Here is a 67,754-nt window from a genome sequence, read left to right on the forward strand (position 1 = left end):
GCAAGTAACTATTTCGTCGAGCGGAAGGTTTTTAAATATAGATTATGTGAAATGTATAGTTTAAGTGAAAAAGGAGATAAATTTTACAATGATGAAAAAAAAGTACATATCTAATTTTTTTACAAAATTAATGTGCACTCTACTTGATATTCCTTCCAACCTCTTTAACATAGCAATGTATAATGTTGATTCTTTGTTCATTCATTACTTTTATATGAAGCCCAAAGTTGACAGCAAATGTCCGAAGTGACATAATACATCGAAGTGTATTACGATAGCAGGTAGTTCGGGTATAGGAGCGTTCTCTACAAAGCTAGCAGTTGCCAGTAGGAGCTCAATCGAGATTAGTGAAAGGTACGGCAGAACATATATGGTGTCTTGTGTACCAAGTTTTATGTTTGAAGCTAATAAAGTATGGGTTACTTTCCCCGGACGGCAGTGTTGTACTTAAGGTCTGTCCGGTATAGGACACATCCATTGAGATGCGTATCTGTACAGGTTCACACAAGACACAGACATGTCATGTCTCGGATACAGACCATCACCAACACGTCTTTTTAAAATAAGATTTATGCTTTCAATCAAAGTATAGGAAATTATACTATTATTCATTTTGTTTGTCTATTGTTGAACGTCCCTCTCGAGAATTTTTCACTCATACTAAGACGCCACCACTTTCCGGTGGAGAGGTGCAAATTTTTGACCTATGCTCGGCACTTGGGGCCATTGATCAGTGAGGGATATTTTTCGTGCCAGCACCTTCTTTGGATTATACGGTCTCATCCGAAGGACCGGTATCCACGTCCCACAGTGGGATTCGAACCCGCGACACTCCCCGACTCTAGAGCAGACGCTCTACCACTGCGCCTTCCGGGCGACCTTCTATTATTCATGAAAATGTAAAAGGTAAGTGATCGATCTAAAAAAAAATCCACAAACAATACAAACATGTGAAGAGGGCATAAAACATGGACCCCCTGGAAATTCCGGAGGAGGGGTCACTCCTTCGTTTTCATCATTTTTTTTAAAATTTAAAATCATTTATTGATATGAAATATGAACATAACGAACAGAAATCAATCTCAAAAGTCCATTGAAGCAATACAAATTTGGAGCAGAGCAAACATGGACCTCTAGAAACATCAGGGGTGGGATCACATGCCATGAAGGAGTAACCATCCCCTATAGAGCGTCCACACGCGCCATGTGCTCCTTGTTATGATCGGGCATTTTATCACGATTTTATACAATCATTTGTTTAATACCTTGTCCTGATAAAAGATCTACTTATATTGAGGGACCTAAAAAAATATATATTTGTTTCAAATCATCATAGAATCATCTATAGAGGCCTGCACATTAATCCATATGCAAGAAAATAAACTTTCTCTCAAAGCCATAAATAATCTAGAAAAACGATGTTCGAAGTAGTGAGACATCAAGATTCCTTTATTCAATGAAAGAATATACCCGAACATTATAGGCAATATGTTTAAACCATGAATTAGTTATACCCCTTTGTCAAATCCATATCACATACAAACATGCGTTCTTCGGGTCTAGTATGACCTCGTTATTTTTCAACGTTATAGCTAGTCTGGTTCTCGCCCCCGCCACTCCGTTTTTCACTTCGTTTTGGGGTCGGGTAAAAGCCGAAGCCATTTAAAAATGGCGACCTCCAGGTAAGTTTTTCATGGTCAACAAATATGTTCAGAATATGGTCAATCAAACTAAAAGAAACAGAAACAGAGTGGTGCTGTAAGTTTATTAGGATGCTTTGATGAAGTTGCTGAGTTTTTGTGGGCTGAAAAAGCTCTTATCTATATTTTTGCCGACCTTTTCCGGTTTGTTTATATAACCCTCAGTTTGAAACTTGGATAATAGATCATGAAACAACAATGGCTTAGCTGTGCAGATGTGTAGAAAGATTTACTCAGATCATATTCTTTGAGAAAAACTCGGGGTTTCGATTTGGCAACCTTTATACGACTTCTAAATTACATTTAATCATTTCGAATTTCCTCATAATTGTAAACCTTAGAAGCATATGTCTAATTCTTATATTTTAAAGAATTCTAGTTGTTCCTGATAACATTTACGTGTAGGTTATTTAAAATATGAATCAGGTTTTTTACTCGACTAATATTGAGAAGTTGCACATGTCATAAATTCAAGGGTAAAGGGGAAAATATCTTTTAGGGAACATAATGAAAGATTCTCCTCTTTTCACTCCTATAATATGCTTCCAAGAAAGAAGAGGGGCAGAATTATGAGTTCCCCTACCAAAGATACTTCTCTGCAAGCTCAAAGAAACAGGAAATTTGTGCAAGGTTTTAAAACTTTAATATTATTGTATTACATGATTATTGATCATAAGGAACATTTTGAAGTTACTTATGATACTACTAAATAAAAACAAAGAATATGATTCAAAATTTCTGCTTTCGTTTGAAAGTCCCTTGGAAATAAAAGAAAAACATGGACTTCAGAGAAAACGGTGTTTTTAGAAATTTTACTTCATAAAGCTGGTGTCGTCCGCATTGTGCTGTGGTTAGAGCATCTGCTCTAGAATCACAGAGTAAGGATCTGATCCGTACGTTGCGGGTTTGAATCCACTGCGGGATGTGGAGACTGGTCCTTCAGATGAGACTGTATAAAGTAAAACTGAGGTATCGTATTGCAGGTGTTGCAATAAAAAAAGATCACTCAATGGTCCTGCATGAGTGCTGTGTATAGGTATAAATTTGCAGCCCTCCACCAGCAACTGATGGCATCTCCATATGAGTGAATAATTCACGAGAGGGACATTAAGCTGGTGGAATTCCCACTGAGAGTCTGATTTATTTTGGGACAATTGTGCTAAATATATATGTAATAAACATTGTGGAGGACTGATAAAATTCTTGATTATTTGAAATGCAGGTTGTCATTTGATATTTTAATTCTTTATAAAGGTTATATTTTCTTTATAAGGTAACGTTCACTCTCAAGTAAAATCTAAACTAGAAATTGTCTACAGCACCCTACTCTCTGTTAGGTATCTTGAAATATAAAAGACATAATTTTTCACACTAATGGATGAACTTGAGAAGGTACATGGTTTGAACAATAGTGCCATGTCTCCTGAGATGTATGTTGTATATATTGCTGCATTTCAGTGATATGGTGATGTTATCACCTGTTTACTTCAGATAATTTTGGTACAGTGAAGGTGTCAAAAGTCAATATGATTATTTGAAGCTAAGTCTTACTGAAGAGTTGGTAAGGAAATACATAGCCTAGTGGAATAATAAATGATGAACCATTTTAGACATGCATTGTATTACATACCTGTATGCTGTATTTATTTACAAATAACAACATTTATCTGTTCTCATGATTAATGGTTTGTAGGTTTGTATAAAAATCAATTTTCTTAAAGGAAATTGATTGAAGACCATTCAAATATAATTTTAAGATATAGGTACTTGATATTAATTGTTCATGACTGATATATCAATTACTTTTCACTAAACATGTTAAGTTCATCACAGTATGACAATCTTAATTCTTTCAAGGATTTAATGGTAAAGTATCATATATATCTTTTTAAATTTGATTCTATATTTATCCTATCGGGTATTTGACCGTCTTCAGGTTCTTAGAGTTACTTCATATGCAAGTGTTCTGTCTTTGATGGAAGATGTAGGGAACATGGATGTTGTCAAAGGGGGCCAAATTAAAGCAACAGCACTTTCAGAATAATTGGCGATAATTGTAACATGAAAATAGGAGTGAGACTTCTTGTTCAATAATAGCATTTAGAGGTGCAATTATAATAACAATTGATTTCATATCACAAACACAATCAGAAACAAGATGTGTTTGTGAAACACTGATGCCCCCGTATGGCAACTTATAGCAAAGGTTAAACTTTCTCAAATGCAAATCAAATATGCTGATACCCAAAGAAAGGTCTTGTCTCGAGGAATAAAACTCTGAAATATGAAATGCCTATCAGCAACCATTAAATACATATGGAAAAGGTTCAAGTTTTTTTTCTTCAAAAGTATGTCAAACGTCAAGGTCAAAATTAATGGTGCCAAAGGAAAGGCCTTCTCGCAAGAAATACACAAGTGAAATATGAAAGCCGAAGCACCAATCGTTCAAAAGTTACGGCCAAGGTTAAAGTTTTCCGAAAGTAGGTGAAACTCAAAGGTCAAAGCTGTTGTTATCCAAAGAAAGGTCTTGTCACAAGGATTACACATGTGAAGTATGAAAGCCCTAGCACCAACCCTTCAAAGTTATGGCCAAGGTTAAAGTTTGGTAAAATTTTGCAAAACTGGGTCAAACTCCAAGGTCAAGGCCAAAAGGTCTTATATGGTGGTACCCAAGGAAAGGTCTTGTCATAATGAACACTCATGTCAAATATTAAAGCCTTACCCTTGACAGCGCAATAGTTATGGGCTAGGTTAAAGTTGACAACAGACAAACAGGCAGACCGGACAAAAACAATACACCCCCGGGATCTTTCGATCCGGGGGCATAAAGAGTGGAAAGATCTCAACTATTAGGGATTTGTCATATCCTGTAGGAAGAATTGTCACCATGTCTTTGGCTTTTATACAGTCTTGGGTTTCAGAAAAAAAATCTTGATGGAACTGTTTTTTAAAACATTAACAGAGCTAACAGATGAGGCAGGTAGTTAATGTAGACATATCACAATGGATTACAATGGATTAGTTATTATAATTACTTTGTAGGAAAAGCACAACTGCACAACTGCATGGAAAAAGCAGGGAAAACATAAATCTTGGTCCATCCATGAAAGTATCATCTCATGAAGGACATAAAGCTGATCCACATTTATTTGAAATGAATCAGTCAATACAACCCTTTTTATCACATGAGATGGCTGACTGTTAACATAAATCAGAAATGGTATTATCCATTTTACATACTATGTGACATAGCTTACATGTACAAGACTTCGCTTCTTAAACACATTGGAATTAAATAGAAATATTATTAATAAAATATTTTATGGATTAACTAATGAAGAAATATTAGCTGTAATCAAGCTCAACGACAAAATATCGTAGTGAACATTGTGAAATACCCTTATTTCCCTGCAATAACGAACGAATAGAGGACTAGGAAATTCGAACTAAACAATGTGTGTTAATTTGTAATTCATACTCGTCTACAATTAAAAACGTTAATTTTTTTTTTTTAATTATATAACCTTAACTGTCTCATGGATGTGATGATTTAGCTAAACCACCCTCTAATAAGAAGCTACAGACCGATTTATAAGTTTGGGTGCTCGTAAACAATAAAAAAAATCTCATAAAATCCATAAAAAGAATACCCATTCTTAATGTATATTCGATGAAGCGCAATAATCCTATAAACCTTTGGCTGGTCATGTCAGATATGCAAGTGTCTGTTCTTACTCCCACTCAAATCAAGTGCTTACTTCAAATAGGGAAACGACACATTAAATCTCTCATCTTGTAAAAAAAAAATAAATGTACATAACTAGACGCATATAATTACAATATAAAGTAGCCCTTATTTGTTAACACTACAGTAGAAATCACTTCCTGGTGTTCTACCACATAACACAAACAGCTCATTGTAGTCTGAGCAAAAATATAACAACCCTACATGGTAAGTTTTCATTTTATACTCCTTCATTAGTAGTATGTGCGAATTTGATTAAGCTATGTTACTTTGACACATCTGTGCATATTTATTAAAATCTTAATATGAAATGCAACGTTTAGGTTTCAATAAAGTCAACCCCACTCAAAAATATGCTATTTATACCTATGTTTGTTCCGAAAAATTCTTTGTTCTAGGCAAAGGTTAATTTCCCTTAAATAAAGGTTAAATTCGCCTAAATATGCTGCGCACTAAAATAATAGGTAATAATTCTGATGAAATACAGCTGTCAATGCCCCATACGCTTGGTATTCACTTCTGATAATTAAATGTCTTTATAGGATTTAAATGACAAGGAGAATAAATGAAATGAAAGGTCCAATATATACTTCTGCTTGATTGACAATAGCAAGAGAATATCCCTCGATTGTTTGAATAAGTTTTACGTCTCGTTGAGAATTTTTCAGCCATATATAGAGGCGAAAGGGTTCAAATTTAGACCTATACTCGGCACTTGAGATCAGTGGAGCAATGAGGAATCTTTATCGTGCCAGCGCCTTTTGTGACATGGGGCCTTTATGGTTTCATCCGAAGGACCCGCAACTTTCACTCCAAAGTGTCGAGCGCTTGGCGAAAGGAACAGTTGTTACCTATTTTTCATCGACCTAGATCAGTTTGAACCCATGACCTTCCGATCAAGGAGCGAGTGCTTTACCGACTGACTTATGGATAACAGTTGTAGAACAGTAGTCATTTATGTCAGAAGTAGTAAAATGGGCCTTCTAATAGAGTATAAAAAACCTTACAACCAATACTTTAGAATTACCTCATGAAGGATATATTTACCCATATTTATCTTACACAATCTTAGTTTAACATTTGTTTGTTTTCACACATTCAGACTTTGATATCCATAATTATAATTTTCCATTTTTTTTTTCATTGTGAGACAGTATAATGATTTTTCTCACTGCACGGATTTTACTGCTGGCTATATTTACGCAAGCATACGGTGAGTTTGAAATTTCTAAACCTACTTTTTTTCTCTAGTTAGTTATCCCCCCGGCAAACGAAGTTTCGGGGGTGTATAGGAATTACCGTGTCCGTCTGTCTGTGCAAACATGTCCGATCCATATCTTTTTAACGGAAGAACATTAGAATCCACTACTTCACACAAAGTTTGTTGATGACCCGAGGGTATGTCACGACCTTGACCCAAGGTCATTTGCGCAAGTTCAAGGTCAATAACAAAAAAATTCATTATTCGTGTCCGGTCCATATATTTCTTATTGATAAGCTTGTTGAGTTCCTATTTACACAGATTGTTTATGACCTGAGGGTGTGCCATGACCTTGAAGCAAGGTCATTTGTTCAAGGTCACTGACAGAAAAAAAATACACAATTCTTGTCCGGTTCGTATCTTTTTGATGGAGAATAATGCTGGGAGTTTCCACTTCACACATCTGAGGGTGTGTTATGACGATGACCTATTGTCACTGTAGAGAAATGGATAAATAATGCAACCATTCTAATTCTTGAAAAATTGTTATTTTTTCAATGTGCGCCTTAGTTTCATTCTTTAAAAAATTTAACGAGCATCACCGGTAAATTTTCACTCTAAATGTTTAAACAAATTGCGATCACCTCTTAGATCCATCAAATACTAGTATTACTAACTTGACACCTTTTAAAAAAACCCTGGGGATATTTGTCCATTTTGGACAGCTCTAGTTATGTTTGAGAACGTTTTTCCTCAGAGGCGATGTAAACCTTTGAATGACAATTTTATTTGTAAAAGGGACATCTGACAAATTCTGAATATTGTAAAATGAAATGTGTAGCCTTTAACTGAAGTTCATGTTCTTATCATTGAGAACATCGGGTAAATATAACAGTATTATGACGTAGCAAAGTTATGTAACTCCTACAATGACGTCATAATTATATATACTGATCATGGTATGTATCTCTCAGTTGATTCGATACGCAAGAGCATGCTCTATGTATGTACAATTTCTAAAACGAGGTTAATTATTGACAAGTTGATGAAACAAGAATATTAGCTTTCTCGTTTAAAGTCATAATTTCGTAAGTTCTATGGTCGATACAATGACCTTGTCAGCAAATACAATTTATCATTGAGTCAAATGCTGACTGACGTTTTTCATACTAATTGTTAGGCCATTATTTACACACTAAATTGTCGATGGATTTTTCCGTTATTTCCCGATCATGACAAGGAGCACACGATGGATGTGACCGGTCGGCAGGGGATGCTCACTCCTCCATGGCACCTGATCCCACATCTGATGTTTGGAGGTCCGTGTTTGCTTTGCTCCTACTTTGTATTGTTTAATGGACTTTTGAGCTTGAATACTGTTCGTTATCTCCATATATTTCATCGTGAAAATGACGCATATTTTCTTCATGTTTTCCATCTATCATACTATATATCCATGACTGAACTTTGACAAGTCTAAATCACCCACTTCAACACTCTTAAAAAAATTATGTTATCTTAAATTTTACTATGCTATTCCTTTCCTCCCAAACAAATACAGTTGTAACTACATTGTCTTTTTCTGCCTGTTGAACTCGGAAGTGTTCATTTTTGTGTGATTTTAGGGGACGGCCATTAATATAATCTTAGAACAATCTTTCCTCAATTTGTTTAAAGTCTGGCAAATAAATAAATTTTTCTTTAATTGGTGCAACAACCCCCCCCCCCCCCCAACGAAATAAGGTTTTGGAATTGAGGCGTTTTCCTTTTTTTCGCTTGACAATCTTTTTTTTTTTCAGTGGAGAAAAAAAAGAAATTATCTGAAATTAATCTGCCCTTGAGTGGCATGAAAATAAATAATATTACTCTAAAAAAAATGCCAGCCCCCCTTTCAGAATCAAATGATAACCCCCTAAAGCTTTCTAATAGAGTAGGAATGATCAAAGCTACTTAACGTGGCCTAAAAATTATGTTTGTTTCCTGTAGCCCGACCGACCCATTCAAATAATCCCGGGTGTGTTTTTTTCCCTGCCAAATCCGTGATCAATCAGCTGATTTTAATTCATACACGAAAGGTTAATTGAAGCTAAATGAGACATTAATTACGGCAACTTAGTCATTATTTACCTTATATATAAAGAATAATCATTATTGTAATATTAAGCATTTCCCTCACAACTTTCTGAAGTTCGTTTTCTGCCGCTAGACAGCCATGTTGGGTGTCCACTGTAAATATCACACCTGGTTAATTCAGTCCGGGGGTGTTAGACCCTATATGCATTAGTCAAAAAAAATATATATACCGACCTACCGACCCTCGATTTTTTGGGAAATGATACAGGAAATTTTAGGCCTTGTCTTAATGTGATCATTGAAGGAACTTGTTCTTATATATTAGTTCCCCCTTTCTTTAATGAATTATTCCTTTTTCATCTCAGATAATTTTGATTCCCTTTTATAAATGAATGAGTCCTTTTTGAGCTGAGATTATTTTGATTCCCTTCCATAAATGATTTCTTTTTGATTTGATCTGAGACGCGGTATTGCTGTGCATTTCAAGCATTTTATTATCTGTGCTCTCTGAATTTTTCTCACTGAATGTCACATTCTTATCATACTTTTTTTCCCTTTCGTATTTAAAGAAAATTTAGCCCTGTTGAAACCTGCGTATCAGGAGTATGAATGGCCTTCTCGACCTATAGATTGGGGAGCAGCCAAGGCAGTGGATGGACAATATTCTGACCGTGGAGCAGCTGGGAACCAGTGTACAATATCAGCTGACAAAAAACAAACAGCGACGTGGAGAGTTGATTTAGGGAGTATAGTCAGTATCAGTCATATCGAAATCCATTACAGGACGGACAATATACCAAGTATGTGTGAAGCCAGGTTTTTGTTTCTAACTAGATTAATTAAAATTGGGTAATCGTCATGTAAAGGTGCTAATTAGGTCAAGCTTCAGTACACATACTTGTAGCCAATTTAAGATATACCTCTCACTAGGTTGTATTAGAATGTGACAAGATAAATTGATGCAAAGCATCAAATCGGCCGCAAAAATATTTTTAATTTTGAAGGATTTCCACAAGAAAGAGTCTAAAGTAAATATCCAAATAGAAAAAGTATATGATACATTTTTAAACTTGCTTTACTTCTCTGTGCATTTTTACACTAGTCTTCAGTGATCAATTGTTAAAATATTTATTCAAGTAAAAATAAATTCATTAATATGGAAATCGGACTGCAATAAAGGATAGGAATGTATTATATCATCATATTATTTGATTCAAGGACAAATGAAACAAATTTCTAAAATAATTATGAATGTCTGAATGCTGACAAAAAGGACACAAGCTTCACGTGCTGATACCCTGGATTTTTGTCACTCTATAATACCGATCAGTGTTGTGATAGATATGTATGTGAACTGCAGAAAAAATTTCATTGTGTCACTTGCAACTGCAGTGTAAATTCAAAACAAAATTCAGTTCTTATTCCAATTTATTACTTTAGGCACTGTAATTCATATCCGGAAACGCAATACGTTTTCTGTTTATATCTTAAGCACGCCCATGTTAGGGAGCAGTTTATGATACAACTTTTTATAAAATCATTAAATTAATAAATACCTGCGAGAAATGGAAAAACAAATTGAAACATCATAACAAAATATTTAGACTTTTTAAGGTTTGTATTTGTAACTCATGTTTGTTATCAATAAGGAATTCTTCCCTCGAACCAAAATAAATAAATAAATAAATAACGTCTCATTTCCCCATGAGCACATTCTAAAACAACCACAAATAGATCGGCCGCTGCTGCGGCCGATAATGAATAGATGTCAACGCAGAGTGACAGAATGGACACTATCAGCCCTGGACATACATGTCGGGGTAGACTAACAAAAGATGGAAGGGTCTGCATAAGCTTCCTGTACTTTCTACACTTAGCTAGAATGATAAGCCGCAGCTAGGCATACTTCTTTACGTTTGAGTAAGCTAAAAAGTGCATTTAGAGCATTTAGATATTTCATATTTCTTTATACGTAAATACATGGTATTATAATAGTAACAACTAATTAATATCAGGCAAGTGTCTGACTTTAAATTTTGTGTAAAAAAATTCCTTAACACCGAAGGAAGTATTAAGCTCCAACATCTATGAATTTTCCTTCTGCATATAAATGTATTTTTGTAGGAAAGTTTTAAAGTTTTTTTTTTGTTGGAAAGCTTATATAGTCACTTAATTTATATTTTCAGGTCCCGGTCGTTGGTTTCATCGATTTGCAGGATTTTTTCTTTACGTTTCAAACACAACGTCAAAAGACGACGGCCATCTATGTTTACATGAAATACAAACTGTAAACGGCACACCTACGGAGGACCAGAGGATTAACTGTTCTGTTCAGGGACGATATGTTATATACTACAATGAACGGAGACCGGATGTGATGTATCCCATTTACTATTCAAAATATGCATTTAACGAATTGTGTGAATTAAAAGTTTATGGTGAGCATGAAAAACTTCATATTAAAAAAAAAACCCTTTGAATTGAGTTATGCGAAATATTATAATAGAAAAGGTTTAAATAGCTTTTTTTGTATTATAAACAGGATGTGCTAACTATTCATATTATGGTGCAAATTGCAACATATCATGTCCTGATAATTGCCAGGAGCGTAAGTGTGACGTCATAACAGGTGAATGTCTGGGATGTGTACCTGGTTATCAAGGTCCCCGCTGTAGTCAGAGTATGTATTAGGGGCTTAAGTAATCTTTAGAGAGTCAAGATGTGTGATGGATTTTTTAAAAATAAAGTCTGTTACTTTTTTATTTGACTGTATACTGTTACAATATTTCTTGTACTATAAGAAAGTTTTTATTTCAGCCTGTAATGAACTTCATTATGGACTAGGGTGCTCTTCTTCTTGTGGGTACTGTAGAAATGGGGACACCTGTCACCATGTGAACGGGACATGCCTCAATGGATGTAATGATGGTGTGGAGGGGGATAAGTGTCAGAATGGTTAGCCTTTTTAAATTTACACAATATATGTCCTAGAAATATAAATTTCAATGAAATTCAATACTCTAATCCTAAAAAAGTCCTGTGTATTCAGCCTATCTCTTGAATGAAACAATGTTTCTGTCGAATCATGCGAAATTACCTAAACTGTGTTAACAAATTACAAATCTATACCTTCCTTTCTCAGCCTGCCAACCTGGTTATTACGGACGTGATTGTAGACATGTATGCAGCGAGAACTGTGGAGTGACCAATCAATGTAACAGATTCACAGGGAAGTGTGACGGAGGATGCAGAATGGGGTGGAAGGGGGTTCGATGTGATGAAAGTATGTTTTATTGCGGCCATATGGATAGTAAAGAATAACCACCCCCCCCCCCCCCCCCCCGAAAAAAAAGCATCAAACAAAGCTAATATACCAGAAAAAAAATATATACTAAAATTACCTTTTTTTAATAGTATAGGTTTCATAGTAACAAAATGCATGTTTTTATACTAAACTATTATTCTTTTTTTTACTAACTATAGACGATAAAGGCAATCTAACAACTAAATTGTATGACAAACGAGATGACGTCGGCTTTTGCATCGTCATATTTCCTTATTTATGTAGTAATATCCCAACATCAGTTGCACATACATATCTCCTTGTTTCAAAGAATACCAGTTATTTAACATTTCTTTGCAAAAAGAATTTTTTGTTTGTTGTTTAACGTACCTCTCGAGAATTTGTCACTCATATGGAGACGCCATCACTTGCCGGTGGAGGGCTACAAATTTTGACGTATACTCGGCACTTAGGGCCATTGAGCAGTGAGGGATCTTTTTCGTGCCAGCACCTACTGCGACACGGGACCTCGGTTTAAACGGTCTCATCCGAAGGACCGGTCTCCACGTCCCGCAGTGGGATTCGAACCCGCGACGTTAAAATCAACTCCTTACTCCGCGACTCTAGAGCAGACGCTCTAACCACTGCGCCAAGCGGGCGACCGTTGTAAAAAGAAAGATGATTAACAAAAATGTTGTTTTAAAGGATATTAGTTATTTGACATTTTCTTTGCAAAAAGAGAGACAGAAAATAAAATTAATTTATTTTATTTAGAATGTGATGGTGGTATGTATGGTGTTGACTGCAATCGAAGATGTGGCCATTGCCTTAACGATACACAGTGTCACCATATCAATGGTACATGTTTAGAAGGGTGCGCCCCTGGATACGAGGGATTGCTCTGTATGAATGGTGAGATAAGCTTTCCTGCGATCAAAATTATTCGGTGTAGGCATTTGTGAAAGTAACACAAAAACGGTTTTCATTTGTTGAAATTGTTTGTTTCCCTTTCGAGAATTTTTTACTCATAATTCCGGTGGAGGACTGCAAATTTTAGACTTATACTTGGCACATTGAGCAGTGAGGGATAATTTCCAGGCCAGCGCCTACTGAGACACGGGACATCGGTTTATATGGTCTCATCAGAAGGACCGGTCCCCACGTCCCTCAGTGGGATTCGAACCGGCGACGTAAAGATGAACTCCTCTAGAGCTAACGCTCTAACCACTGCACCCAGCGGGCGACTGTTACAATTGAATAAGTCATGTGTTCGATTTCAAAGTTTTCTTGTATTTGTTGGCATTATTTTTTTTCTGAAGTTGGTGTCTATCGTTGTACATCAAAATTTATTACTTGAGATATCCAGAAGATATAAGTAATCCAGAGAGAGAGAGCCCATCTGATTAGCATAGTGATATAAGGGGAGTAAACATGAAATGTACATTAAAAGAAGATAAATTCCGAGTTTATACTTAACAAATATTTACAAATATTTATTCATTGACTAGGATGTCCAGATGGATCATTTGGCAGTAATTGTCACAGCAACTGTAAGGTGTATTGCGGTGGAAACGAAACCTGTGACCCGGTCACTGGGATATGTCACAGCGGGTGTAAGGAAGGGTGGATTGGACCTCTTTGTAGCCAAGGTAACTGTAAATATTTTACAAGATTTCAAAAAAAAAATCCCTTCAGGTTACAGAAGTATCAATTAATGGAAAAATACTAATATTTCATATTAAAAGGCAAATAAATTAAGTAAAACAAAGACTTGAGCAATAAGGATGTATTTTAGAAAACTTTAGTGCACTTTAGTAGATCAAGGTATTTAAAATAGTAAAAGGAAGTTAACGTTTAAATAAGTTATTCGTATTTTTAACAACGAAGCGCAATTAAGATTCCCAAAGGAAATATTACCGATTTTAAAAAAATACGTCTTGTACAAAGATGAGCGATTCTCTTATATATGACAAATGTAATGTGGTTAAAACTACATTTTTAAGAAGTTTGTATATATTTTTTTAGATTTGTAACGTGATGTGGCAGTCTTAGCAAATATATTTTCAGTATTTATGACATCTATATATTTCTTTATATACTGGAACGCAAAAGAAACGCAACAAGCAGTTATCTACAAATATTTAAATTTTTTATCTAATGATTTGCAAAAATGAATACACAACGGTAAAACTCGATTTAAATACATTATAGATGTGATCAAAATGTTATATGATTATCTTTTAAATTTTAGAAAGTAACACATGACTGTTAAAACACCCCCATCCCGGCCATTCAATTACAGCGTGCAAGACTGCCATACACAACAGTTGCAGCTTGATTTCTACGATGCAATAGGTTCATCAATCTCGAGATCTGAGTGAAAGACATATTCTTTGCCATTTTTAAATGCCTGTTTTTTCAGATGATGAGGTCGAATTTTATCTAGCCAAGCGCAGTGCAGTGTCTCGTGGACTTCCGGTCCAAGAACTATTCATGCTTATGATACGCAAGAGCCTGTTGAGGCATCTGCAACCCTCCATCACCTTTATTTTGAGATTTTCCAGCTAGAGCAATGGAAATGCGTACTTAAGTCATTTTCATGAAGCCTTGGCATCGCTTACGAAAAAGAAAGGGGAATTTATTTTTCGGAACATTGCTGCATAACTTGTGATGAACGGACACAAATCCTTACACCCCCATATATTTGCCTAATGTTTTGTAAGACATGCAATTTTTGATTTCTGTTAAGCGGACTCCAACTTAACTTCCGGTAATGGTATGAAAATCATTCAAACGTTAAATTAACTATAATTACAAAGATGAAGATGTCCTTACCTTTCAGATACAAAATTATATCCTATATGTAATATTTCTCCCTAAAATATGATGTTGCGTGTCTTTTGCGTATCAGTATATATTCATGAATATGTTCAACACTTGTTTTTAAACACTTATTGTTGTGTGAAAAGTATTGCGAAACTATATACATTGTACTATTTGGTTGACAAAATTACATTTTTATACCGCATTTTGAATATTTTGCTGACCAGCTACAATACATAACACGAATAATTTATTTATTTGCAAGATTTCATCAGGTTCACAGCACTTTTAAAATATGTTATAACTTCTTCCATTATCCTCAAATGAATCTGCATACAAATATACGGCAATGTAACTTGATTAGGGAATATACGGTAAATATAGATGAAAAAAGTCATAAAGCAGGCATTATATCCAAGTTAACGGTCTCTTTTTAAAGTCTTTACTGTGCTGCGAATGAAATTCAAATATCAAATATCTTTAATTTGAATTATCTAAAGATACAATTTTTATATAAATGGGATTGATTACGTTTAAATGCGGTGAATTTTTTCCGATAAAACCATCAATAATCTTAAAAAGTGAGATACTTTTATTCTCTAATCGTCAAAAAGATAGCTAATAAATAAATGGTTTATAGTTTAAAAAAGTGGATAATTTAAGTTTCAAATTAAGTATTAATGTGCATTATCAGGCTATAGTAAAGGCTAGCTATAAGCGCTATTGTTTAAGGCGGTACAGTTGAATGTTATGTACTGATGATTACTAACTTAGAGTGTGGTCATAGTGCTCTTCTAATTTATGACGTCATTTTTAGCACCAGAAGACACCTCAACCATCACTGATGCATGTGACAACACCTTGACCATAGCGAGCCTAGTTGCTGCGTTTAGCATTGTTGCCATTGGAAGTGCCATAAACATTATTTTCTGGAAGAGGAGTCAAAGTAAGAAAGAGAAATGCAGGAAATCTATGCAGATTGCAGGTGTTATAAATTTGGTTATAAATCTGACATATTTATAAGGTAATATTTAACCCTTAAACGCCCAGTGACGCCTTTGCAGCATTTCATATATTGAAATTGCTGGCGTTTTGTATATAACTTGGATACAACAAAACAAATGATATTTTCTGAAACTAGAGAAGAAACTTATTATTTTTTTCAAATCAAAGTTGGTTTTTTTTCTGTGCGATGTTAAGAAATTACTGTAAACTTGGAAGTGAATAATGCATGTCCTTGCAGGAAGTTGATAAAATTATGCTTGAATGACTGATTTTGTGCTATCTTCTCATGGTGATATCTTAATTACAACACTCGATACAATAAAAATGAATGCCAAAATCTGAAAGCTGGATATTATCACTACATTTTTATTTTGGACATTATAAGGTACGGTTAACCGTTAAATAGAGATATGTAATTGAATAGTGGAACTTTTAACACGCAAAATGCACTGTGACATCATTGACGTTTTACATGTACAATGGAATCGTGTATGAGCACAGCTGAAAAACAAACTGATCATTTTGATATATGGAATGAGTTTATTTTAAAAACTGAATTATTTGTAAAATAGAGTTAAAGAGCGACGTTTTAAGCCATAAACATATAATAAAAGTAATTTTCCATAGCATTTAGATTGTCTTATGTAAAAGATCTTGAAAATGTCTAAATTTCTATTTGAATTTTTTAGTCAGTTTAGCAGAAAAAATGCAAATTCTCAGGAAGCTAAATGTTTGATTTAGGAGTGTCATGTTTTTCAAAATGCGATTAATGAAACAAATATTGGAAAAAAACATTCTAATGCAATCTTCATATTATATTCCTACCTTCCTGATAAAAAAAAGGTTTTATCTGAAAAGATTCTGAGAATTATCAATAAATCAAGGAATATATACTATAAAAACGTACGTTATTCAACATATATGTGTATGTTTTTTTCTCTTTATAGCAAAGAATACGGAAAAAAGGTAAATAGCTTTTGTTAATATGGGCACAGAATTGTTTTTTTTTTTTCATTGTTGAAACATTTATATCCTACACTGACACAATATTTATGTTCTAATTCGTTTTACGCCAACGAACATAAAACATTTATGAAAGAAACACAAACTTTTGAAGTAGGATGTGAAGGGCTGTGAAAGTGAAGTTTAATTCATAAAATTGTTACACATATCATTGTCTTTTTTCAGATGACCATTTTCATATCTCTCCAAGATCTCAAAAAAGAAAATAATAAATTTAATACAATGTATAAATCTACAATATTCAGGAGATAGCAATAAGCGGATGGGACTTACAGGACTGAACGAGACAGAGCCTACCAATGGCTTTCCCTGTACACCCATCTTTCACGGTCACTAATAGCCCCTGCTATGAATATTAATATACAGTTAAAGTATATCATTGAGGGAGTTAGCAAGATTCCAGTTCCCCAAGGCCAGGACTTTTTCTCGAGACGAACTGGAATCTTGCTAACTCCCTCAATGATAAACTTTTAACTGTTTTATTATACTGATACAAACGTAAAATTTAGAGGATTCAGATAGTGTGATTTTAAAGCAGGGATTAGCTCACTGAACTAACACACGGAGATTAGTCCATTTATATATCATACCAATGTAAAAGTAAAATCTAGAGGATTACGGATAACCGGGAATTAGCTTTTGAAGCAGGGATTAGCTCACTTGACTAACGTACGGGGATTAGTCCATTCATAAAGATTTATAGGGAATTAGTCACATCTTACGATCTTATGTTATATAGGGAAAATACCAGTAGAGGTATAATAATGTCATCTAACTAGGTGACAATTCTAACCGCCAATAGATGACGAGAATGTACATAGACATTTGAATTATTAAATTTAAATAAATACGTTCTTTTTTTGCTCCCGCCATATAATGACCGGGGGCATAAAGTGTTACCCTGTTCCGTCATTCTGTCATTTCGTTATCATTGACTTTCCGTTCTTGATCTCGGCAACAATTGCACACATTCAACTCAAATTTGACATATGGATACGTAATAGGAATAAGCAAGTCAAGTTCGAATATGTTCATGGTTAGATGATTTATGACAGAGTTATCCCTCATGTGCTTAGAAAAAATCAGCAGTTTCCGCTGTCTAAGTTTGTGGAGATGTATTTATAAGATTGAAATTGCATATGCAAGTATATTTCCAGAAAATCAGGACAGGTTCGAATTTGTCTGTGGTCCGATGATTTTTGACATAGTTATCCCTCTTTAACTTGGAACAAAATAAGAAATTATGTTTTTGCTCTCTGACTTTGGTGAAGATGTATGCATAGGGTTGAAATTGCATGTGCAGGAATTTTATTAGAAAATACAGGTTTAGTTCGAATTTAGTCGTGTTCCGTTGATTTTTGACAGAGTTATCCCTCTTGAATTAAGAAAAAAAATTTAGAAAATTTCAGTTTCCGCTCTCTTACTTTTGTAAGGATGTATTTTAAGTTGGAATAGCATATGCAGGTAAATTACTAAAAATTCAGGTCAAGTTTGATTTTAGTCGTGGTTCGATGATTTTTGACAGTTATCCCTCTTGAACTTGGACAAAATAAGAAATTTTTAGTTTCCGCTCTCTAACTTTTGTAGGGATGTATGATGTATAAGGTTAAAAATTGCATATGCAGGTATTTTACCAGAAAATACATGTCAAGTTCGAATTTGGTCCTGGTCCAATGACAACTTTTGAGAGTTATCCCCCATGAACTTGAAAAAGATTGAAATATTCACAATTTCTAATCATTATTTCAGCTAGAAATGTGCAATTTGCAATTTTGACTGACTGCGGAGGGATTCCTGGCGTTACGACACATCCAGTTTTCTAATAATGCAAACTTCTAATATTTAGCTCATACGAGTATTGTTTACTCTTCCAGACAAAATGTTCATCAGAAAAAACAAACCTTAGATGACAATTATGCAGGTAAAACTCCTTTCTAGCATACCTGAGCCAAAGGCTTAACTGGGTGTTTGTGATTGAAGGATGTCTGGCGTCGGTATGTTGTTTGTCGTCTGTCATCTTTAGTATGGAAACTTTTCATATTTTCTATTAAGAACACACGGCTTTTTCAACTAATCTTGACACAAAATATTTTGGGATAAGGTAATTCCAAGGAGATTTACAATATATAGTAATAAAATTTTGACATCTTGTAAATTCCATCTTTTAGTGAACAAACAGGCCAAGAAAAGACGATACTTTTGACATTAGTAAAAATTCAAGTTTGTTGAAATAATGACCCTTGGGAGTAGAGTGCTATCACAATCGGGGATGACAGTTTTACGAGAAAAAGTATAGCATAAGATCTTTGAAATTTTTTTTCTCAAGAAAAGCCGGATTATGATGTCATATTATTATGCAAACTCATCAAACATTATCAGTTAAGGCCATTCCTCTCTCTAGGTGAAGGATTGGCCACAAAGAAGATGAAAATTATACAAGGAAATATATTTTAAAAACTTTTCAATAGTTTCCTGTCTAGAACAATTCAAAGACGTTGTGAAAGTACTTTCATTTTTCTCTCTTAAAGTTATGGCTCTAAAGGAAGCTTAGGGCCAAAACATATAGAAAGAACAAACGTTTAAAACTCAGAGGTTCCTATTTTATTTTTATTTAAATGAAGTATCCTCTTGTTTTGAAAAAGGAGCAATTATGGACCATTATATGGGTTCAGATTTTTTCATTGCATATAGAGGAAATAAACCCTTTTTCTCAAAAAAATAGCAAGGCCATCGTGACTAAATTGGCTAGAGGCCTTCTTGCATTCTGCTAAAAATCATCATTCCTACCATTTTCTTTTTCAATATCTGAATCAATAAAATATATTTATTACAATTTCAAAACTATGTATTAAACGCACGAAACAATAGATTTAAATTTATGAAAGGTCATACAGTATAAGATGCGTTGTTTAATTACAATGTATTTGAATTCTATTTTTTGTAGGGAATCTTAACAGCGAAGATACGTGCGTATAAATTTTCTTTCTTAATCAACCTGAAATTTTCATAAACAGTAATGATTTAAAATGCGACTTTCAACTGTTTACTATTTACTCTTTTCTTTAAAACAGGTTTGACTCCCAGTATGCGGAGCTTGAAGACGTAAGCAAAGAAAATACCTACGAAAGAATTCATCAAAAAAATGAATCTGGTGAACAGATGTTATAAATTGTGCTTAAAGGCAGAGATTTTAAGCACCGCCTTCAAAATTACCTGGTTTGTGTACCCCTGTCAATCAAGTGCGTTAAAGTACATCATTGGGTGCTAGAACTTGATTGACATTTACTTACTAGTCCGTGTGTATACCCTGTACACCTTGTTTGACACTCGTGGTGTCCTTCAAATTAACTTTTGATTCTTTGATATTTACCACACATGGTATAAACAGTAGAGAATCTGTATTACTATGGAATTTTAAGCTTGATAATATATGTACATACACACCTTGAATATTTGAAATAATTATATTCTTTATGATAATATATATGAAAGTTTGATATAACTTTTTTTTCGAAGTTCAACAAATACTTTGAATAATAATATTGTTTTTTAATTGGTGGGAATACTTTGACACACATTCAATTACAAATTTATAAAAATTATTGAGATTAAACTTCATTCACAACTTTTTTAAGGTCTTTCGACTCCCTTCGGAAGACCTTACTGTTTTTCTTCTGTTTCCTATTATTATTATTATTATTCCCTTTTCATAGTACACGCGATTTCTAGGGAACTAATCGACCAATTTCAAAGATTTTTTCAGGATTGATGCATCATTATAATATCTCCAGATCGTTTATTCATTTTTTTAAAAATCACTTCCGGTCGCATTTTTTGTTCGATTTCCATTTTTCAAATTGTCATTTTGTCCACGCTTCTTCTTAAAAACGACTCAAGATAGAATCATGATTTTTTAAGAGATGATAGAACATCTCTTTGAGTTGTGTATTACGCATTTTGCTTTTGCACTACCGGTCGACAACGGAAATGATATTAAATTTACGTTTTTTATTAAAAAAAAATTAACAGTTCTGAGTAAAGGCATATAGAACTTAAGTTCAAATGTATAATCGACTGGCTTATCTTTTAAAAAGATTGGTGAGCTAGCGCTGTAGCATAATAAAATACAGAAGAAGATATCTGAAACATTTGTTAAATTTGCTGAATCGATTAATTATTAATAGGAAGGCAGATTGGTGCACTGGGGGTTGAGTTGGGGGGGGGGGGGGTCACAATTCAGAATGGTGAATCTAAGAGTGTGCTTCACGTCGGCAATGGCATAACTCCTAACTGTGCTTTAAGCATTCTGCATTTTACTGTAATTTCAATTTCGAGGTGAGCAGAACCAATGAACACCTTCGGGCCTTTCCGGCAAGCTCGGAAAACGTATCCGAGGTTGCCGCGGTTTTCCGAGCTTGCCGGAAAGATCCATGAAGGTAGATTAGAAAAGCTTGTATTCATTACAACTTAAGAAATAACAGTCTTGGTTTTATAAGACCCGAGTTACTGTTACTTTTTGTTCATTTACGTGCAGGTTGGACAACAAAACACGAAACTTCAGATCATATGTATTTTCAGATGATAAACACTAAATTACATGTCTTTCCGACATACTCTGAAAAAGATTTTTGTTGTTGTTTTTTCCGAGCTTGCCAGAATTATCCACTAAGGTGGTAAAATTGTAAGGAAAGCTAGATGTCTAGAATCTTGGCATTATATGGCCAAATTTTTTCTTGTACTTTTATGTGTAGGTTAGACAATAAATTAAAAAAAAAATTCAGAATCCGGATCTAGACTGGTATTTACTGTCTCTAACCTACGAAATGTATATCGCGCATATCAGACAGGAAAGGCTAGTGTAAATTTGGATCCTTTCTAATTTTGTATGACAAAACGAAATTGTTATCGTACAGTCTATCCACAGTTGTTTTCCCAGAATCCCCGACCGTTAAGTCGAGCATGCGTATTTCAGAAATATAGACTAACGTAGTTGCTAGCGCTCGAGAGCGCTAGCAACAACAAAAACCATCCATTGAATGTACTTCCGGTTTAAACCGGAAGGAGTCGAAAATTAAAGCTATTCGTTTTAAAGCATTAAAAATATAAAATCATCGAGTTTATAGGTTTTTTTTTTTAATGGCTTTGAGACTTTCGACGTCAACCGGAAGTGACGTCCTAACGGCAGGAAAAGTCCGAAGTGAAAGCCGTTTTTGAAAAAATGATTTTTTGGTCCATTTTATAGAAACTCGCCTAAATTTCATCATTATGAGGAAAAAAAACTCTTAATATACTACTTTCGACGTCCGTCGGAAGACCTACTCGTTGCTTTGCAACGCGCTTTGCTCTAGTTATTTCTATTTTAAAATCATCTCAAAATCCCAACACAGGTAAATCTGACTTCCTGGGTACTCTACTGTGTATTAAATCACTTCCTTTGTATTAGGATTAGGAGAAAAACGACTGCAAGTAGACTGCTAGCCCTCAAGGCATTCATACCTGTTCAAAATAAGCCCCTCACTCACCTGGAATTTACCGCCTTGTAAAAAAACTCTTGCCTTTAATGTGTATACGAAATAAAGCTGGATTTATCTAGAAGTAAGCCAGGTGTATTTTATTTATGCTTTTGGAAGAATTTGAAAGGACAAGGTACGGAAAACTTAAGACCCAAGTCCGATGGTTCCTGTGAAGTCGCGTAAGTCTTGTATAGTCTCGCATAAGTCATACATGTAGTCTAATGTTAGTGTGCAATGTTGCATCCACGACAAAACCCAATGGGTTTGCACGTATGATAAGTTGTAGATGATATACTGCATTTTATCATGAAACAATTTAACCCTCAGCTCTGGCGTTGGTGCAAGACATATCAATACTAACCCAAAAGTGGGTACAAACCCGAAATATTACGTTTTTATATCTGTTCATTAGAATATAGTACATAAACTTTTTCCAAATAAATGTTACAGCAAATGGACACTCAACATTCACGTGCTTTCGAAACAATTTTTTGATATTGGTATTGTATTTTCTTTGTAGATGAAATCATTGTTGTCACTTTTGTCATTTGGTAAAATACTTTCTGTTTCAAAGAGTGAACTAAAATATATTCATTGTTTGTAAATGAAGTTTACACTCTGAAAGAGAATCAATAGAATGACGATCGATAATTGTGGCCCTTTCTCTCTAACAACAATAAAGCAATGTAAATCTTATACGGTACAAATTTTGATGCACCAGCAATCTGATACCAATGTATTATTCATCATCATCAGTATTTTTGAAACCAGAAGTCTCTGATGAGACTGTAGCTCTACTGGTCTGTTTGTATAACAAAAGAAAAGTAGCACTTGGATTTGAAACATTGCAACATGCAACAATAAATAGAATTATGTATCTTAATGTAGTCTACTTTTGTGACAAGTTATATTGAAATCAAATGAAAACTAGGAGTAGTAGCGTTTTGAAAGTATTTCACAGAAATTTCTATTTTTAGTAACCATGACAACACCATTCACCCAAATAAAAAAAACAGAAATACATATTATGTATCGTAGTGTATTCTAACTGTGTGCCAAATTAGATTGAAATCAGACCAAAATTGTAGGAGGAGTAACGTATTAAAGGAATTTCACAGAAATTTCTATTTTAAGTAACCATGGCAACACTGTTCATCGAATTCAAAAACCAATGCAATAAATTATGTATCTTAGTATAGTCTTCTTGTATGCCTAATTATATTAGAAGCAGACTAAAACTGTAGCAGGAGTAGTGTTTTAAAGGAATTTCACAGAAATTTCTATTTTTAGTAACCATGGCAACACCGTCCATTGAATTCAAAAACCGATGCAATAAATTATGCATCTTAGTGTAGTCTACTTGTGTGCCAAGTTATATTGAAATCGGACCAAAACTGTAGGAGGAGTAGCGTTTTAAAGAAATTTCACAGAAATTTCTATTTTTAGTAACCATGGCAACACCGTCCATCGAAATCAAAAACCCATGCACTAAATTATGTATCTTAGTGTAGTTTACTTGTGTGCCAAGTTATATTGAAATCGGACAAAACTGTAGGAGGAGTAGCGTTTTAAAGGAATTTCACAGAAATTTCTATTTTTAGTAACCATGGCAACACCGTTCATAGAAATCAAAAACCGATGCACTAAATTATGTATCTTAGTGTAGTCTACTTGTGTGCCAAGATATTGAAATCGGACCAAAACTGTAGGAGGAGTAGCGTTTTAAAGGAATTTCACAGAAATTTCTATTTTTAGTAACCATGGCAACACCGTCCATCGAAATCAAAAACCCATGCACTAAATTATGTATCTTAGAGTAGTCTACTTGTGTGCCAAGTTATATTGAAATCAGACCATAACTGTAGGAGGAGTAGCGTTTTAAAGGAATTTCACAGAAATTTCTATTTTTAGTAACCATGGCAACACCGTCCATTGAAATCAAAAACCCATGCACTAAATTATGTATCTTAGTGTAGTCTACTTGTGTGCCAAGTTATATTGAAATCGGACCAAAACTGTAGGAGGAGTAGCGTTTTAAAGGAATTTCACAGAAATTTCTATTTTTAGTAACCATGGCAACACCGTCCATCGAAATCAAAAACCGATGCACTATATTATGTATCTTAGTGTAGTCTACTTGTGTGCCAAGTTATATTGAAATCGGACCAAAACTGTAGGAGGAGTAGCGTTTTGAAAAATTGTTTACAGACAGACGGACAGACAGACAGACGGACGGACGACGGACACCTTACTATCGCATAAGCTCTTCTGGCCTCTGACCAGTAGAGCTAAAAAAAGAGGCAAATGGAATTACTGATTGCTTTCTCTTCCTAGAGTGCATATAATACATCCACTTCCTTATTTCATATTTGATACAAATTATATTTATAATAAGAAAAATTACATAACTATGAAAATCAATATAAACCGTGTAAAATATTTAGTACAATGCGAAGAAATAGCGCAGATCAACATAGGCGTCAGACTGAAAAGAAAATATTGCAGCATCCGTCATAAACGTCCTCTTTGGCGTATTGGTTACAATTAATCTGTGATAAAACTAATAGATCGAGATACTGAATAATAATTCTCGATAGGATGTAACTAGATAACTCTAAACTTGCATGAATGATTAAATTGCAATTTCCATTTGATGGTGTATAGATCTTTTTGTCCGTAGCAAAAACTGCCACCAGTTTTGTGTCACAAGCAAACACTCCACACTCCTGTCCTTGCAAGACATAGGACTCTTGTTGAATGTCACAAATCCGGTATAATGATATTAAATAATGCTTTTTGCCAGAATAATGAACTATATTTTGTGAGAACTTCACATTTGCATCCGCAACAAATAGCCTAGGTCTACACACTTACGATCAGAAAACTGCAATATCTCAAGAATGCTTGTTTAAAATAAATGTAACACTGAATTGTTAAAATTTGAACGGTTCCAATTGAGAATGAAGAATGTTGATCATACCAACCCATCAGCGGCATATCATATGAAACATTGTTTAATCGGGGTGCGAAAGAGTGTTAAATCGGGTGCGATGAATATTAATTGATATTGAAATGTGAAAAGTAAGGATTGTTAAAAAAAGGTATCAACTATATTTATGACATTAATAATAGCCCATTAATGCAAAAGGTTTAAATTTCAGTGATATGCTACAGACACTTGTTAATAAAATTCTATTTAATAATAAAGGCAGTGAAATATTTGCTAGCAGAATTCTTCACTGTGATTGTTAAATGGCTTAAAATGTCAGGATTGAATGATGAAATTTTTGTATGTTTCTTAATCAGTTGTTTACATGTAATTAGTAAAGTAAACTTTATTTCCTATGTGTACTTTTCATTTCTTATTTTTTATATTTTAACTACAACAGAGCATACCGAACAATGATAATCCTTACAATACCCTGGTTATACTTTGTTTTCCTTAAAAAGTCGTTTATTTAAAAAGCAAGATTTTAGCAAGTGGAAATGCAAAGGAACACAATATATGATAATATTAGGGCATGATTGTTTTTTTTTTCATTTTCAATAATCTTTCAATAAACGAATGTGAACCGGAAAGAACTGTCAGATTTATACATATAAGTCTTTATATATATTTCTTCATTAACGTAAATGACTTGAATGACGTACTTTCTTTCTAAATACATCTGCTCGGTATCAAAGTCCCGTCTTTTTGCCCTTTTAAGAGTGAACTGAGTGACTCAGCTGACTTTTAAATTAAAAACTACATAAGGTATATAGGTCATTTCTGCAATATTGTTAGAACCAGCTGGAAATGAATCTAAAGTTTACAAATCTCCGACCGTTGTTTATGAAAAGAGAAGAAATTTGGGATCCATTTAATTCTGAAGGGGGGAAGGGGCTGGCAGACTTTGGAAATAATCTCATCTCGAAAATGTTGAAAATAAAAATATCAACGACTGGCAAGAAAATAAATAATCTGTCCTTGACTAGTGCTACTAACCCCCCCCCCCTTTCCCCCGAAATAGCGAAATTAATAGAATTTTGGAGTTTGGGCATTTTCCTTGGGGGAGGGGGCTTGTCAAACTTTTTTTTAGAGAAGAAAATAATCTATCCTTGATAATCCCGAAAATCGATAATCTGTCATTGACTGTAATATGAAATAATATTACTCGAAAAATTTTCCAGCCCAACCAACACCTCCAGAATCAAATTTTCGTCCCCGTGATTTTTTTTTTTTTTTTTTTTTTTTTTTGGTTACTTCCAAATTTAATAAACTTTTTATGAATACTCCATCAATCAGATCCAAAAATAGTTGGCATCGATTTGACAAGCTTTGTATCTGTTGCCCCAGAAACAGAAATGGGATTCCTACAATTTTGGTTCTTTCCCCTTTTTCTCAGAAATATGTAAGTATGTTTTTTGTTTAATTCGATTAAGTGAAAAGAAATTCACTGCATTGAAATAACTACAGCATAGCGAGTTATTAAAACTAAAGTAAAGGGAAGGCCTCATTTATTAGTCCCCTACCGGTGAAACCGAGGGGGACTATAGGTTTCATCTGAGTCTGTCTGTCTGTCCCTCTGTCAGTCTGTCCCACTTGGTTTTCCGCACCCTTTTTTCCTAAATTCTTGCAGATATTGAGCTGATTTTTGGTAGGTAAGTGTATATTAATGAGTTACAGACCAAGTTTGAATTTCAATCCGCTTCATTGAGGGAAATTCGGCCTTTTTAATTCTTAAGGGTTTTCAGCACTTTTTTTCTAAACGCTTGCAGATATTGAGCTGATTTGGTATGCGAGTGTATCTTGATGATTTACAGATCAAGTTTGCATTATGTTTCGCTTCAATGATTATTGACGGAATTACAGCATTTTTAATTTTTAATGGGAACCCAGATTACACTTGCCGGTAGGGGACTATTATAATAGGGGACTAGTATTGCTAATGCAATACTCTCAGAATGCTTTTTTAAACTAGTCGATGAAGTACGGTGGTATACGTTGTCGTGCGCTGAATGTATATCAAAATTCTGTGCATGCATAAAATTTTCAACGCATTCCAACGTAATATTTATGTCAGTCATAAGTTGAATGTGTGCAATAGGTAAGTAACCTAAGTTCACGCAGGTAACATGAACGCTTTTCATACGCAGCCCCTTTAGACATTGTGTATGGTATGAACATCTTCTACCCTGTTTTTTGTGACGTTTACTGAAATGTGCATGAAACGTATCAACATAGCCTACGACTTTAGAATTAACGTGTTTAAAGCTTACACAGAACACACAAAACATGATCCTATCTTACAGCTAGAGTACTCAACATAATTCTGCATGCGTTCCTCATAGTACACCCAGAGCTACGTTTAGCACAAAAGAACGCTCGCTTTGTGATCGGGAGGCCCGGTTCGATTCTCATTCGATGCGCCACGTCAAACCTATGAGGCTAACAAAGATAACAACTGTTCCTTCGCCAAGCGACCGGCACTAGAAGTGAAAGTCACGGGTCTAGCGGACGAGACCTTAAACACCGAGGTCCCCTGTCAGGTAGGCGTGTCAAACTCCTCTTAAAGAGTACCCAATTTCACTAACAAATTAAAATACTTATAAATTAAATTATTTAACATTATACTTTCTAAGCATCTCTGTTCCCATATAAACAAACTGAACCGCTACCACAATTCCTTCCGAAATTCAGTTTTCTCTCTACGATATGCTAAAGTCGCTTCCATGTCTTCACTGGAAACTAGCTTGGACCTCTGAACGTTCAACGTTAAGTAATTGTATATAGGGAACGCTGAGACAATTTTCTCCCAAAATTTATTCTATTCTCCCTTATTATTTGATTATTTGCAGTCAATCTTTATGAAACGTGTTCCGTTCCATGGCCGTAGGATCCGGGGGGGGGGGGGCAATAATTTTGCCGATATATAAAATACTACAGAAAACATAGCTACTATATGCTTGTCCTCCCCCCCCCCCCCCCAATAATAACGTCTGATGACCTTTTTTTGCTTGTCAAGGAATTTTGGTAGTGGATAGTGCCCCCAATTGAAAATGTATGGTTGTGCCCCCTCAAAGTGAATTACACCGATCCATTCCTTATGTGGGTGTGTTAATTTTGACCAATCGGATTGCTGCATTATCGCGCCATTTGCATCTGCGCTGAGGTCGGACACCAGTCGGACAAAATTTCGCTATTTACAGTGGTGTTTACGGAGACTTTACACAAATAGGTGTTTTTAATCCGTTGTTTTTTAAAAGTCCTTTATTAACTACTTTACTATTGTGAAGCACTGTTCGTTTGGAACCTGTAAATCCGATAGCAGGTACCCAGATAAGCTGATGGGAGCAAAATTCATTCCATTTCCAAAGCCGAAATCTGATTTACAGAAATGCCTGTGATGGATTTCCCTGTGTCGACGACCTCACAATCAGGTTAACGTAGACAAAATTACAAAACATACATATATATGTTTAAAGGTAAATATCATAGACATTTATGATATAAATTGACTAGCTACATATTACGTCAAATGTGTACAATGACATGTGCACACTCTGCAGTGCAGCACTGTGAGCAGTGATCGATCGTTTAGGACTGCATTCAAGTGCATATTGTGTGTCAGATAACCAATCCTTATGCTAAGTTTTTAATCTCGAAATTATGGGATATTTATTTATCATAACAAGTTTGGAATATTGGTGCATCAATAAATGAATTATCATAATTAATATTATTAAATACGTATACATATTGGAGTAATATAATAATCTTATAGAGAGAGAGAGAGGTGTATCAGAGAACTGCTGTCATGGAAAGTTGTTTCCTGCCACATTGAGACGTTTTTAGAGATAATTTTTAAAATCATTTTAATTGTTCAATTTCAGCATTTTATTTCAAGAGATGGCCCATCTCATGACTATCCACATCCATGTGATGCACAAACTGGTGAACTAAGGAGATCAAGACGAAAAATTGTATACATGTCTCACCAGTCCAATGAGTTGACCGATTTTCTACCAGGTTTGAATGTACATAGTCCATTGAATCCAAACTTAATACAATCATACAAATCTGTTTAAACAATGTTTGATTTTTATAACTTCCAGAAATAAAAAGAAAAATCAAAAATGACACTTCAAGTAAATGAATGTATTCAAGAGTGCATGATACTTCTAGGTAATAAAAATGGATTTAAGATCAATTTTAATTTTTTCACCAGTGCCAGTTTTGCACCTCCTCCACACAGAAATTCTGTCTTAGATCATGATGTTGCCTGTCAAACAGAGGAAAAATGCAAGTCCTTTCCCAAGAATGTAAGATCTTGTATAAGTCCAGAAATATACAAGACCTGTACAATCTCTTTTTCAGGCTTGAGTCTATGGTGAAAACAAGGAATATTTCTGATCAAGATAATTTAATGATTCAAATCATTAATGGACACAGACATCAGAATGTATTTTAATGAGATGAACTATCAAACCGATGCACTATATAATTTACTCAAAGTATGCTCAAGAAAGAAGTTAGCAAGTTTGTCAAACATGTCTTTCATGAAACTGCAATTTTTGGTATTTTTTCAATAAATAAATCTTTCTAAGTATAGATAACAAATATACAGAAAGATGTACCTGTATCCATTAATTGGCCCTGGATTTGGAAATAATAATCATGATTTTTTTTTTCAATTGGTAAGAATCACTAGATGCCTGTAGGCAAAAATTTGGCAATTGTACTGCTTCTGAAATAAGCAGGTTTCTAGCAGAAAATGGACATTTTATTTCTAAAACTCCAGTTTGTCCATCCAATCAAATTTTACCATCAGGTGAAGCAGCTAGGAATGAAAACGAAGGATATTCACAATTATCAACGCAAAGTTTACATGTCATTTAATCTGAATGATAACAATTCTGAATCCCGTAGGTATAAATTTGTTAGCGTATAAATCATCATTTATGTACACGCATCTTAATTGGTAAATAAAATGTTTTAGTATATTTATACATATAGTATCATAATAGTAGATATATTTATTCATAAGTATTAAGATGTAGAAGTCCATGGTACAAACAACGTACATAGGATTTAACAAAATAAGGGTAATGTGTATATCGGGAGTAGATATCCTAATTTAAAAAAATAACACAACTATTATAATACCTGAAAGTCTCTCTTAAGTTGTCGTTAATTTATAAGACTGCTTTACAATCGATGAAAGATACCCAGATCAACCTCAAATTAAGTCAATGTTATTCTTTATTATTAAAGCTTAATTTTGCAATTAGCTTTCTTAAATCATGATGAACAATTTTCATTTTAAGGTACAAAAATAAATTTTATTATACCTATCTTTAATTCACCTAGAAATCTTTTCGGCTTTATGGTAGAAACACATACATATGGTCCGTATATTGTACACAGTCCTTTTAAAAGGACAGCTTCTTGTGGTCTTACGCTTGAAGATAAAACTTTTTTTCATACATATTAACTGTCGATTTTATATATTACGCAACCCATAGTCATGAAATATGGAGATGACGAACAGTATTCAAGCTCAAAAGTCCATTCAAACAACACAAATCAGGAGCAGAGCAAAGACGGATCTCTAAAACATCAGAGGTAGTATCAAGTGCCATTTAGAAGTGAGCATCCCCTGCCGACCGGTCAAAGTCGCCGTTTGGTCCTTGTCATGGTCGGCAAAAACGGAAACATCCGTTGATAAATCAGTGGGTAAATAATGGCATAACTAAAGTTTAAAAAAACGTCAGTCAGTATTTGTCTCAATGATAGATTGTAATTTCTGATATTATCATTGTATCCAACATAGAACTTACGGTGACTTTAAACGAAACTGTTGATATTCTTGTTTCATGAACGTGTTTGTCATTATCTTGCAGACATTATTCTGAAGTCAAATGAAAAAAGAGGATTTATAGACGACTTCAAATAGGCCGGAGGTCTGGGGCCGCGTAGGCCCCCAGAAGGTCTGGGGTAAATGGTACAAAGTCCTTCATTTTGAGCATGTCCTGGCACTCAAGTTTTCACCCTGAAATTATTTTCTTTTTAAAGAATAAAAAAAATGTTAGTTATTACCAAGTTTTGCTAGTCTTTGACAATTTTGTTTATGAATTCACGTCATCGTTCACCTCTTATTTCATCTGTAACATCAATCGACATTTCCAATAAATCTTTCAATAACTGGCTGAATCGATACTTCGAACGACATCTTTAACAATTTTGATTCGGTAGATTTTATTCACATTATAGTTTTGGCATCCATTACCGCGATGGATGCTTCTAGTCAAACTTCAAACGATTGGTTGAATTAAATGTTTCTAAAATCCAAGAACCAATTAAAATGCTCTTTACATTTAATCAATAAAATAGGAATAAAGTGAAGCAAAAATTGACTAAAACGGTATAACCAGAAAATACTGAGATACTTAAAAAAGCGGAATACAAATTTTAAAGCGGATTGAGCGATATTGGAATAGCGGAATTCCGCTTTAAAGCGAAAAAAAAAACAATGTCTGAGCTTGCCTCCTTTTAGAAAATGTTCTAATGTAGAGGATGCTCTCGCGTATCGAATCAGCAGAGAGAGAAAAAACCCATAAGCATGCGATAAGGGTACCGGTATATTGCTACCTAAGTACATGTAAGGGAAGTTGACGAAGGAAAAGTAGAAGTCATTCACGTTTTTCATAAAGCCTGCTTGTTAGGTTAGCATTAATGTCTTTGTTGTAAAATATCCAAATATAAAACAGATGTGTCAAATTCTGTGGTATCTTTTATTTCAAGCTCAACGGGATATATCGAGCCGACATATGAATGGAGGTAACTATTGATAACTGATAATACGTCGTCGATGTATCTTAATGTCGAGTTGAAGGTCACATCAAGTGTTTTCTTCTCATGTACAAGATTTTATTGAATTCTACTTCAGATATCTATACTACTATATTAAAATAATAAACTCGAATTTTTGGCCTTTAATACCGATAAATCGGAAGAGTACTGTCTTTTGTTATATATATTTTAAACATAATTGGTACTTGAAGATCACCAATTTGTTATTATTTTTTTCTCAATTAGCCTTCGTTTATTAATAATCAACGAAAATTCCACAAAAAATTCCGGAAATCATCTGGATTTTACAATCTTGCGCGTGCGCATTACATTCATGCTAAATCACAGTGTTCAAATCAGAGAAGACAAAAGAAGTACTAAGTAGATAATTATATATTTGTTATTTTATAATTTCTGTAATAAGAAATAAGAAAAAAAGAAATCATAAATATATATGAACAGAATATATAGCAAATTTCCAATGAAAATTTACACGTATTTGTATTATCTTTCTGAGTTTATCCATACAAATGTGATATTGTGGCCACGTGGGTAATCATTCGCCATCTCGGGGACACATTTATTATATGTTATTTATGTCTCTGGCCATCTCGACGGGGGCAAAAAGCTCATGATCGTAGGAGCAATATTAATGTAACTACCCGATTTTATTTTATCCTTCCTTTCTTTTATGCTTTATTGAGGGGAAGGGGGGGATGGGGTGTTACAACTCCAGCTAGAATCACATCTTAGTGAAGTAAGCATTCTTTTTCCGCCAAAAATTACAATAACATTATTTTCATTTCTTAACTTTGAAATAAATCGAAGAAATTAAATAACGTCAATATAACCGATATTTTCAATTTGAAATGTGTCTAAATGATTGCAACTTGAATTTGTTCGCCATGTTTACTCTTACCTTCACTGCTGAAATTTATAACGCGGTAAATATGAAACATAAACTAAGGGCAAAGAAATATTTGATTCCATGCAAAAAATTCACATTATATTTCTTAGAAGTGTAGTAAAATCAATAGCATTATTGTAGGTTTATAGCTTTGTTATGTAAATACATGTAATGACCTCTGACCCTGGTCTGTCAACAATACGGTGAACACCCCCTGCAATGCTTGCGCCGTGCATTTCCCACGTGAACCATCAAAGAAAGCATTTTATTGTTTATATCTAAATTCACCTCTAAAAATTTCTTTAACTTTCAAAAAAAGTGGGTGAAATATGTAAATTATTGTTATTGATCTTCAGTACGTTATATAGAAGGGACAGCCTGTTCTTCTAAATATGTAAAGGTTGTCATGGTAACTACGCTTTATAGGTATCAGCAGTGCTGAACTCTTTGTTGTTGTCATATTTTCAATGAATATCCATAATTTCTTTTATTAAATTTGTTTGGAAAGGTGAAATTTATGTAAGCTCCGGCGTGATTCTAACTCATGACTTGATTTATAGCTGACTGGTGGTGGTCGAAGCCATTCTGCGCTACGCCGTTACGCAACAATTTTGCAAAAAAACACAAACAAACAAAAACAAAACAAAACAAAAACAAAAAAAAACCAGAATTATATTCACATTCATTGTTTATCTCATAAGTACCTTACAATATCAATGTGTCGATGTATCTATTTTGTAAATGTCCGATATGCACATGGATGCATTCATAACAATGTCAACCCGTGCACGCACGGGTCAAAGTCTAGTATATAGGAATACAAAAGTGGGTCTGCTTATAACGGGGCGCAGTTAGTACCCAAGGGAATTCCGACAGATTGCTGGAAAACCTTGTCTCAGAACTTAAATTTACATAGAGATTATCGATTAGAAACTGAAGCATTTTTTGATAGAACGGTTAAATTACACGTAAGACAATGAGCTTGTACTGGTGCCGTCATCAATTATTGTGTTCTTTGACTTCATGATCTCGATTCGTGACGGGTAGGTTAAAGTCTACAACGTGTAAAAAGTCATCTACACGTTTGGCACAAACAACTTTATTTCTTGTTTGTTACAATTTAGATAACAATCATGAAACAAAAGAACGATATCAACTTGCCAATGAATATTTACATGTACCTCGAAAAAATATACATATTTTCAGCACAATTTTAACTGATACCAAGCAGCATGTTTTTAGTCCCCTACCGGTGAAACCGGAGGGGAATATAGGTTTCCTCTGAGTCTGTCAGTCTATCCCACTTGATTTTCCGAACTTTTTTCAAAACGCTTGCACATATTGAGCTGATTTTTGGTATGTGACTTTACCTTGATGAGTTATAGACCAAGTTTGCAGTTCGTTCCGCTTCATTGATTTTTGACGGAAATATGGCATTTTCAATTTTTAACGAGAACCATATTACACTTGCCGGTAGGGGACTAGTATTGCTAATGCAATACTCTCAGAATGCTTATTTTGTTTAGGAATCCTGTGAACTAAACACACTTCCTGTCCCTATAAGTATCATTGGGCTTTTGTAACATGCTGTTTTGCTATTAGATAAATCCTATAGGCACCTATAGCAAGGTATAAAGAAGTCAATGATCGTAATGCACGTTCGATATGACGTCATTTCGTAAAACTTGCGCAGGTAGGTTAAGGCTTCCCGTAGAATATCACAGTGCACTCTGTGCCTTCACATCTCTGAACTACCAAAATATGACGTCATAATGGAAAATGACGTCAAGTAACTGCAAACTTGAGGTGTTATGACGGTGAGAGTGTCATGAACTTTACACTTTATTTCAAACTGCATGTAAAATGCTAGATAGCTATTGCAAAATTTACGGGTCGTTAAAGGTTTTTTAAGTCTTATATGTCCGAATATTTTAAAATTACACCGCTTACCTACCCTTGATTGAAATTCAGCATGTTCAAAATGCTTATGAAAAATATACTTATGAAATGTACTCTGTTTTATACCCTGCTTGGAGGTAGAATTGATTTTGTGTGTATAAAAGAGTCTGGCAGGAGATTTATGAGGATTAATCTGAGAATTTGTGGAAATCTGTAAGAAGAGGTTGTTCTCTAACTGAATCTTGCTTGGGAAAAAAGTGTGTTGGCTTTGTTTTAATACAGATTACGATATTGTGTGGAAAATACCCACAAATTTGTAGGTAAGTTGAATTTCTCATGAAATATTTTGTACCCAAGTAAAACTGTGACATTTCGGATTTACAAGGATACGATGCGTTTATTTACAAATATAACAAAATGTTAATAATTATTGTGTTAATCAGCTGCGCCGAAGCGATTTATATGAAACACTTCAAAAAATTATAAATGACCGTCACGTGATCAACAAAGTCTTGTGATATCATAACAAATATGTTAATAATATATAGCCGAGGAAACCCTCTATATAAATTGGAAGTGCTAAAGTTCAATACTTATAAATTAAAACCAAAACCGACCTCGCAATGACATATTATTTAAAGCTTCGGGAAGCCTTAACATAGCTGCGTGACGCAGTTTGCAGTGAGAGGCGGATCAAGTAATTATTTTCACAACCAAAAATGTATTTTATTAATAAATAAATAAAATATTATTTGCAGATATTTAAGAGGCCATTGACTTGGATTCAATGTCTTCTTTATGATTTTGTTCTTATATTTTTCGTACACTTCCTATTTCATTGATACCGCTGTATATGTGTATGCAAGTACATACGTACATCGGAGGGTAATGCAAGGGTTTCAGTAAACCGATCTAAGACAAGGACATGCACTCAGTGGATCATAGTAAGCTTTTACAAATAAACTCTAGTAGTATAAAGGTATTTGAAAAGTGCTGCGATCCCGGTGAAATCTTGAAAATGAATTAATCATATCTATATTAAATGCCGTTGACCAGCAAAAAATTGAGCATGCAGTCATACAGACGTGATTTTAAGAATGAAATAGTAGAATCTATATAGGATCGCAGCATTTTTCAGAAACTACAATGCGTGTTGAAAATATTAATAAACTTATAATTTTAACTCTTTTATCCCCTTGCACAGTGAAATTTATAAGTGACCTCAATAATGCAAGTATGTGCTCAAATCACGTGACTGTCACATCATGTGACAAGTCTAAATATAAAATCTAATCGTCCTCTATATGTAGTTATCGATAATTACACATGTCCGATATAAATAAAGTACTAAAAAAAATCGCCGTACTGATTTATAAGAATATATTTTTAAATCACAAAAATTGCCGATATTTCCATTGCGCACCTTAACTGTTCTACGTAAAGAAAGGGGCCCGGTAGACCATTTACTGGTACGCGCTATGTATCTTTGTTCTTAAGGATTGTAAGCCAAGAAAGTGGCTTCCTTTTGATATTTTAATTAAATCTGCAGCGTACGTCGGTGTGCCTGATATTATCTTTCATATATCGGTATAAGGTGTCTAAGGTGTGACACGGTCTTAAGGAATATATATATATATATATATATATATATATATATATATATATATATATATATATATATATACATCGATTTTTCTATACTTATACTGTACCACTGAAAGGAACTTTTCTGATTAAGGTGACAGTCATAAGAAAAGGAAAAAATAAAGGCACAGACGTGATAGATTTATGGAGGTAAGAATAATAAAACCTTTAAGGTATTCAGTGTATAACGACCATATTTTGTATCTAATAAGTGAATGGTTCTATATTTGTAATTATGGTATCATTTTGAAGGTGTTGTAAAATAAAAATACTCCACCAAAGAAATTTACAAAATTTTGATTATTGTCAAATTAATTGCACCTTGAATTTTACATTGAAGTCTATAGACAATGCATTTGTTATTAAGATATTGTAAAAAGTATTTTGAATTTCATAAAAATGCTCTTGGTGAAAATATGCATACACTCTCTCTTTATTAAAATATGAGATAAAATCAATAATTTAACACAGATATTTTGACGAAATTTAAATTTTCGTTTTTGCATCAAGGGCAGATAACTCCTCAAAAAGTTTTAAAGTGCAAAATGACAAACTTCTTGTATGTTATTATGTGAATTTGATTCATTTCACTTTCATCGTTATATAGCAATGCATTTTTAAGTATTTTAAAATGATTCAAAATTGCCCGAAATCCCTTCATTATACATTGAATACCTTAATCAAAGATTTACCAAACACAGTCATATTATGTATATGTTTTTATATACAGTGTTTATTATCTTATTAGCAATTTTATATTTCCCCTTTAGCTAAGTTTCATACATACCGCGTGGCGCAGTGGTAAGAGCGTTTGCTGTAGAGTCACCGCTCAATGGCCTAAGTGCCGAGTATAGGTCAAAATTTGCAGCTCTCCACCGGCAACTTGTAGCGTCTCCATATGAGTGAAAAATTCTTGAGAAGGACGTTAAACAACAATAACACAAAACAAACATTAATCCCGCTCATTGAATTATTTTGTTCTTTCACGTTATATCAACGACGTATTATCTATTAACAATATTCATTCCCATGCATACCTACGTTGATTCGAGTTATCCATTTGAACTCGAAATGAAAGTTACAAGTCTGATACATCTGTTTGACATTTTCATATTTCGATATTTTACTAGAAAAAAAGGACAAAACTTCATGATAAATGTGTTAACTTCAACTTTAATCTATCATCAACTTATCCTTTGAATGTAGCAATATACCATTTTCACCTGCATAGAGGTTATGTGTTCCAGTTAATTTCATACGCAAGCAGCATGCTATTTGTACAAACAATTTCTAAAACGAGGCAAGCTACTGACAAATAAGTTGATGAAGCAACGATATCAACAGTCTCGTTTAAAGTAAACATTTGGCAAATTCTATGGTAAATACAATGACCTTGTCATATACAATATGTAATTAAGTCGAATGTTGACTGAAGTTTTTCATAGAAATTGTTAGGCCATTACTTTCACACTGAATTGTCTAAGGATTTTTTGGTTACCTGATCATTACAAGGACGCATGACGGGTTTGACCGGTCGACAGGAGATGCTTACTCCTCCATGAAAACATTGATGCCACCTCTGATATGTTTAGCGTTTCTTGTTTGCTCTGCTTCCGAATTGTATTTTTTAATCCACTTTCGGACTTGCTTACCGTTTGTTATCTTAACATTTCACATCTATTATGACGTCACGATGTTCTACCTTATATTTAATTTTATTATATTCAGTAAAAAATAGTCCCTATATTCAAGTTTTCCCCTCTAAGATTTTTATCTCCTCGCAATGGAGTTGCGGAGGGGTTATAGTAACGCGCTTTTGATTATGTGTAGTTTGTCCTTTTTTGCGTAACGAAAGTAACGTAATTTGCACCAGGATCGAGTGCTTTTTCATCAGATTTCTTGACTTATTTAAGAGATATCGCCGCAGAATATAGCTCCATGCCGTGTCTGTATGAAGATTTGATTCTTTATGTTTACGGGCCAATTACCGAGTCCATGGCGGGAGTTTTTAATAAAAAAAAAGATATTGTGAGGTCATATATTTCATTAAATATTTTAAAATATGAATCGAGTTTAACATTCTTTAAGCAAGATCTTTATTCCACACTGCAAATGGATTGAATAAATCACGCACTTTTCCACACAACTTTAACGAAAAAAAAACTCGTTTGTGAAAAAATTCTGTCAATAAATATTTTTAAATTTACTACTAAACTGAAGGCGCCGCCCGCGAGGCGCAGTGTTTAGAGCGACTGCTTTAGAGTCGTTGTGTAAGGAGTTGATCCTACGTCGGGGGTTCGAATTCACTTCGGGACGTGGAGACCGGTCCATCGGATGAGACCGTATAAACCGAGGTCCCGTGTCGCAGTAGGTGCTGGCACGAAAAAGATCACTCACTGCTCAATGGACCTAAGTGCCGACTATAGGTCAAAATTTGCAGCCATCCACCGGTTAGTGGTGGCGTCTCCAAGTTAGTGAAAGATTCTCGAGGGGGACGTTAAACAACAAACTAAACGGAAGTTCTTTATTTTTATAATTAACTGTAGAAATATCGAAAGGAGAAGCTTATCCCAATATTGCAAACGACATCGTTCAACACAATGTAACACAATAAAATTCTGCTAACATTCAAGCAAAAATTGTGATTGTTTTCTCTTTCACTTAATACTTCAAAATAGGCTGACAATCACTGTTTCGTATAATGAAGTTGACCTTGTAATCAAGTGTACAGATTACGTATGACACCGCTGACTTGTTAGACGAGGAGTGGATCAATCTTTTTCACAATTTGTAAATATTGATATGAATTTCAAAACTTTGAAATATTTTCATATATAATGATAAAAGACAACAATTTGTACAAGAATACACAGCTACTGGTGATTTTAATAATATTTTAGCATCTTTATTAATAGGGATTATGACGCAGTCGAGTGTGTCATGTGAAAGGTGTCCTGCATCCCCTTGACTACATGTACGTAGCTTGAATTACCTACGTCCCGTGAAGTCGCAGATTTTTGTACTAAATTTGACTACGTAATATTCCCGCTACTTGATCAATACATAGGGCGCACGGCGGATGTGATCGGTCTGTCGTCAACAGGGGATGCTTACTCCTCCTAGGCACCTGATCCCTCCTGTGGAATTTTTCAGGGGTTCGTGTTTATGCTTTGTTTACTTTTGTATTGTTTGAAGTTTTTATGAGATCAGTGACTGTTTATTATATTTTACTTTTTTTGATTTCCACGATTAGTGTCGGTACTTTCAAGCATATAAACATGTGATTCTCAACAGCCATTGTTTAATCACTATATTTAGCTACATCATGTAGCTTGTATAAACTAGGTACAAATCGCCAATTAGGGGGGCTGTCTCAGTTCCGATTTCCTCGTATGAATTTTATACCATATTGTTATACCATATTGTTCGAATTAAAGCGTTGTTTGTTTGTTGTTTAACGCCCCTCTCGAGAATTCTTTTCACTCATATGGAGGCTGCAAATTTATACCTATACTCAGTACTTAGAGTCATTAAGCAGTAGGGATCTTTTCCGTGCCAACACCTACTGCGACACGGGACCCCTTTTTAGCTCTACTGGTCAGAGGCCAGAAGGGCTTATGCGATAGTAAGGTGTCCCTCTGTCTGTAAACAATTTTTCAAAACGCTACTCCTCCTACAGTTTTGGTCCGATTTCAATATAACTTGGCACACAAGTAGACTACACTAAGATACATAATTTAGTGCATCAGTTTTTGATTTCGATGGACGGTGTTGCCATGGTTACTAAAAATAGACATTTATGTGAAATTCCTTTCAAACGCTACTCCTCCTACAGTTTTGGTCCGATTTCAATATAACTTGGCACACAAGTAGACTACACAAAGACACATAATTAAGTGCATCGGTTTTTGATTTCAATGGACGGTGTTGCCATGGTTACTAAAAATAGAAATTTCTGTGAAATTCCTTTAAAACACTACTCCTGCTACAGTTTTAGTCTGCTTCTAATATAATTAGGCATACAAGAAGACTATACTAAGATACATAATTTATTGCATTGGTTTTTGAATTCGATGAACAGTGTTGCCATGGTTACTTAAAATAGAAATTTTTGTGAAATTCCCATTAAACGTTACTCCTCCGACAATTTTGGTCTGATTTCAATCTAATTTGGCACACAGTTAGAATACACTACGATACATACGATTTTTTTATTTGGGTGAATGGTGTTGTCATGGTTACTAAAAATAGAAATTTCCGTGAAATACTTTCAAAACGCTACTTCTCCAACAGTTTTCATTTGATTTCAATATAACTTGGCACAGAAGTAGACTACATTAAGATACATAATTCTATTTATTGTTGCATGTTGCAATGTTTCAAATCCAAGTGCTACTTTTCTTTTGTTATACAAACAGACCAGTAGAGCTACAGTCTCATCAGAGACTTCTGGTTATTCGGTCTTATCAGAAGGACCGATTTCCACGTCCCGCAGTGGATTCGAAACCGCGACCCATTGATCAGCTTCTTATTCCGCGACTCTAGAACAAAGGCTCTAACCACTGCACCAGGCGGGCGACGAATGAAAGTGTAGATAGATCAATTAATACTCTGATTTAGAATTGGATTTTCAGATTATAATCAGTAACAACATTTTGCAAAATCAGCATGAAGGTTCTTTTTCACTGCATTAAGGCTGCTTTAACAAATTTTTTAAAATTAATATTAACGCTTTTGTTCACTGCAGCAAAGATAAAAAACTAGGAAAAAAAAACCAATCCAGGTTTAAAACAAGAAAGGAGGGGGGGGGGGGCACGTGCCTGTTGAACATAGTTGTACTATACCAGGCAAGCAGGTACAAGTAAAAAGTACTCCTTATGTAGAAAACTGCTCCTAGGTTATGTAAAAGGGTTGAACATTGGAGCAGTTACGAAGAGTAATGGGTCTTCCACTTGGCGTAGTATTTAGAGCGTTTACTCTAGAGTAAGGAGTGGATTCAGGCGTAGCAGGTTCGAAGTCACTGTGCGACGTGGGGTCCGGTCCGAATTAGACGTCCCGTCTCGCAGTAGGTGCTGGTACAGATCCCTTACTGCTCAAGAACAGTAAGTGAGGATTACAGATCTAAAACTTTGCAGCCCTCCACCGGAAAAAGGTGGCGTCTCAATATATGAGTAAATATTCGCTAAGGGACGTTAAACGAACCAACCTCTCGAACGATTTCGTCCAAAATGTGCTTACACGTGGTGGATACACAGTAGATAAAGTCGTACACGGAATCCTTACTCCTCCATGTCACCTGATCCCGTTTCTGGTGTGTTTTAAGATGTCCGTATTTGTTCTCCTGATTTTTATTGTTTAATGGACTTTTGAGCATGATTACTGTTTCTTTTCTTCATATTTCATATGAAATATACAACAGTAATTATACGACAGGAATTAAGAGGATGTATGTGTTGTACGTCCTTAAAACGTCAAGTGCCTGTGTGTATAACATTAATAAACAAAAGTATATGTCAGCATAAAAAACACACCTATTTTGGTAAACATTACTTACGCATAGAAACTTATTCAAATTACATGGCCTGGCTGCGATAAAATAAAAAAAGGTAGCAACTGTTATTTCGCCAAGCGCTCGGCACTTTGAAGTGAAAGTTGCGGGTGATCTGATGACACTTTAGAAGCCTAGGCCCCGTGTCATGACAGGCGTTAGCACGATAAAGAACCCTCACTGCTCAATGGCCCTAAGTTCCGATTTTAAACATATAAGTTTGAAAAAAATAGTGAACTTGACAAGTATGTATAACTTGCGGATATTAGGGAAACCATTGAACAGTAATAGTTTAAAAAATAAATTGCAGGTTTGAAGAAACGTGCGTACGAGTCGATGCCTTAATACCGTTCACGGTAGCTCAGTCGGTAGAGCGCTCGCTCCGTGATCGGGAGGTCGTGAGTTCGAATCTCGGCCGCGACAGACCTAAGTCGATAAAAATAGGTAGCAACTGTTCCTTCGCCATGCGCTCGGCACTTTGAAGTGAAAGTTGCGGGTCCTTCGGATGAGACCTTAAAAACTGAGGCCCCGTGTCACGGCAGGCGTTGGCACGATAAAGATCCCTCACTGCTCAATGGCCCTGAGTGCCGAGTAAAGGTCAAAATTTGAAGCCCTTCACCGGTATATCGTGACGTCTCTATATGAGTGAAAAATTCTCGAATGGGACCTAAAACAATATACAATCAATCGATGCCTTAAGCATTACTTTTAAAGGAATGAATGGTAGATTAATTAAAAGAACATTTAATTTTTATTTCTATTAACAAACAATATTTTTTACTGCAGCTATTGATCATCATTGTCCCGAAATATGTAAATTTCAAATGGATACAAAAAGAAATTAATGAAAAATACTGCAAAAACCTTTGATGTCACAGGAGTATTGAATACCCTTTAACATTCACGATGTTACACGTAATGTTGGTGCCATTTTACAATTTATAAAATTCAGCATTTTTTTCCCAGGGGTTACATTCTAATCATTTTTCATCGATTACAAAATGAATGTTCGATTGATACTTTAATTAGTTCATTAATATTGTATGCAGCTTTTAGGAGGTTCAGCATATTTGTCCAGTGTACGCTCTTCACGCGTAATTCGTTTTGCTTCAACGAAATGCACAAAGATGCGTTTAAGAATGATTTGAGGACTTGACAAAGTTCGGGCCATAGCGAGCGTCGACGTTTGGCACTTCCCGTGCAAGTGAACTACGTACTACAGATTTACATATGTTGCTCTATCTTGCTTGAAAGTTTCAGGTTTCTGTGATACATGGTTTTTCAGGTTTCTGTGATACATGGTTTATTAGAAAACTTGCGGAGAACCTCAAAAAATCACTAAATCGCGGAAATCTCCGGACCGGAAGTGACGTCATCAAAAAATAGAAATAGTATTAGAATTTTTAATGTTCTATCAGACCTGAAAATTCCATGCAGATTGAGCAAGTCGTTTCCGAGAACTCGCATGCACAAAATAGGTAAGAAAAAAATTATAAAAACAGTGAAAAAGAGAAACCTATGAATAACAAGGTCTTCCGCTGAAGTCGGAAGTCCTTAACAAGGGCACAGCAAAGCGGAGCATCCCCTCGCAAAAAGCATATTTATAAATTAAGGCAGCATTCGAGATTGATCCCGATACAAATAATGACACTTCTGTTTCGAACGAAGGACAGATTAACCCCCCCCCCTACAAACACACACCCTCACAAGCATGTTACGATCCCCTCCAACTCCGTTGCGAGGGGATATCCTAACAAAAAAAATACAATTATTTACTATAGTTAATGAGGGGATACCATAACAAAAAATACTACAATTACCTATAGTTTACTATAGCATCAAAGTTCTTTCCAAAGTAAATCAAAGTTTTTACTATAGTAAATCAAAGTATTTTTAATTTGGATTTCAGATTGTTTTATTTTATGTTCTCCAATTCATAAATGCATTTTTTTTTAAATATTATATGGAACTATTACTTGTATATTCATATATCATTTCAAAATTTTACAAATTTATAGTTAACTATAGTAAATTTTTGTTAGGGTAAAAACTACTGTATACAGGGAAAGTTTCACCTTGTTTTATTTTCGCCCCTTGTGCCCTTATAACAAGTGTACGAATTTAAAATGGGTCGAATTCAAAGTAATCAGCATATTTCTTTTACAAATACTGTGCCTAGGCGAATTTTCAACGGGATGAAGTTGTTTGAAAGGACGTAAATAATGCCGTATACAATATTATGTTTTACTTTTTCAAAAGCTTTTTTCTCCGTAGTTTTAAGATAGTACAAAACACCCATGAAATATGTTTTAACATTTCTTGTAAAGTACACCGAAAAAAAGGAAAATGTCAAAAATAAGGATCTTTGTAAGAAAACTAATAAACTGTGGAATATTTTCGCCATATTTTGTAAAAAAAAAAAAAAAAAAAAAAAAAAAAATCAAGGCATCCGATTTATTAGTCATTCGGGAGCTACATTTTTGGTCGTGTTTATGCCATCTACGTGCCATTTGACCGTCTGTTATAAAATACACAGTAACTTTTGATCCATTTATAGTAGATAGCTGATATTTGGGCATATTAATAAGTAGTCTTCATTCTTTTAGTACAATAAGGGTCAAGGTCAAATAGAGTGACGTCATCTGATTGTTTTAATTTGCATTGTATTTATTTTAAATCGCCAAAATAACTGAAACCGCTGTTTCAATTTTCCTCATTTTGACACAATCTGGGTTCCATTTCAAGTAATCTGTATTTTTTTTTTTTTAGTAAAAATTGATTCATACATTTTCTCTTTGGAGGACTGAAAGCGTAGCATATTTACTTGAAAATTTTCAATTCCCGAGCTATGGATAACCTTTTTTTACAGCACATTTTACTCAAATATACCAGTATCAATATATTTTACTGAATTTTACTGCATTTTTGTAACAAAAAGGTTGCCTTTACAAAACACATCACACAAGTTTGCAATAGATTGTTTAGTAATTTTTAAATAATGCACATTCTCAGGTCGATTATATGATTTAACAGTTCTAATAGGCCATATATATTTCAAACTATTGGGTAAAAGATGTGAGGTTGGATCTTTAAAAGAAAATTTTCTTTCCTAGAACGAAATATCAAAGTTTCAACAAATTTCGTTTTTGAGGAAAAAATTGCCCTATCTATCGTGTACAACCTCAATCTGAATCTTTTTTAAATTAACTCTCATCTTTGCCTACAGAGCTTCCCTGGTGACGGCATATTGTGAAGAGGAAGAAAACAGAAAGCAACTGGCTTATAGAACAATATTCCAAAAGCAGTATGGATAAAACGAATCCCAGAAACTGTACATCTAATGAACACTTGAACTGTTCAATGCATATTAATTACGATTATTATGCAATATTTATCCCAGCGATGATTCTTGGTATTCTGGTTTTGCTGGTCAATGGAGCAGTGTTTGTTATTTTAATCAAAGACAAGAATGTACGAAAAAACCCGTATCTCTTTTTAGTTCTCATGTTATGTGTGAGCGATTTTACGGTCGGGCTTGGAATCATGTGCATCATCCCCCGTTTTTCCCAACCTTCTTTGATCTGGAACAAGATCTTATCTGTCCTTCAATTAGTTATGATGCTCAATGGCTTGTGTTTATCACTCTTACAGACCTTTTTAATAAGTTTACAAAGATATCTGGTTCTGTGTCAAGAAAAATGGAACTTGTACATTTTTCAACACAACCGGAAGTATTACGTTTGTTTCGGAAGTTCAGTTGCTGTTACAATGATGAACATTGTCCTTGTTTCGCCTCCTGAAAGGAAATTTGATGCATCCAAAGAAGGTGCTTTGTCGTATGTCTATCATGGGCATTACTTGGCACACTCAATATACGTAAGGTTTCTTTCTCTAGCTCTTTTATCATTAACGCTCATCTTCTACTCTGTAACAGTTCGCTTTGTTTTGAAAACTTACAACAAAGTTAATCCTATTGGTAATTACACGTCCACACATGTAAAGACAGTTCAAGTTCAGATGAAGCAGTTTCCCGCCATTTCCGATGCTACAAACGATAGGAAGACAAAATGTCAGGAGAGCTCACAGTCCACGAGTCGACACCATTTGCTCTCATTGAGACAAAGAAAAGTGGTCTGTTCTTTGAAATTAGTTGGGTTATTAATTATACTTCTGATAATTTTAACAGGACCTTTTATTTTTGCATTATGGAATGACAGCACGTCCTCAAATGTCAAAAGTGTGATACTTTGTTTAAGTGTTTTGAATTCTCTTACAAATCCATTCATATACTTATGGAAACTGTATGATGTCAAGGAAATTATTAAATCAAGAATTTGTTTTGTAAGACGTTAATTAGATGTGTACAAGACCCCCCCCCCTCCCAGAAATAAGATATGAATGAATGATACTTTTATAAACCTGTTATCAAAGATTATATAGTTTTTGTCCCGTCTGTCTGTTTGTCCGGAAAAAAATATAATCTTGCCCAAAACTTTTGATTAGGTGGCTTTCATTTTTCACATGTATTACCTTCTTTGAGCACCAACATATTTGAGCTCTTTACCTTCGGCGTTTAACTAGCTTTTGCAAAAATTTACCTAACATTAACCTTGGTCAAACTTTTGTACAATTGACACTAGGGTTTTCATACTTCACAAGTATGTTCATTGTGACAAGACCTTTCTTGGGTGTAGATCAGAGGGTTGTGTGTGCGAATCAAGGTCGCAACTGACCTAAGTCGATAAAAAAAAAATAGGTAGCAACTGTTCCTTCGCCTAGCGCTCGGCACTTTGAAGTGAAAGTTGCGAGTCATTCGGATGAGACCTAAAAAACCGACACCCTGTGTCACTATAGGCGTTGTCACGATAAAGATCCCTCACTGCTCAATGGCCCTGGGAGTAAAGCTCTTAATTTGAAGCCCTTCCCCGGTATATGGTAACGTCTCTTATATGAGTAAAAACTTCTCGAACGGGACATAAAACAACATACAATCAATCAATCAAACTTTCCTTGGGTATAGATATTTTTTACCTTGATCTTAGAGTTTGACCCACTCATAAAAAAAACTTTAACCTTGGCCATGTAACTCTTGAACATTTAGTATAAAGGCATTAATACTCCCTGCTTTGGATACCTACAATTTTGACCTTCGTGTTTGACCTACTTTTGAAAATGTTAACCTTAGAAACTTTGACTTTGGCCATAATTTTAAAACGGTTGATGCTTGGGCTTTCATATTCCAGTTATATTCATTGAGACAAGTCCTTTCTTTGGGCACCAACATTTTTGATCTTTTAACTTGCTTTTGATAAGGTTTAACCTTCGCCATAATCTGCCGTACGGGAGGCATCAGTGTTCCACAATCACATCTTGTTTACATATGATGCTGTACATAGTTATAATTAATTATTATAGTAATAAATGTACAATCATTAGACCAACTTTAAAATAAAGTTGTTTGCTCTCCCGACTCCGGATGAAAATTTTGGTCGGTAGGTAGGTTTTCTTAGAAAATTTAAATTTTAATGCTGAATTTTTAAAATCTATTTTCCAGAATGCATAAAAGAGTTGCTTCCTGGAGGTGAACATAAGTTTTTAGTTGGGCTATTTTTAGCCAGTCTGTCGGGAGAGGGAGACCTAAAAAAATTGAAGATGGTCTTACGTATTTTGTTCATATAAAATAAACTATTTTTGTTCCCCGCTTTCACTAAAAGTGGGATATTAATTTGGGTCTGTCTATTCGTCCGTTTTTCTGTTTGTCGGTAATACTTTCGTTTCCGCGCAAAATTTCGAGAAATCTTTGATCTTTTTTAATGAGATTTTACATAACTTCCTGTGGCTTATAGAAGACCCCTAATGATTTTGAGGTCAAAAGGCCAAGGTCACAAATTCTGTTTTAACACTTTCGTTTCCAAGCGATATCCCGAGAGGCCTTTGAGCCTCTGCAATGAAATTTTTCATAACAACTCCCTATGGCATATAGAAGACGCCAAATGATTTTGAATTCAAAAGGTCAAGGTCATAAATTCCTGTTTTAACACTTTCGTTTCCAAGGGATATCCCGAGAGGCCTTTGAGCTTCTGCAATGAAATTTTTCATAACAACTCCCTATGGCTTATAGAAGACTCCAAATGATTTTGAATTCAAAAGGTCAAGGTCATAAATTCCTGTTTTAACACTTTCGTTTCCAAGGGAAGCCTTTGAGCTTTTGCAATGAAATATAATACAACTCCTTATGGCCCAAGGAAGACCCCTATTGATTTTGAGGTCCAAAGGTCAAGGTCTTAAATTCATACATTCTGTCTGTGTGTAACACTTTCGTTTCCGGGCGATAACTACAGAAGCTTCAGAGCTTTTGCAATGGAAATTCATTCCATAACTCCCTATGTCCCCTGCGCCCGCCCTGCCCCATTGTCTTTTTTTTTTATTTCTTTTATTTTGGACATTTTTTTTTATTCAAAAGCCAATTGGAAATTTATTGACATTGATCATACTCAAAGTTTTAGAGAAACTCCCCGTATTTATTAAAAGTCTCTTGGCACTATTTTTAGCAGAAGCATACGTATAATACAGGTTGTCAGCGGACTTTATATTTCAAGTACATCTATTAAAACTGTTTAGTAAAGGTTAAATTAGACACCATATGTTGTGTAAAATTTTGATAATATGGAACCTGTCAAAAACGAAAAAAGCCAATGAGAAGTGGTGAATAACATGTAAAACACCAATATGCACAAAGTATTTGGATCCGCGCCAAATCTCATACAAACAGTTATCGGGGGAACCCCCCCTCCCCTTCTAGATCCGAGCATGTTCTACTTTCCTTAAGCGTGGGACACAAATTCTCTGAATTAGCTTGTAATCACTTTTTGTTACTTGCTTAGAAATTTTATCTGTCAATAATTGTTTTTACGGAAGAAAATTTTTCAATATTGACTTAGGGACAGATGATACCAAAAAATGCATGTCTGGTTTGATATAATTTTTTTTTTTTAACATATTTTTGTTGTAGTTGATTCGAAGAATATCAAAATTATAGTATATCAGACGATTCAAAACTGGTGTATAAAATTCTACCTCATAAAACTTTACAAATTTTTATCACTTTATTGTGAAAATTTTTAGAAAAATTAAAATCTCGGCGACTAAACATATTCATATCACTTATGTTTTTTATGCGCCCGTATCGAAGATTCGGGGGTATATAGTTTAAGCCATGTCCGTCCGTCTGTCTGTTTGTCCACAAAAAATTAACCTTGACCATAACTTTTGATTGGTTGGAGCTATGGCTTTCACATGTGTATTCCATGTGACAAGACCTTTCTTTGGGTACCGCCATATTTGACCTTGACCTTGGAGTTTGACCCAGTTTTGCAAAATTTTACCAAACTTTAACCTTGGACATAACTTTTGAACGGTTGGTGCTAGGGCTTTCATACTTAAAATGTGTATACCTTGTGACAAGACCTTCCTTCAAATACCAACAACTTTGACCTTGACCGAGGAGTTTGACCTACTTTTGAAAAACTTTAACCTTGGCCATAACTTTTGAATGGTTGGTGCTAAGGCTTTCATACTTCACATGTGTAAACCAGGTGACAAGACCTTCCTTTGGAAACCAACAACTTTGACCCTTTGTCCTTGACCTTGGAGTTTGACATACTTTTGGATAACTTTAACCTTGGCCATAACCTTTGAACGGTTGGTGCTAGGGCTTTCATACTTCATAAACATGTATGTAATCCTTGTGACAAGACCTTACTTTGGATACCAACAACTTTGACCCTTTGACCTACTTTTGGAAAACTTTAACCTTGGACATAACTTTTTAACAATTGATGCTTCGACTTACATATTTCACCTGTGTATTTCTTGGGAGAAGGCCTTTCCTTGGGCACCATTGATTTTGACCATTTGACCTTGATGTTTGACATACTTTTGAAAAAAAATCTTTTCCATATCTATTCCATATCTATTCAATGGTTGCTGCTAGGGCTTTCATATTTCACAGGTATATTCCTCGAGACAAGACTTCACCATGGGTACCAACATATTTGATTTGCATTTGAGAAAGTTTAACCTTTGCTATAAGTTGCCATACGGGGGCATCAGTCACAAACACATCTTGTTTGAAGACAGATTTTTAATAAAAATTTAAATGGGATGGCAAACTGACACCACGCGTGCCGCCGGAAGAGGATGTGACACCCGAGTCGGCGTCTTGGACACATTATGGAAATGGTCTGCCACTCGTCAGAGGTCAAACCCGGATTAAGGTTTTCCATCCCTGATATGACCTAGTTCTATATACTTAAATATCCATCAAGTATCTAATTAGTTCACCTGAGCTGAAAGATCAAGACAGCTTTTTTTAGCTCACCTGAGCTGAAAGCTCAAGTGAGCTTTTTTGATCACCTGTTGTCCGTCCATCCGTCCGTCTGTCTGTCCGTCCGTCTGTAAACCTCTCAAGTACCATTGGGCCAATTTTGACCAAAGTTGGTACAAAGCATCCTTGGGTAACGGGGAGCTTAAATTGTTAAAATGAAGGGCCAAGCCCTTTTACAAAGGGAGATAATCAAGAAAAGACAAAAATAGGGCGTGGTCATTAAAACATTTTCTTCTCAAGAACCAATGAGCCAGAAAAGCTGAAACTTACATGGAAGCATCCTGGGGGAGTGTAGATTCTAAATTGTTCAAATCATGACCCCCGGGGGTAGGGTGGGGCCACAATGGGGAATCAAAGTTTTACAATGAAATATATAGGAAACATCTTCTCAAGAACCACTGGGTCAGAAAAGCTGAAACTTACAAGGAAGTTTCCTGGGGTAGTGTAGAATTTAAATTGTTCAAGTCATGACCCATGAGCTTTGTGGCCCATGGGCCTCTTGTTGTATTCACCTGTTTTGTATTCAACTTCAATAAATCTGACGATACTAAGGATGGAAAAACTTAACTCGTATCGATATCAATTTCTGGGCATGGCATATCATGCAAACATTTTTGCCTATAAATATAGCCCAGTCAAACTAGCAGAAAAATTGATACCTTTAAGCTAAACACGATTTGTAAAAGAAAGAACTGCGAACGATAGTATTGTTCTCCCGCCTACCTCCAAGTCAACTTTCAAAAGTAAACACATTTGAATGATTTTTCATATGTATATAGATATTTATATGAATTTTCATAAAACATTACTTCTTTGGGAAAACAAAGAGAGATAACTCTATAATTTTGGTAAAACTTGTGTTTTTCACTATAGAAATCAACGGAAAATATTTTTAAAACATCTGCCCCCCCCCCCCCCCCCCCGTGAAACAAAAATTCCTTTTTACAGGTAATATGGACTGTCATTTCACAAATTCATACCAAAGCTTCTTGTGTTTCACGGGGGGGGGGACATATGTTTACAGACAAAAATCTACAAAAATGCTTATTTTTTCACCAATTTCAAAGGGGTTTACAACTAAAACATTGTATTTTATTAATATATGTGTAATTTTATATGAGTAAAACATAAGAAAAGATTTGAGGAACATTTATTCATATCCAAGAATATTTTAAATGTGGTGATTGTTTAAGGCCCGATTTCAATGAAAAATATCGTCTACCCCCTTATTTAAAGAGCTGGAATTAGGGGTAATTAACTGTTTAACACTGGAATTAAAATTATAAGTCAATTATAATTGAACTGTTCTTTGCATTCAACAAAAATTTTACGGTCAAATTGCCATTAGTATTGAATTAAATGGGTGTAAAATGTAGGCGGGAATCGAGAGTTTGCGTGCGTAGTTCTTTGTCCGCCATATTCGATTGGACTCTCGCTATATCTGAGGGCCCCTATATATAGAGCCGCTCACTCAGTCACTGTTCAGTGTAATCACTCGTCACCGATGTAGACGGACGTATGTTATACTGCACTTGGTAGCGACAAAAAAACTGTTTACTTCTAATGCAGGAGAGTAAAATCACAAAGGGACTTACAACAGTTGCACAGGTCAGTGCATTATACAAACAAACACAAATACACGTAACTGCAATAAAATGTAAACAAAGGTAATGCAAGATAACCAGCACGGAACGGGACGCCATTCCACGCCGATACCCGTGACAATAAAGCTGTCAGGTGTAAAGAATGCGAAGAGTATACCCCTCATATCGTAGGTAGCAATATCGAAAATGGCCTATGCCTATTTACGAGTCGTGTTCAGCTTTAAACTAATTGCAACAAGATTTTTATGCACCCGCTCCTATCTCTACATTTTGAAATAAAATGAAAATTGAAAACGAATAAGTACATGTATCTAGCCTAAACCTTTTGACCAGAATGGTAATTGACGAGCTTTTTTGTAAAAACTAAAAACTATCCCGACCCTATATGTCCGAGCTCCATTTATAACGAAATGCTGCTTTAGAAAAAGTTTATTAGCATTGACAGGTGTTAATATGACGGGGAGGGGATTTATTGACAATTAAAATGTATATATTTTCGTACAATGTAAGGTTTCTTGGGTATATTAGAAAAAGAATACAAAATGTAAGCTTTGTGTTATTAAGGCACTTTGTCTGAAAAGGTAAGAGAGGAGCAAAAATGTGAAGGATATTCTCTCATGTCCATTTCAATTGAAATTAATGTATATTTCATATTAATATAGAATCTCTTAGTTTGAATTTGTGAGAAGGGACCTAAAATACGTTTTGAATATAGTTTTTATTTAATAAACGGAAGAAATATTTATACCCCCGCTCCGAAAGAGAGGGGGTAAACTTTTTTACCCTTGTGTGTCTGTGTGTCTGTCCATAACAAATTTTTGTCAAAGTGTTCTCAGCAATTACTCATTGCAGATTCTTGAAATTTTAGCACACTCTTTGTCTAGGCATGCCTGTGGTGGGATTCATTTTTGTACAAATCCGATGTCAACTTCCTGTTTATTAGTGCGTCTGTCTGTAACAAATTTTCGTCGCAGTTTTTTCAGCAACTACTCATTGTTGATGCTTGAAATTTTAGCACACTCTTTGTCTAGGATTGCCATTCAGTGGGATTCGTTCTTGTACAAATCTGATGTCAACTTCCTGATTTACCGTGCGACTGTCCGTACGAAATTTCTCAGCATCTACTCATTGCAGGTACTTGAAACTAGCACACTCTTTGTCAGGTATGCCATATGGTTGGATTCGTGAGAGCGTATATTCACATCAGATGGGGGGTATTACAAGTGACTTCTTGTTTGCAAAAAATGATATATGATCAAAAAAGGTATACCAGGTATGTATAAACAACTCATGAAACATGAGTGCCGTTCCGTAAAAATTAAATACTTTAGCTTGGGAAACGCTGCATTAACTTTCAACTTGTTAAAAGCATCGAATAAAGTAGAGTATACTTCAAGTGGTACATATCATGAAATGTAAGCCTGATTTTACTAGCTATGTAATACTATTTAAAATACTTCCTTGAATTTAACCGGATAAAGAGCTTTTAATATCAAGAGCTAGTTAATATATCCGCTTATACAATCGAAAGGTAAAATCTCATAATTTATTTGTATGCTTTTTTTTAATTTAAACATTTTTATAAATTTTTATAAATAAATTCGACAATTTGATTGATTGTATGTAGTTTAACGTCCTATTCCAAAAATTTCACTTGCAGAGACCGCACCATATAGCGGTAAAGGGTTTTAAATTTAGGCTATACTTGACACTAACGGCCACTGAGCAGTGAGGATTCTTTATCGAGCGATACGATCCCAATGTATTTAAAATAAAAATGGGATTATGGGCTATATGAATACAAAATCCTATTTTTGATTATTTGCAATAAACCCCCTCCCATCCATAAAAAGTCACAATATCTGAGCGTTTCCTTAACACACCAGCAAACATCTTTTAACACAGTTCAACAATTTGGATTGAAAATTTTCAGCAACAACAAGTTTATATATATTATTTTTAAATTTTATAATATATTCAAAATATGGTATCCATGCTAGGTAACTTGATAAACAAAAGGGGGAGGGGTATTGAGGAATGTAAAGGGATGTATACTTAAGTTAACCGTGACCATGGGAACGGGATACACCCTTTAACCAAATGTCGGGTAAAAACAAGACGGAACCTTCACTGCTCTTTGCACACCAAAGTAACTCCTCAACAAATGTATCATTATTTATGCAGATACATGATTGCCACTGCTAAAAATGATGCCGAGGTGTAGAAATTTCCTAATGCAGATTGCAACATATCAATGAAAAAAAATGTTCTCCTAATATTTGTTACTTTGTTCTTTAACGTCCCTCTTGAGAATTTTTCACTCATATGGAGACATCACCACTTTCCATGCAGTAAAGAGCTGCAAATTTGACCTATACTCGGCACTTAGGGCCAATGAGCAGGTGAGGGATCTTTTTCTTGCCACCACCAACTGCTACACGGGACCTCGATTTATACGGTCTCATCCGAAGGACCCGTCACCACGTCCCACAGTGGGATTCGAACCCGCGGCGTAAGGATAAGCTCCTTAATCATGAAAAATTATTTATGAAAATAAATAGTTATTCAATAATCTGAATATTTAATGTTACATAGAGAACGCTCATTTATAAATATAAAGTACATAATTAAAAGTAAATCTTAATCGTACATAAACCCGCATCGCTTGCACTTGCGTACATTGTTTTGATTTACAGGAAAATGCTAAATGGCATGTTGATTAGTCGACGCGCTGATTGGTCAACGCCTTATCCTGATTGACAGCTCTGTTACGTAATAAAGATCGTCGGGTTCGCTTTCTGGGTGCGCTACTGAAATCGAGGTTCGCTCTCGGCGTTTGCTCTGGGTCCAACGGGAAAAGATATCGTCAAAAAATAAATTGTTTATTATTCTACAAATTCTTGCGTATTATCTGAAAGTTTCATCCATTTTCGTGACAGGGTTGATTTTTATTCTTCGCGGCTCTTGTTCTTTGACAAACGAAATGATTATCAAAACAGACAACCTCAAAATAGTTGCTTTCCACCCTCAAACCACGGAAACTTTCTGGTGTCGAATTTCGAATTCAAGGGGCGGAAGTCGACAAAGGGCAGGGATACGCCCTAATCATCACTTAACAAAGTTTAAACAAGAGGACCTCCTTATTAAAGAAAGACAAGAATTTATTAAAGAGAGTCCTCAAAAGACAGTTAAGGTTACTGAGAATGACAATTTAATGAATAATAAATCAGAAATTGATGTTGGGAAAATTGCTAAGTTTGAAAATTTACTCAAAGGTGATAGTGTAGGCGACAAAAAGGGTTGTGGTGAAGAAATTTTTATAGTAGGCAAAATAGAGAACATTCAGACTACAATGTTGGTCGACACAGGAGCTTGTGTAACAATTATTAGCTCAAATTTTGCAGACAATTTAGAGTTAAAGGGAAAATTAGATATGAACCCTTCGTTTTTTCATTTAACATCTGATAATAATAATAATAACTAGAAACTCATTGCGAGCAATGAGAGGTCTCCGTCCGATTCTGAAAATAAAAACGAAAATTCAAGCTGAAAAAGTGATAAAAGAAATTCAGACACTCTGGAGATTTAACCATGGTCCTCAGCGTGAAAATCCAACGTGTTAACCATTAACCATTCACTTTTTTGCATCACTTCCTGTCACGACCGGTGGTAATGTCGATACAAGATTTTCTCACGATTCAAATAAACTGATGACTGACTATCAGCCCTGAAAGATTTAAACTTCAGTCGTTTACTGTTGCCGAGTAATATTGTGAGAACAAATTCTAATTTTTAGGACAGGTAAACACGCGACCGGAAGTGAATTTTATAAAAATCTCTGACTTTTCTCCAGACATTTGCAGTATCTACAACATACATAAAATTATTTTAAGTACTTTGTCGATAAGCAATATTAATGAGAAAGTTAAATATGAAAATAACGTAGTTTATCTCTTAAAACCGGAAGTTGACGTTTCCGTTTCCATTGGAATCTAACATATTTCAAAACAGAGAAAGAGATGCAATAAAGTGATGCAAGTTTTGATTTGAAAGAGAAAAGATAAAATTTGTGATTTCTTTGATCACTTCCTGTGACAAGCGGAAGTGACGACTGACGCGTTTAAGCCAAATGGTTTCGCCTACTCCTCAAGGTCCATTACTCATAAAAGTTTGGTGTTTTACACTTTTACCTGTTTTCGAGATCTCGTTCAGACAATTCTCATTTTGAGGACAGTAAAACACGCGACCGGAAGTGAATTTTATGAAAGATATTTAATATTATTCTGGACATTTGCACTCTGAATAACATTTTAAAATTCATTTCAAACACTTTATCTATAAAGAATACTTATGGGAAAGTAAATTACTCAAATTATTTAATTTTTTCTCTTATAACCGGTAGTTGTCGTTTTTCTTTACGGTGGGACCAACATCTTTCGAATCTGCGAAAAAGATGCAATAAACAGATGCAATTTTAAATTAAAAAAAGAAAAGTTAAAATTCCCGATTTCTTTGATCACTTCCTGTGACGACCGGAAGTGACGGCTGACGCTCTGAACTCAAAAGGTTTTACCAACATCTTATGGTCTGTTGCTCATATAAGTTTGGTGTCTTAATCTCTTACCGTTTCTGAGATCTTGCTCAGTCAACTTCTCATTTTAAGGACAGAAAAACACGCCACCGGAAGTGAATTTTACAAAGTTGTTTGACGTTACCCTAGACATTTGCAGTCTGAGAAACATATCCAAACTACATTTCAAATACTTTATCTACAAAAGATATCAATGGGAAAGAAAATTACTAAAATTATGTAGTTTTTCTCTTATAACCGGAAGTTGACGTTTTTGTTTCCGGTGGGACCAACATATTTCGAAACTACAAAAGAGATGCAATAATGTGATGTAAGAATTGATTTAAAAAAGGAAAGTTGAAATTTTACGGCACCGGAAGTGGATTTCCAAATTTTCTCTCAGATAGATGAAGTTCATGTTACAACACATAACTGCTGGAAAAACTCATGCAAATCCATCCAATAGTCTTCGAGAAATCGCGTGCACAAAATTAGAAAGTCAAAATAATAATAATAATAATAAGAAACAGTAGAATCACTATAATAATAACTAGAAAATCTGCTATTGCAAGCAATACCGTATGTCACCCCTCACTGAACCATAAGCTGTAAGACTGTAAAAAGTGAGTATTAGTAGACACCACCCCCCTTTCACACACAAGTTTGACAAGGTAGTATCTAGAAAAAAAATATTTTGAGAGATCTGATTGGTATAAAATAAAACTATTAATTTTCTCTGATGTCTTAGGATAACAAGGGGATCTTCCATAGAAGACGGAAGACTTTAATTTAAAGAAAACAAGGTTCACGTCAAAACATGGCTGAGGTACCATAATTTCTGTAAATTTTCATCACAATTGTCCAAGCCACCTCGGTAAACATCTGTGTGTATATTAACCTTTTTCTGTTTCTTTCATTCCTAGGGCAACTCTTTGCAAAAGATTCTATTTTCTTAAATAGAAATTAAATTGACAGAATTTAAGGAACAATCCTTACAAGTTTCAAAATCATTGCCTGAGCAGTTTGTGAGAAAATCGAAGTTTTAGCATTTTTTACTTTTCTTCTGTTTCCATGACAACGATGGGTGGTTTGAAAATTTTAAACGCCATTCGCACAACTACAATTAATGTTTATCATTTCTATGAAGATTCATAACGATTGTCTCCGGGATCAGCGAGAACACTTCTGGACAAAATTCTTCACTTTTCGTACGTTTCCATGGCAACGGTAGCCATGTTGAAACTGAAAAATATTTTCCGCACAAATACAGCTGGTCATCTTTTATGGAAAGTTTCAGCGACATTGCCCCAGCCATCTGCGAGAAAGTTCCCGGAATTCGTTTTCATGCGTACAATAGCGTCTTCGTTCGGGGTGACATAACTAGAAAGTCTGCTATTGCAAGCAATTGCTTCAAAATTTGTGGCCCTCCACCGGCAAGTGGTGGCGTCTCTATATCAGTGAAATATTCTCGAGAGGGACGTAAAACAACAAACAATCAATCAATCAATCAATCAGATTAAGGAGCCCCACTATGTTACGCCGCTAAAATATAGATAGCTGTAAGTCGTAACAGTTCTTTTTTTACATCAAAGACAGCTGCTTTTTCAATTAAATTGGAACTCGTAAATATACTTATCTTGTCATTGGTCATTTGCAAAATTATTTTGTTCAAAAACATTCTCATTGTACACACAAGTACTCTGAAGTTGATATTAAAAAGATGCTTGAGTTTCTGATTGACAACATCTATGTAGTTTTTGGAGATCAGTTCTTCAAACAATCTGTTAAAATACCCATGGGTACCAATTGCGCCCCGTTATTAGCAGACCTATTTTTGTATTATTATGAAGCAGAATTTATTCAAAAACTTCTACATGAGAAGAAAAAACACTTCCTGTGGCCTTCAACTCGACATTTAGATCGACGACGTATTATCAATTAACAATAGTTACTCCCATTCATATGTCGACTCGATATATCCCAGTGAGCTTGAAATGAAAGATACCACAGAGTCTGACACATCGGTTTCATATTTGGATATTTTACTAATAAAAGGCGTTTATGGTTTGGGTGTGTTGTCGTGTTGTAGATTTATTCCATAAAGTACCTCCATATTATGAGTTTTCAAGCATTTTTTTCTTTACCTAATCTGTGTCCAGGCCCCTTTCAGAGTTATTATTTGTGTAACCCGGGTTGTGGGATGGATAAGAAGGAATGACTACAAGTAAAGTTTTTTATCGTTTATTTGGATTAATCAATGATAGAGATGTTTCCTGCAGTTCAGTTGAGATGACCTGTACATGTAACAGGGCTCTACGTTTACTTTTTTCCCTACTTGTCCATTCGGACAAGTGACCAAGACATTTACTTTCCGAACTTCAACTTCACTTGTCCGAATTTTTTTTTCAATTAAGATCTAATACTGTCAACTTGAAAACTAAAATAAAGTCCATTACATGTGCTTGACTGATTCGTGACGTTATTGATAAATACAACAAACACATAAAACAAAGCTTTATCTAGACGTTCTGTCCTGACAATATAACTGTTCAAAAGTGAAACTGTCAACATCAAACAGAATCCAAACTAACAGTTTCATAACTGACGTAAGTCCCATACCTTTGCAGTGGTATGCAATTAGTGAACTTCGATCCCGATCAAGCGTGAACTCTGCTTCCCCCTTTACAATCTCCTATGCAGAGTTGTCGTTCGTTCCTCTCTCAGACACCTCTGCAATGGGCTCGCGTCAAGATTTTTGACATAACGTAAAAAACATAATATTTCAAGGATTATTTCAAATTAAACTAATAGTTTTAGATCTATTTAGTAAATATCAATCCTTAAGGACTATTATTAGCTCAGACATTTAATCATAATGAATTAAAACAAACGCACTATTTCTTGTGGTTATCACTGTTATATACGCGAGCCAACGACAGAGGTGAATGTATGAACCGATGGTAGAGAGTGCCCACTTTAAACTACCGATAAACGTTCAGCAGTCGTTCTTTTTATTAATTGGAGACTTCTTTACATTAAAATGCACTTGTTCAATCGGACAAGTGCCCGGCAATATTCACTTGTCCGTAATTTTTTTTACTGGTACCGGGCAAGTGTTAATGTCGAGACCTGCGTAACATACATGTGGTAAACGCTAACATAATAAACCACATTGCAAGAAAGATAACTCTTACGTTCATGTTTCTGACTAAAATGAACATTCTAATTAACTCCCTTTATATACAGGACTCAAAAAATTTGCGTCTATCAAATTATCTATATGTTTTATATATTATAAATATACTAATCCAGTTTTCACTTCATACTATCATGTAAAACCTTATTTCACATGAATTCATAAAGAAAATATTTACATTATATGTTTCATTAGTATATATTAATGTCAAACATAATACTCTAGAAATTATGTTTACCTCACATGAAGTGTAAAGGTCGTAGAACAATAGCTAGTTTACTCTTACATCATGAGAATTATATCAAAAGGTAAAAAAATAAATACACTGACTTCAGCTATTTAGTTCACTGTACTATATCTATAATTATAGTACAAATCCTGTCTTTCTTGCAAAGTAAATATTACACTTATGTTTACTTTTAATATAATCAACTATTTCAATAGTATAGGTATCTAAATATTTCTATTATTACAGAAACAAATATTATGTATTTAATATAAAGAATTTAAATGTACGAGGGCTGTCCAGTAAAATCGTGGACAAAGCGTCTTTATCGAAAAAAAATAATGGGCGCACTACGCTGAAATTTTCAGCAAATGTTTATTTATCATATTTAAGTACATCTTAATTTTTTTGATAAAATATAGACAAAAATGACGATTTTGTTACACTTGAATGTGTACAAGGTACGGTCCTACGGCGCACGATAAAAAAATCCGGGTTTCATTAGAGAATACGTGAGTATTATTTCGAAATAAAAGTATTACATAGAAACGGTGGGGGTAAAAGTTATACTTTTTTTATTCATTTTCTATTTTGTCGTCATTTGGAAAATTTCAATGCATTTGCTTAATTTTGGGCAATTTCCCGAGCATTTGAAAAAGGAAAGTGGTTAACACAACAGACGAAAAATGGCGACGTTTGATGACGTTACGGCGCACCGGAGAGCAGTTCAGTTTGATTAAGATGTAGTAATGACGCCGTAAGAGATTTGAAATGACTACAGAGGAAAAAATATTTAAAAAAAAAATCACTAAATTTTTCGTATACTAGTGAAACGGGTGTTTTCTAAGCGGAAGCTGTTTGATCGAGTCCTCGGGTAGAATGAAGTATACGGACAAACAGCTACTGGCAATAACGAAAGACGCTGTAGACCGTCGAAATAAGAGTGCATATTTAGTTGAATGATAATACTGTCCATGAATCTTCAGAAGGTCCAATGTGTGTGCGAGATTGGTTCCTCGACTGTTTAAGCTTTTGTCAAACGTCAACATGTCCAAAAATTTATTTTTATAATAGCTCCAAAACTATGTGGTTTATAAAGTTAAAACTTTTACAGTTTATAAATATATCATTGATTAACAGATAGAAAGTATCACTTGATAACAAATACTTTAAAAAAGTATTTATCGAGAAAAAATCTTTTTAAAAAATGCATATATTTTCAAAAAATGCACCTTCTTAATTATGTACTTCTAGTGTAAACCATCTTTGCAGAAATAAGATATGTTTATCAATGAAGGGCAAGTTGGACTTCGATGACCTCTGGAAAGTTGTTTTCCCTGTTTATTTTGTCCAAATGTTAAGATTTGAAACCGAAAGTACATTGCAAATGGCGGATTTTATAGGGGTCTTGTCTTTATACATCTCATGCTTTCAATTACAGCCTTCAAGAGACCATTCACGTCTAACTTGCCCTTCATTGATAAATATATATTATTTCTGCAATGATGGTTTTCACTAAAAGTACAGAATTAAGCAGGTGCATTTTTTTTTAAATGTGCATTTTTTTCTCTCTAAAAATATTTTTTTTAAGTATTTGTTTTCAGGTGATACTTTCTATCTGTTAATAAATGATATATTTATAAACTGTAAAAGTTTTAACTTTATAAACCACATAGTTTTGGAGCTATTGTAAAAATAAATTTTTAGAAATCTTGACCTTTGACAAAACCTTAAGGAGTAATATAGAGAAATTCGAGTATGTGCCTCAATGAAATCTCCGAATTTATGTGGGGCTTATCCAACTTTTTTTTTTTGCAAAGAGGAAACTTGACGTTGCTTTAGATATTTGGACGTAATCATCCGTACGCCGTAAGGCGATACCACATATAATAAAAAATCTTATATTTTGTTTATTTAATCATATCCCAGCAGGCATTTCAACGTTGAAACAACGTCGTACCTCAACGTTGAAATGACGTTGAATTTTAGTTGAATGGACGTCGAAATCCGACGTTGGTTCAACGTTGATATTTTACGTTGTTTCAACTTGGAATTAACGTCTACGGACGTTATATCAGCGTTGAAAAAATGTTGATATATGGGTGAGTTTGGTTGACATTTCAACACATCTTTTACCTTGTAATATATATTGAAAACCTTATCAAATTTGTTTGTCGTAATCTTTAACTCTCAAATTGAATATTCTAAGCTATTAATTGAACATAGATCCATTAAATATTAGATTTAATTGAATACATCCATTACACTGGTGTGTATAATTCCATGTATAACAGTAAACACATTGAAAGGAAATTTCCAATCAAATTTTTTATTTTTTTATATCCATCAAAACATAATCACAATTTATTCCTATTTGTCATCACTATGGCAATTGCATGTCACATGTGTCAATATGGTTCAAGTCTAAGAAAGAATTTTAATTCTTAAGAATCCGATGGAGTGATAATTTTTTTTAACTATTCTTGGATGGTATTGAAAGTGCTCCATCGACATGTTCTGTATCCGCATTTAAAAAATCACAGGATCTTTAATTGGTAAGGAAAGGACAGGACAGCTATAATTCACCATCTGCAAATAAATAAAATGCATTATTCAGCAGTTATATTTTATGTATGTGTGCCGCATTTTGAATTGTGCAAAATTTATGAAGGACCAAACGGCGAATATTTCATCCAAATTATTTTCAAAACATTTGAGAAACAAAAGTTGCATGCCATTGTAAAAAAAATCAATTAAATAAACGTGTACTTACATTCATTGGGGATGTAACGATCCAAAATGTGGAATAGACATCAGCGTTTCACGAATTTAGCAAACAAAATGGCGTTCTCAATCTACACCGCTGAACAGGTTCTTTGTTTCAGTTTCAGTAATTTTATACCAAAGTGTTGAGCATGTTTTGGACATGGATAAATTCGGACATTGAGGTTTTGAGGTCAAACCACATTCAAATAGCTACCGCGCCCTTGCATCCGATTCGTTTTATGTACTGAGTAAAATAAATGCATTTATTTTCACATCTTAGTCAAACACAATTTATATAAGTATTTTGTAATGAAGATTCGTAATTAATTGTTCTTTTTCAAACATGATTATATTATAACACATTCAAATATTTATTGCATAAATGACAGCAACTATTTCGTCGGTTTATCATTGGTTATACAACGTCAATCTGACGTTGAAAATAAGTTGTGATTTCAACGTCTTTTTTTTTTCAGCGTCATATGACGTTGGTATTTGGTTGATCAACGTCATCACCCAAGATAAACATATATTTAACGTTGGTAGAACGTTGTATCCCTGCTGGGGTATCTATTTGAAATTCGCTATGTATATTGATGAAAAATGTACTAAAAGACTAGTGAAAATTTTAGAACGCAGTCACTCTAGGCAACTTTTCCACGATTTTACCGGACAACCCTCGTACATACAAATCAACTAACTTGATTAAGTGAATATACTCCATAACATAAAAATTTTAATTATAGGTACTGACTGACACTGAAAATACACTTTCAACAAAAACTGCAGCACGTCATTAACAATCTGTTGGAATTTCCATGGGTACCAATTGCGCCCCTTGTAGCTTAAGTCGACATATCTATGGTCAATAATATTTTTTTCTCGTTGAATATATTAAGCTATGTCATGCGTAATATATTCTTTATTTCCTTAGATTTAGGAAGTGAAAGGTCTTTGAAGCACGAAATCATATGAATGACAGGGGAAACATATTAGTTCGAAAATTTAAATAAAATGTAGGTAAAATTACATAAAGGGAGGTTAAGAAGAGCGATGGCTTCAATCAGGTATAGATATCTTATTTTAGGTATAAAATTTTTTAAAGAAACAAATTAAATGCCGATCAAATCAACACCTTAACATTCTTCCCTTTACATTTCTTGATATGTGAAGGTTTGTGCAGTCAGGGACATAATTTATATACATATGACACAAAGGGACATATAAACATTTTATCACAATGTTGAGGTTTATTTATTGTCTGTTTTGAAATGTCGTGAGAACTGTTTCTTTTACGCAATATTGGTGAGTACATGTACTTGTAGCATTGTGCTATTGAGTTTGAGGTTTGCAGGCATCAAAACTCGACCCCACAACAGCGGCTCTATCACAAACTTTAATAAGGGGGAGGGGGTTGTCTAAATTCCAAAACAAGATGTAAAACGTGTATTATGAAGAATTATGTAAAACGTGTAACATCAAGCCCCTGTCTAATGAGAGGAACTTCCAATTGTGCACTTTATATTGATTAAGCTTATCTAAACATAAATATTTTATTATGTAAAGTCAATTACGTAATTGGATTGGATCAAGCGTTACCCGTTTAAGTCCTCTCCTGATTAACATTCGTCATAGTAATCCTTGGATATAGGGAAATTGGACTCATCATCCAATATTTTGGGACCACGCCTATATTCTGGAAGTGATAGTTCGTTTGTCAGGTCTTTGTCCTTGAACAAATTGCATCATTAAAGTCCGAAAGTCATCGCAGCTCAAAGAAGGATGCAAGTTATATTCATAATAATAAACATCTATTTATATCTTCTACTTTCCTGAAAGTGCATTAAACAACACAAAACAATAAATTTTATTTCATATTTTCATAAGATAACAAAAATGAATGAAAAACACGAGTTAATTGTGTGCCTAGTGCCATTTGACCATCATCCTTGTCTCCTTTACAGATGACACGGAAGTAACTGTAGGATACGATGTATTGTTGCAGTTTTCTGGAGACTAGTGACCGTTTAGGAAGGCGTAGAGAAAGTTGTTAAACCACCAGCGTCCTCTATAGTAAGTAGCATTGAAGTACCTCCCAGATAGGCCGTTATGTGTCCAGTGTTTAACATCCTGTTATCTCTAGGAATAAAGAAAAAAATACTTGGAGAATAAAGCAATAAAAAATATTTAAACCTGTTAGCGCTCCGTAAGTGTCGCATTTCCTCCCCAAATATATGAAACAATTTATATTCTTTGAAAATTATCAAAAAGTATCAAAAATATAAAATAGTAATTAAAGAAAGATGTACTTGCATTTGATGATCATAATCGTAGCCTTCTCAGATGTCGCAAACATAAATTTTAGAATTTTTCGGAAACCATTGAAGAAGGCGTATTGACAGTTGTTAGTCCACCAGCCTCCTCTGTAAACAGCAGAGTTACCTCCCCTCCTGTCGTTATCTGTCTAGCACAGTTACCTCCCCTCCTGTCATTTTCTCTGTCTTAGGTTCTTAAGTACATCCAAAACAGATATCGTCAGAATAACATACATCCTATATCTACCCATTGACACCAACTCCGCATACCTGGCACAATTCAGGAAGGCGGCATAAAAGCTGTTAACCCTCAAAACTCATTTAAAAATAGAGCACGGTTTCTTCCACTGAACATGTCGTTACGTATATCTTTATCTTGGGTACTACAGTGTTTATTACTTCTAATTCTTTAAATTTCATCAAACTATCGGAAGTTTTTTTAAACCCCCTCCGGAGACCAGCGACCATTCAGAAAGGCTCGGATCTTCATTATATATAATATATATGAAGAGAAATGCTGTGAAAGAGCCCGAGACGCCTTTTTTGAGTAAATTTCGAAATATTTGCCATCTTCAACATTTTACATGAACATGACCAAGTCCTACGTTCTGTCTCAAGTAACGCGTATGCAATTTAAAAATAGTCAAGTGCCCACTTTTAAATCTTGAAAATAAAATTTCGATACCAATTTAGGAAGACGTAGTGAACGAGACTCAAAGGGGGTTAAAAAGTTAAAGTACACTTGATTGCTTACAAAATTGATACGGGTGTAATTAATACTTTTACTTCAAATAAAAATATTGATAATTAAATTAAGTAGTTGTTTTTTTAAAGGTAAGGCAAATAATAAATGTTTTAGCAATATTCAAGCGATAATTTACAGCTGGGTAAAGCGTTCTCTATTTGGCTTTAAATCATCTTTGCTTACTTATTTAAATGCCTCTTAAAACGTGGTTACCTTTCGGTGTGATCTATCAACCATCTAAAAAAAAGTGCACCTATAAAGAAAACAGTACTTCAAAAATTTAACAAACTAGCCAGGAACTGTAACTACCATAATGTAACTTATTTCTCGTGTTTGAAACCATGTAGTGTTTATCGCTGTTGGTGAAACTAAAAGATGTCGGGGTAAACTGTTTTCTTAAATTAAATTGAATATGTCAGCCCATCAGACTCACGGGTCTTTCATATAGTCAGCATGGCCTGCCGACTTGGCGCTAAATTTTTGATAAAGTCAAAATATGGATAATTCAATTTTCATCAAATAACAGTAGTCTTGCACTTCTTTCAGTGTTTACGAAATTGCACACACCATTGAAAAAGCGTTTATACCGATTTCAAATCGATAAACTGGAAGTATTCTAATTATTACCAGATCATTTAATAATTATTTTGTTTTTGATGCGGTATTTACCAACACAATTTTAATGCTTGTACTCCGTTCCGTCCTTTTGTTACTTTTACTGGCATTTTTCAGAGACTTGTTTCTTGCATTTTTTTTACTTACTTCAGAAATTAAAAGCTTATAAAAATGACAAGAGTTCGAGACGCGCACTAGTGAAGCAAATGAAAATATTACGTTTTCATATCTTTTCAATAGAATGTTGTACATAAACTTTATCAAACTAATGTTACAGCGAATGGACACTCAACATGTAATTCTTTCAGGTGCTTTTGAAACAATTTTTTGATATTAATATTGCAATTTCTTTATAGATGAAATCATTGTTGTCACTTTTGTCATTTGGTAAACTACTCCCTGTTTCAAAGAGTGAACTAAAATCTATTCATTGTTCAGTGAAAAAAGTTTACACTCTGAAAGAAAATGGCGCCATTGGTCAATAGTGTGACGATCGATTATTGTGACTCTTTCTTTCTAGCAACACTTATGCAATTTAATACGAATGCATAATTCACCATCATCAGTAATTATAAAAAAGAGACAAAAAGAATTACCGATTGTTTTCTCTTCCTAGAGGGCATATAAATCATACACTTCCTTATTTACTATTTGATACAAATTATATTTATAATAAGAAAAATTGCCTAGCTATGAAAATATAAATATAAACCGTGTAAGATATTTAGTACAATGCGAAGAAATAGCACAGATCAACATAGGCGTCAGACTGAAGAGGAAATATTGCAGCATTCGTCATAAACGTTCTCTTTGGCGTATTGGTTACAATTAATTTTTGATAAAACTAATAGATCGAGGAACTGAATAATTACTCTGAACTCGCATGATTGATTAAATAGCAATTTCCATTTGCTGGTGTATAGATCTTTATGTCCGTAGCAAATACTGTCACCAGTTTTGCGTCACTAGCAAACAGTGCACACTCCTGTGCTTGCAAGAAATTATTAACATTCTCTCTCAGGAGAAATTGTATGATAATTAACGAACAATAACCATGAAAGTAATACAATTGTTGTAATAGTATAATCAATATTCATTGGTGAAAAAATTGTCAATCGAAGAATGACCTACTATA

General features: G+C 34.5%; 1 protein-coding gene across 1 annotated transcript; it reads left to right on the forward strand.

Moving 5' to 3' along the window:
- The first annotated feature begins 5,608 nt into the window (after positions 1–5,608).
- LOC133180525 (multiple epidermal growth factor-like domains protein 10) lies at positions 5,609–20,419 on the forward strand. The gene is made up of 14 exons (XM_061315023.1): positions 5,609–5,652; positions 6,600–6,658; positions 9,289–9,519; positions 10,906–11,157; positions 11,262–11,399; positions 11,537–11,674; positions 11,862–12,002; positions 12,777–12,914; positions 13,511–13,651; positions 15,643–15,771; positions 16,778–16,796; positions 18,728–18,774; positions 19,798–19,819; positions 19,925–20,419. The coding sequence occupies exons 2-14, from the start codon at positions 6,604–6,606 to the stop codon at positions 20,019–20,021; spliced, it is 1,548 nt and encodes a 515-aa protein (XP_061171007.1). The 5' UTR covers positions 5,609–5,652; positions 6,600–6,603; the 3' UTR covers positions 20,022–20,419.
- Positions 20,420–67,754: the final 47,335 nt, after the last annotated feature.

This window comes from Saccostrea echinata, unplaced genomic scaffold, assembly GCF_033153115.1.
Source record: "Saccostrea echinata isolate AGI-Se365-2 ecotype Australia unplaced genomic scaffold, CSIRO_AGI_Sech_v1 ptg000006l, whole genome shotgun sequence".
NCBI lineage: Eukaryota > Metazoa > Mollusca > Bivalvia > Ostreida > Ostreidae > Saccostrea > Saccostrea echinata.

Excerpts from the sequence above, each read along its gene's own strand:
- LOC133180525 (XM_061315023.1), top strand. The coding sequence starts at position 6,604 with ATGATTTTTCTCACTGCACGGATTTTACTGCTGGCTATATTTACGCAA. Across the intron at positions 12,915-13,510 it reads GGGATTGCTCTGTATGAATG|GATGTCCAGATGGATCATTT; the intron begins GTGAGATAAGCT and ends TTCATTGACTAG. Across the intron at positions 18,775-19,797 it reads CTTAGATGACAATTATGCAG|GGAATCTTAACAGCGAAGAT; the intron begins GTAAAACTCCTT and ends TATTTTTTGTAG.